Source organism: Elaeis guineensis, chromosome 1 (assembly GCF_000442705.2).
Source record: "Elaeis guineensis isolate ETL-2024a chromosome 1, EG11, whole genome shotgun sequence".
NCBI classification, from domain to species: domain Eukaryota; kingdom Viridiplantae; phylum Streptophyta; class Magnoliopsida; order Arecales; family Arecaceae; genus Elaeis; species Elaeis guineensis.
In genome coordinates, this window is record NC_025993.2 from 2,086,001 (window position 1) to 2,137,058 (window position 51,058).

Genomic DNA, 51,058 nt, shown 5'->3' on the forward strand with positions numbered 1-51,058 from the left:
TCTGAACTCTGATTGAGGTGCTCTGCTCTCTGGCTGATACACTGGTGTGGGCATCCTAGTAAACTCTGAAGGGCCAGCCTCTGTATCAGGAATGAACTGGATATCTGGTGATGCTGCCCTGAAGTCATGGACAGGAGATGATGGACCTTCTTCTTCTGCTCTGTCTTCAGTTCTGTCTTCAGCTCTATCTTCAGCTCTTTCCCCAGCTCTCTCCTCAGCTCCCTTGATCCAACCACCATCAGTCTTTGTAAATCCCATTCGGTGCAGGGTGTGTTGGTTGAAAGTGTCCACATGAGAGAGCTTAGTAGATGCCTCCCCCTCACAGCTAACTCCAAACCTCCTAAATACTCGAGTAAGGGCCATACCAAAAGGCAAGTGTGCCTTGGATCTGTTCAAAGTCTCTCTCATGGCCTCTATCATAAGTGCAGGGAGGTTCAGGGGGGTCTGAGTGATGACATGAAACATGATACATACATCTCTGCTGGAAAGTAAATCATGCCTACCACTCCTAGGAAAGAAGAGCTTCGTTACCATCTGATGTAGGATCCTCATCTCAATAGACAAAATCTTTGCTTCCAATTTATTTAAACTCCCTGAATAAGTTCTCCCTAGTATAACACTGATCCCCTCTTCTTTTACTGGGAGTTCCATATAAGAGTAACCCTCACTAGGCAAATGAAGTATTTCTCCCAATATACTAGAATCCAAGCAAATATCAATACCCTTGACTGTTGAAGTCACTGACCCATTTCCATAATGTAGATTCTGATAGAATTCTCTAACTAGGTCAACATAGGTGACTTCCTTAAGGGAGCAATAGAAACCCCATCCTTGGTTTTTAATCTTGGTTGCAAATGGAAAATCCTCTTTTTCAAAGAACCGAAAATCTATATTCTTCCCAGTTTCAACTTTTCTATCAGATAGAGGATTCTTACTGGGGCTTAGGGAGGATTGAGGGGGACCTTGAGCAGATACTGAAGCTGGAGTGGGAGCAGTGGAAGACTGAGCAGCTTGCCTTTTCTTTCGGACATTTTCTTCAAGCTCACGGACTGACTTTCTTCTTTGGGGAAGCTTCATCTTCGGAGCCATATTTACTACAGTAGCAGGCAAGGAGACTTGGAGGAACAAGTGAATGAGTGGAGGAGGGATCACAAGAGAGTGAAGAGGGATTTTGGTGGAGAAAAGAGGTGGATTTGGGAAGAACGGTGGAGTGCTAGGGCACGCTCCAATCGTGTCAAACAATGGGAGAAAGCACAAAAATCCCTTTCCAAGGTGGCGATTTTTGGTGGAGAGGAGGAGGGAGAAGTGCCTCGAGCTAGATCCTTGGATTTGGAGCAAATGGAAATGGGGAAGTCGGCTTTTGGAAGGAGGAAGATGAAAGGATGGGTCGGCTCACGAACAGGATCCCATATAAAAATAATGAGCCCGTGGGAAGTTTGAGGAAATAACAAGTTTGCCATTGAGTCGACTCATGGGGGTCGACTCATGAAGTTCAGAAATTCAGAAAAAATGTGAATAAATTCTAGAAAAATTTGAAATTTTGGGAGAAGGAGTTTTGCTCAAAGATAAGTTTTTAGAATGATAAATTTGAGCTTTTGGGATCAGAATAGATGTTGGAAATTGAGCTCTAAGAATTTTTGACATCAATTCTTGGAAATTGAGAAAAATTTAGGCATATGGATCAAGAATTCCTAAATTTCTCCTAATTTCACAGAATCTATCCTCACTAAGGGCCTTTATAAAGATATCAGCTAATTGATTTTCAGTGCAAACATATTCAAGAATTATATTTTTATTTTGAACATGTTCTCTTATAAAATGATGTCTTATTTCAATATGTTTGGATCTTGAGTGTTGAATTGGATTTTTAGATAGATTTATGGCACTTGTGTTATCACATCTTATTGGTGTTTCATTAAGTTTGATTCCAAAGTCTTCGAGTTGTTGCTTAATCCACAAGATTTGAGCACAACAACTTCCGGCTGCAATGTATTCGGCCTCAGCCGTAGACAGTGCCACCGAATTTTGTTTCTTGCTAAACCATGAGATTAGGTTAACTCCAAGAAATTGGCAAGTTCCACTAGTGCTTTTTCTATCTAATTTACATCCAGCAAAATCAGCATCTGAATATCCTAATAAATCAATTTGTGAGTCCTTAGAGTACCATAACCCTAGAGTTTGAGTACCATTTAAGTATCTAAGGATTTTTTTAACAGCATTCAAATGAGATTCTTTAGGATTAGATTGATATCTAGCACAAAAACAAACACTAAACATGATATCAGGCCTACTTGCAGTTAAATATAATAATGAGCCAATCATACCTCTATAGTATTTTAAGTCTACACATTTACCTTCATCATCCTTGTCAAGCTTACATGAGGGACTCATTGGTGTGCCAATTGGTTTGGAGTTCTCCATTCCAAATCTTTTGAGTAGTTCCTTGGTGTACTTGCTTTGGGTGATGGAGATTCCCTCTTTTGATTGTTTGATTTGGAGTCCGAGGAAGAAGGTGAGTTCTCCCATCATGCTCATCTCGAACTCCCCCTGCATAAGCTTAGCAAAGTCTTGACAAAGGGATTCATTAGTAGACCCAAAAATTATGTCATCAACATAAATTTGTATAACTAGCATATCATTTTGATTTCTTTTAATAAAGAGGGTTGTATCTACATTACCTCTTGAAAAACCATTATTTAGTAGAAATTTGCTTAGCCTATCATACCATGCTCTAGGTGCTTGTTTTAATCCATATAAAGCTTTATTTAATCTAAAGACATGATTAGGAAAAGCATGATTTTCAAATCCAGAGGGTTGTTCTACATATACTTCTTCAGCAATATATCCATTTAAAAATACACTTTTAACATCCATTTGAAATAATTTGAATTTCATAAAGCAAGCATATGCAAGTAGAAGTCTAATAGCTTCTAATCTAGCAACAGGTGCAAAGGTTTCATCAAAATCAATTCCTTCTTCTTGATTATATCCCTTAGCAACCAGTCTTGCTTTATTTCTAATTACATTACCATGCTCATCTAATTTGTTTCTAAAGACCCATTTTGTGCCAATTATTGAATAATTTTTAGGTCTTGATACTAAGGTCCAAACATTATTTCTTCCAAATTGATTAAGTTCCTCTTGCATTGCATTAATCCAATTATGATCATTTTCAGCCTCTTCAAAAGTTTTAGGTTCAAGATGAGATACAAAAGCACAATGATTAAATACATCTCTAAGTGAAGAACGAGTTTTTACTCCATGCATAGGATCACCAATAATTAACTCCTTAGGGTGGTTGTGAACATACCTCCATTCCTTGGGTAGGTCATTTGTACCTTGAGGTTGTTCTTGAATTTCTTCACCTCTCTCATCTTGTTTGTCTTCTTGATCCTTGTCCTCTGGAGTTGCTGAATCTTTCAAAGTGATCTCCTTTAAACCTTCTATTAGAGGATCTGCATCATCAACACCCTCATTCTTCCTTGAAGGAAGATCGTTAGATTCATCAAAAACAACATGTATGGACTCCTCAACTACTAAAGTTCTTTTGTTAAAAACTCTAAATGCTTTACTAGTGGAGGAGTAACCTAGAAAGATTGCTTCATCTGATTTTGCATCAAATTTGCCAAGTCTTTCTTTGCCATTATTTAGTACAAAACATCGGCAACTAAAAGCATGAAAATATGCAATATTTGGTTTTCTTCCTTTCCAAAGTTCATAAGGAGTTTTCTTTAAAAATTATCTAATCAAAGCACGATTTAAAATGTAACATGCTGTGTTAATTGCTTTCGCCCAAAAATATCTTGGAAGGTTGCTTTCACAAAGCATGGTACGGGCCATTTCTTCTAAGGTTCTGTTTTTCCTTTCAACTACCCCATTTTGTTGGGATGTCCTAGGAGCAGAGAAGTTATGGCCAATTCTATTTTCATCACAAAAATTTTCAAAGTCTTGATTTTCAAATTCAGTTCCATGATCACTTCTAATATTTTGAATTGAAAACCCTTTTTCATTAGTGACTTTTCGGTGAAATTTAGTGAAAATATGAAAAGTTTCATCTTTGTGTGCCAAAAAGAAAACCCAAGTAAAACGAGAGTAATCATCTATAATTACAAAACCATATCGTTTTCCTCCTAAACTAGTGGTTATAGTTGGTCCAAATAAGTCCATATGCAAAAGCTCTAAAGGTCTAGAAGTTGAAACAATATTTTTGGATTTAAATGAAACTCTAGTTTGTTTACCTAATTGACATGCATCACAAATTCTATCATTTTCAAAATTCAGTTTTGGCAAACCAAGAACTAATTCTTTCTTAATTAATTTTGAAAGAGAATGCATGCTTATGTGTGCAAGTCTACGATGCCAAAGCCAACTAGTCTCATTAACTTTAGCATTCAAGGAAACTAGGCATTGCATGTCTAATTTAGCTAAATCATTTAAATCTACCATATAAACATTGCCATGCCTATGTCCTATAAATTTAATGCCATCGTTAATAGGACTAGTCACAATGCAAACAGATGATTCAAAAATAACTTTATACCCTTTATCACAAAATTGACTAATGCTAAGTAAGTTATGCTTTAAACTTTTAACTAACAAAACATTTTCAATGTATTTGGAGGGAGTGATACCAATGTTACCTATCCCGATGATCTTTCCTTTGCCATTATCTCCAAAGGTGACCATCCCTCCATCTTTAGCATCAAGCGTGATGAATTGTGATTCATCACCAATCATGTGTCTCGAGCATCCACTGTCAAGATACCATTTCCTGTTTCCTCCTTGGGATGCTAGACACACCTGCAAGCAAAAGTCAAGTTTTTGTCTTAGGTACCCAAGCTTTCTTGGGTCCTTTTAGGTTAGTCAAAATGGTTCCTTTTGGAACCCATATTTTCTTTATAGTTGTGTTTGCAGATTTGTTAAATAGGCAATTGTATGATTTATGTCCTATTCTACCACATTTGAAACAAGTAATATTTGTAGACTTGTTACTTGAATAATTTATATAGATATTTTTCAGAAATTTTTGTTTCTTCAAGGGGTTATAGCCAAGTCCAGCCTTATCATATACGGCTTTCTGATTATCAAGAATCATATTTAGTTTGTTTGAACTTAAGGTGAACTTATCTACTATAGGTTTCAGCTTGTTAATTTCATTCTTTAAGCTTTGATTTTCTTGAAGCAAGGTGGATTTTTCAATTGAAAGGTTTTCAGCTTGTTTCACTAAGGACTGATTTTTCAATTTCAGTTCTATGTTTTTCATCCCTAGTTTCTTTAATTCATCAATTAAATCATAGAATGCTTCATGCAATTCTTCAAAAGTAAATTCACTAGAGGTTTCAGGAATTACCTCATTTTCGTGTGCCATAAGGCACAGGTTGGCTTGTTCTGTTGAGGTTTCTCATCGGAGCTTGAGTCATCACTCGCACTCCATGTGGCCATCATTGCCTTCTTCTTGAACTTTTTGGGACCTTTCTTCAGTTGTGGACATTCGGATTTGAAATGTCCCGGCTTCTTGCACTCATAGCATATAAGGGGTTGATCTTTCTCTTTCTCTTTGCTTTGTTCCCCTTTTGTGAATGACTTCTTTCTCATCCCCTGTTTCCTTTTTCTTAGAAACTTCTTAAATCTCCGGGTGATGAGTGCCATCTCTTCATCCTGTTCTTCATCTTCAGTGTCATCCGTTTCATCATCAGGCGAAGCTGTGGATTTGAGGGCAATGGTTCTTTTCTTTTTGACTTCATCCTCTTGATGTTGCTTCATGCTAAGTTCATGAGTCATCAAGGATCCAAGAAGCTCTTCTAGAGGTAGAGTGTTCAAGTCTTTTGCTTCTTGGATGGCAGTCACCTTGGCTTCCCAAGTTCTTGGCAATGACCTGAGAATCTTCCTTACAAGCTCACTGTTAGTATAAGATTTGTCAAGACTCTTCAAACCATTAATTATATCAGTAAAATGAGTAAACATAGCAGTTATGGACTCATCATGCTCCATTTTAAACAATTCATATTTATGCACAAGCATGTTTATTTTAGACTCTTTTACTTGATTTGTTCCCTCATGGGTTACTTCTAACATATCCCATATTTCTTTAGCATATGCACAAGTAGAAATGCGATTAAATTCATTTGCATCAAGTGCACAATAAAGAACATTCATAGCTTTAGCATTTAATTGTGCCAATTTCTTATCAACATCATCCCATTCTTTCTCGGGTTTGGTTGACTCCTCACCATCTATAATCTTGGTGGGTGTGTGAGGACCGTTCACTATGATACTCCACATATCATAGTCGAGTGCTTGTATGAATATCTTCATCCGAGCTTTCCAATAGGTGTAATTAGATCCATTGAAAAGTGGAGGTCGGTTGGTAGATTGCCCCTCGGCTAGAGAAGTACCGACATGGGTTGCCATAGATCTTTGGCTCTTTGATTGTTTAGATCAAAGAAGGGCTAGAGCACCGGGCTCTGATACCACTTGTTGCCCAGCTATGCAACCCAAAAGGGGGGGTGAATTGGGTTTTAAAAATTTTAAGCTTAACTAATTACTTATGAAAAGTATTTGTCAAAAGCTTGATGAATGAGGAGAAAGACTTTAGTTCAAGATTAATTACCTAAAGCAAGAATGCAAGGATATAATGAAGAATTAAAGAGAAACAATAAAGCACACCACAAACACAAGGATTTATAGTGGTTCGGTGCCAACCTTGCACCTACATCCACTCCCCAAGCTCCTACTTGGGAATTCCAATCCACTATACTTGTATTCAATCCGAATACAAACATCGAAAACTCCGATACTAGCTATCCCAAGCTAGACCACTTGTTTCTCGGGTACAAGCCAACCCAATACACTCCGATTTCAGGTTCGGATCAACCTTCCCTTGTTTTGGAAACCCTCCAAAACAAAAACAATTACTCACAAAGAGTAAGACAGTTTAGAGCACAAATAAGTACAAGAATAGCTCCTTAAATGAGCGAATATAACATTAAGTACACTTTACTCAAATGAAGAAGCCCCTTTTGGATTTTCTCAAAGTGGATGAAGAGTTGAATGAACGCTTGAGGAGTAGGTGAGCTTTGATTGAAGGCTTCTTGAAGGCTTTAAATGAGCTCTTGATTAAGGTTGAAAAGTTGGCTTGAGAAACCCTCTCTTTGAATGCTCTTGAATGCCCTCTTGAATGCTCTTGCTTTTCTCTTTCAAAATCTCTTGTATGTCTCTTGTGTATATTGTGTATATCTTCTTTGTTTTCCACCTTTTGAAACCTTTTATAGCTTTAAGAAACAAAGGAAAATATTCTAGGCAGAAAAAGAGCCGTTAGAGCACTTAAAGTGAGCATTAAAAGCAACTAAAACGGGTTAAAAACTAGCCGTTGCGGATAATTCCCGTCGCAGGGGTCGACTCACGAGTCGACTCATGCTTCAGGGGTCGACTCATGAGTCGACCTCTGTTGCAACAGCCAGAAATGTGAGTTTCTAGATTTTTTGGCCCAAACCAGCAGAGGTCGACTCATGAGTCGACTCATGCCTTGTGGGTCGACTCATGAGTCGACTCATAGGTCGTGCCAAGCCAAAAAAGTAGCGTGCCAACAGAAATTTTAGCATGCCAAGCAGCTCATTGTGCCATGAGTTGACTCATGAGTCGACTCATGCACTTCAAACATTCATAACTTCAAAAATATAAGTCCAAAAATAATGGAATTTTCACCAATAGATCACAAATCATTTGTTCTACCAAATGATACAATCAAATCAGGATTTTGGTAAAATTACGTTTTTGCCCCTGAAGAGCATAAAGATTTTTTCAAATAAAAAAATATTTGTATCCCTTGAATCTATTTTGTAATCATCAAAATCAATCTAGGAGCAACAGCAGGACATCAAACATCTTTTCCATCTCTCGAATCCATGTCTCTGCAGCCATAGGATCAGATCCACCCTCAAATAGAGGTGGGTTGAGCCTTCTGAATCTCTCGTAGTATGACTCCATAGATAATGTCGGTCGAGGAGTAGTCTGTGCCTGCTGCTGAATAAGCTGAGCCACCACTTGACATACACCAGCAATGTCCGCCTGTGTGGCCGGTGCGTCAGGAGCCCGCTCAGCTGGTTGATTGTCAGCTCCTCATGACGTCAGTCTTGCTCCTCTTGCTCCTCTTGTCCTAGCGGCCATATTAGCCAAAGTCTCGCCCTCCCTATCGCTCATCGCTTCCTATTCAAATACCAATCATTATTACGTTATTTTATAACAGAGTTACAGTACAGTTAATAATTTAAGTCAGAGTCTAACTATGCGTAACCTAGCTACTCACTGTTAGGTTTTAAGTTCTATCCTTGGTTAAACCTATTGCTCTGATACCATAAAATGTCACGCCCCAAACCCGGGACATAACACGGCCATGCTACCGAGGGATGGACCCACGAGAACACGAAGTCAAAATTCATCTTCTTAAATATAATAACAGGTGTATCTCAAATAAATATAATAATAAAGTTCAATTCAATTATTTAATTAAATCAAAACTGGTTCAGAGCATCTAAAACCAGAGATAAAATAATCCAAGTCTTAAAATTCATAATGACTACAATCCATAAACATAAACTGAATTCCTAGAGCAAAATTTCTAAACTTGCTTTGCTAATCTCCAAGCCTGGATTCTCTTTCCTTCGATCCTAGCCTTATTTCTCTGTACATGAAAGAGAAAACAAAAAGAATATGAGCTACACTAGCTCAGTAAGTAGACTTCCGCTTCCTTACCGGATCAAGCATAAGTTTTCTATGATAATGCATCATTTAGCAAATAACAATTATTGCAAAAATAAATATTTCATAAAGTATATAATAAAACAAGTTATAAGCTCATCATACATGCATAAATCATGTATATTTCATAATTATGAATCGTAAATCATTTTCATCATGTATTCATGTCATGTTTCAAAACATTGCTCACAGATATTCGTGCTAAGGTCACTATTATACCCGTGACAGGGCCATGTTTCTTAATCGACATAGTTCTTAATTCATGTGCCAACTTTATACCCGCTGGCAGGCCATGTTTCATGTGGATGCTAGCTCCGGATGTCGACCTTCCCGTAGGGATTCGTTCATAGCCATCTGAGAGCCTTTGAAATCATTATATCTTTTTCTTAAAGCATACATATATATAGATGGAAAAACAATGAAATTCATACTTCATAATCATGCTATTTTCATAAGATATATTCATGAAATCAATGATCGTAATAAAACATGCTTTTTCATATCACATATGCCGATCCTTATTTTATGAAAATTTATGATTTCATCAATATCAATTCTTTGCATAAAAATATGATCATTTAAAATAAATAAGGAGCATAAGATCTACTTACCTCGTTCGTCCTGGACCTTTTAATCTTCTTTAAAAGAATCAGACAGACCTATTTAAATATTAAATCATTAATAAATTTTATATTTTTAATAAAATTACATAATATAAAGAAATGACCGATTTGATGATCAGTCCAATAAATCTTTCCCTTCGGCTCTAACCCGATTTAAGGTCATAGGTCCCTAGAAGTGAAAAAGATAGCCTAATAAGGGATTCATAGGATTTCTTGGAGAGAGAATTTTTTTTTTAGAGAGAGAAAGTAGAGAGAGAACGAATCCAATTCTAGAGAGAGAAAGACTTTAGAGAGGGATGAGAGAAACTTTCTCTCTTTTTTTTTATATATTCTTATTATTTTATATATTTTTCTTTTCTTTTCTTTTTTTTTTTTTTTCTTTTCTTTTTATTATTATTATTATTATTATTATTATTATTATTATTATTATTATTATTATTATTATTATTATTTGACTTATATATTTTTCTTTTTCTTTTCTTCTTCTTCTTCTTTTTTTCTTTTTCTTTTTCCTTTTCTTTTTCTTTTTCTTTTTCTTTTTCTTTTCTTTTTCTTTTTCTTTTTCTTTTCCTTCCCGTGGCCTTCTTTGGTCGGAACAGGGGACCTAAAGGTCCCCGTTCCCCACATCGGCCGTTCACGGCCACCCCTTGCCCGACGGTGGCCGACGGCAAGGGAGGCCTTCCCCCGAGTTCGGAGGGCCTGCACCGGCGGTCGGGGATGACCGTCGGTGCCGGAAAATCGGAGAAAAGAGGAGAGGAAAATAGGAATTTTCTTTTCCAGCAAAATCCGGCAACCCCGTCGCCGGCAATCGTGCCCACAGGCACGGGAAAGAAGGGAGAGAAGAGAGGGAGAGGAGGGAGACCTTACCACGACCTCCGGTGACCCCACCGGCGTGAAATCGCGGTGAGCACAGGTCGAGGGGCCGCGGCTTCAAACGAGAAAATCGGAAAAAAATCTCCAGCAATCGTCGGTGATTGAAGGATCTACCCATAGAGGAGAGGGAGGATTCTTATAGAGTTCGTTCTAGGATCTTTTAATGGCCCTAGGACTCCGATTTTTGATCGGAAACGGGGGAAGAGGAAGACTCCGATCGGGAGTCTTCCTGCTCTGTTTTTTTTTTTTTTTTTTTTACAGGGTTTAGTGGGCCGGGCTTTCACAGTTCATTTCCTGTACCAAGACACTTCCAAACTATCCTGACATCGGAGAGAGAAAATTTTTGCTAATTACTGATCCAGCAAAAGTCACTAACAAATCATGTGAATGTCATAATCCTGATCAATATATAGAGGGGGAGTTCAGAGACGTGCGACTGACATTTCCTATCAGCATCCCATTTCGTAGTAACATAATATTCTGTTGTATCTGATTCAGGAATGTGGAGGGAGAGAAGGATGAGGTTGATGCACATACTATTATTACTCTAGCCAGCATGGCCATAGATTATACTGCTCTAACATGCCAAACAATGATCAGTTCTGCTTGACATGGCAGCAATATAAAAATATTGTTGTAATTGATTCTTGGATATTTGGTCTTACATATTCATTATATGGGTTTCAGAAAACACATAAAAATCAAAGCAAATTCTAAGTTCAGAAAATTATACCATGTTGAAAGAGGTTTAAAATTGACGTGAAATCAACATATCCTGAGATAGAAAAGTGTGGAAAACCACCTTCATGGAACCTATAAATGGTGAAGCTCAATATAAATGGATCTGAGCAACCAGACTCTGCAATTACAAGTAACAATAACCACAGCCATTAGGCAAAGTGAATAGAAGCCGGTGCTCTAGCCAAGCAGCCATTGTTCATTCTAGGTCCTTTGATGGGGAATATGACATGTACTTGCATAAGCTATGGCACCAAAAGGCTGTTATGAGATACATGATAAGGTACCAGGACTTGGTCCAATTTTTCAGTTTACAATACATATAGAATGCTATTCCAATGCGTGCAGATTTTCCTTTCAGAAAACTCATATCAAGCCGGCGTTTATCAGTTCTCTCTTTTTGCATGAATGCTAAAGATTACCTGAAATGCTTATCAGAAACCTAACTACTTCAAGTTTAGCATACCAAAATGAAGATTACTGAATTTAATAATTATCATATTCCACATTCACAAAATGGAGAAAGCTACAGCCTATTGTAATTATACAGTACAAATACAGAAATGTCGATGCATACAACATGAATCAGCACAGGTTTGTCAATACCATGACTCTGTTAATAAGACCTATGATACAAGGCAAGCATTCAAGCCCAAAACTTCCTAAACATGGGCCTAAACTATCTAATTACAAGCATGAATACCCTAAAAGATCTGATTTCCATATGCAGAAGAGCTGCTGAAATAAAATCTAGCAGTTCTTACCATAACATTTCGCTGCTGTAACCACAGTGTAAGGATCTGCATCAATAAGCATGTTTACTACCTCTCTCATGGTAGGCCGCAAGGATGGCAACTTGGTGGTGCATAGGATGGCAATTTTCAAGACTTTTAGCATGTCATCCTCAGAATTTGACAGTCTAGCATCAAAAACTTCTCCAAGATTTTGGCCATCAAGATGGGTTGAAACCCAAAAAACAATATCTTTTCCTCCGAAAAATTGAGAGTCTGTTGGACTAAGGCCAGTAAGTAATTCTAGCAGGACAACACCAAAGCTATATATATCACTCTTCTCGGTCGCCTTGAAAGAATATGCAAGTTCTGAAGAAAAAAAAAAAAGGAATGATAAAGTATAGAGTAGAAGTGAGATAAATATGTTTAAATCAGTGCCAAAGATGCATGACAAGAAAATGCTATAAAATATGAGGCAAAAATGATCATATGCACTTACACTGGTACAAACTCAAAGTAAACTACTGTAAATCAGAAGCAATTATCTGCCATAAGATCTTTATGAAAACTTTCAATATGGAAAGAAAGAAAAGCAGGCAATAATGTAGCTATGTTACCAGCAACACATAAACCATAATCGCTATTGGAAAACAAACAATACCGAAACATCGAAAACAAGGATCAACATTTTAATAGAACTGATGGAGATCGATAAGCGGATATCAATAAGTTAAGAATCTAAATGAGACAAAAGACAAGATATCAGTTGCAACTTCATCAGAAGAAAAACCAAATTATGTTCAAATAGATACTGTTAAAACCAAGCAATCAAAGGAGAGAATGGTGGAACTAAACATGTTTTTCTAACATACCAGGAGCCATGTAACCATGTGTACCAGCAAAACAATTCATTTCTGACTCTTCAACAATCTTTGCAATCCCAAAATCAGCAATTTTTGCTTCATATTCCTCATCCAGCAATATATTGGTGGATTTTATGTCTCTGTGAATAATTGCTGGTAAGCAGTCATGGTGAAGATACATAATACCCTGTGCTGCACCCACTGCAATCTTATATCGCTTGTTCCAGTCCAACTCTGGTTGTCTGCCCTTGATCTCCCGACGAAGAGCTTGATAAAGATTACCATTTGGCATGTATTCAAAAACAAGAAAATTCGACCCTCTTCCTCTCAAGCAGGCATATAGCTTCAGTATATTTCTATGCCTAATCTTCCCCATGATATCTATCTCTGCCATCAAAGCTTTTGCACTGTCACCCTTCCATAGTTGTTTCACAGCGATGGCTCCCCTGTTCTTATTCAAGTCCACTCTATAGACTTTACCGGTGCCTCCACATCCAATTAAATTCTCCTCATCCAAATTGCATATTTCTTCTGGATCAAGTTCTGTGGGATGGAAAGACTCCAGATTCCACTTTGAATCCTTTTCCATGCCTTCCTTCGGATCTCTCCTTTTATTATATTCTTCAAGTTTGAAGCTTTTGTAACTCACAAATGCCAGACCAGCCAAAAGGATGCTCAAGGCCAACAATATTACAAGTACCAGAAGAATTTGCTTTCCAAATAATTCTTTATGGCTATGACTCACATTGCAAACGGTTAAGTCAGGATACCTCTGACTTTCAGGAATCTTATCAATACAGAGTGCCGTGTTACCAGAAAAGGCTTCATCTCCTGCCATAATCAGAAGTCCAGGTGGAATCCTTCCTGCTAATTGATTTTTAGATAAATCAATTAAACTAAGCTTCAGTGATTCTAGGCCCTCTGGAATTGAGCCTGTCATCATGTTATTTGATAGATTAAGTGAATTGAGGGAGCTAAGCATGGACAACATCTCAGGAATGTCACCACTCAATGAATTTTGTGCAAGATTTAGATCTACCAGTCTGCTGCACATACCAAGTTCTAATGGTATATGTCCTGTAAGCTCATTTTTTTCCAAATGCAAGGATGACAACTGCTTCAGGTTTCCAATTTGAGAAGGTATCTGACCAGAAAAGAAATTATTAAAAGCAAATAATTTCTGTAGCTGGGGAAGCTTTCCCAACTCCATTGGAAGCTCACCAGAGAATCTGTTATTCTGCACATACAACTGTGTTAAACTAATTGATATCCCTATATCAGAAGATATCCCTCCAGTAAAACTATTATCTGATACATCAATGATAACTGCAAATGGCAGTCCCCACAGTGCATCTGGAATTTTCCCAGTGAAGTGGTTCTGATTGATCCTGAACCTCTGCAATGACTTGCAGTTAGCATATGAATCAGGAAATTCACCTGAAAAGTTATTATCCAGAGCAAGCAAGAACTGCAGATTGTTGCTTTGGCATAGGAACCTTGGGAATTCACCAGAGAAACTGTTTTCAGATATGTCTATAATATTGAGTGGTGAGAAATGACCAAGATTTGCTGGGAATTCTCCAGAGAAATTATTCTGATAAATGGAGAATGACACAAGAAACTGCAAATCACCAAACTCTTTGGGGAGATCACCCCAGAAGTTGTTACTGTATATATGAAAAATTGTCAAGTTCTTCAGTGTACCAATCTCAGCAGGAAGCTTCCCAGTCAGATGATTGCGAGAGATATCAAACTCACGAAGTTGGGACAGCTTGGCAAGATCAGGTGGGATCTCTCCAGTTAAATTGTTCTGGTAGAGCTCAATTTTGTAGAGGTTGCCTAAGTTTGAAATTGCTTTTGGGAACTTTCCTGAAATTTGGTTGCGGGAGAAGTCCAATGTTCCAAGTGATGTCAATTGAAAGATGGAAGCTGGTATCTCCCCTCTTAGATTACATTGTGCCAAGAAAAGCCATGTCAAGTTCTTCAAATTTCCAATACCTTGTGGAATATCCCCCTCTTCAAAATTATTCTCCGCAAGGCCCAGTTGAATTAAATCTGGTAGTTTCCCAACCCATGCAGGAAAATTACCAGTAAATCTATTTGTTGACAAGTCAAGAACTCGTAGATTTTGCAGACTTGAGAGGTCTGGCAATTGGCCTGTTAAACTGTTTGTTGAAAGATTAAGCACTTGAAGATTTGTGCAATTGACCAATGCAGCAGGAACAATGCCCGAGATGGCATTTGCTCCTAGCACTAGAGAACTTAAGCTGTGCAAAACAGAAACTGATGGTGATATCTTGCCAGATAATGATAAATTTGCAAGAGAAATTCTGATCACTTGGCCAGAGTCGTCACAATTGACCCCAACAAACTGGCAGGGAGACTGGGATTCATTCCAACTCTCAAGATAACCCAAAGGATCATTTAACTGCCTTCTAAATTCAAGGAGTGCTTTAGTCTCCACTGACAGGGAGGTCGAGATTGGTATAAGAGAAACTGGAAGAAGTGCAGTTAAGAAATGGAGGGAAAGGAAGAGATCCAACATTGATGAGAATATTGTTTGAGAAAACATAAGAAATTTCATCTCATTCCCAGCATGTTGTTAGACCTGTAAGAAAAGACAATGGAAAACCATTAGCTGTTAAGAAGAAACAAATTCATGGGCTTTCCTTTGCAATGCAAGAAATATATTGTGTAATATATTTTGCACATATAATCCATCTGAGGCCGCTTATTAACTCATTATGTGTTAAGCAACAAATCTAACCATATTGCAGAAACTCTAGTTCACATCATCTGCCACTTGAATGGCCAACTATTTCAAAAGAGAGCATTTGATAAGGCATTTTTTACCAAGCTTAGTTAGCTTTCAGGTTTGATGGTTGTGCTTATGGGCAGCTCTATTAGCACAACCCATTGGCCCTATATTTGGATAATCCTCTGCGACTCTTGTCGAAGGGAATGCTTAATGATGTAAAAAGGTGATCAAAGAACTGATTCTAAGATGTTGCTAGGAAGATTGCCACTGCCATGACAAAAAACTAATAACCAGTATCTGCAAATATGATGCGATTCAATTCACTATCAAAAATTAGATGAAGAGTTTCTTAGGGAGAAAACTTTCATGTTCTGTTTCAAGACATTAACCAAATGAAGAGATTTTGCAAGAGTGATCATAAACATGAACTGGAACAACAATGGAATGCTGATGAAGATGCATTGAGAATGGGAGGAAGAAGAAGAAGATATGTAAAACAATGAAACGACCACTTCATGAAGTAATGGATATAAAGCAACAGGGTTCTAGCTTCCCCAGTATCATCCCTTTTATTAATCACTAAAACAAGAAACCTATAATGGCTAACTCTTTGACTTTTAGATCTTCCCATTCTATGTAGAAACTCAGTGTTTACTGGGTTAAGTGATTCCCATGCATTTCCAAGATTTGCTTACAATGTGCTTTCCTCAACTTGGAACAAGTGGTTTTCCATCAGAATATGCAGATTAAGTCATTCAATAAAAAGCTTCTAGCAAGATGCTGAGGAGAGTGGATAGTAAGTCTGCTTGTGACTACAATATCTAGTGATTTCAACTGTCAGGTCAATGTTATAGCAGCCTTTATTATCATGCATGGTTTATCACTAATTGAATCAGATGGGATTATCATATTCACAGAGCTCAATATGAGAGTTATAAGTGTTCAACTTCATGTATAATAAAAATAAAACACTTAAAAGTGATAACAGTTCATTACCAAACAATTGGATTAGCTTTCTCCAATTTGTAGTTGCAGAACACAATCACTTTTGTTGGTTTGTGTGGAAAATTGCTAATTTCAGAATTCTAATATTCAGATCAGTCTGTGATTGGATTCAAGGTTGTTCATTTTTATTTGAATTAAAAGCTTAAATCATCTTAGTGTTATATTCTGAAGCAAGATCTATATAAAGAAGACTTATTTTTGGTTGTTATGAAAGAAAAATGAGCTTTAAGCCTTGAATCATGATTTCCACAAGCTAGTGTAGTTTCAGCTCTATGATTCCCAAATGCCCTTAACTTTATTCTTACAGACTAATTTCTATTATTTTGCTATGTGTAACAAGAAACTGCATATGGAAAATGCACTGGTCCAGTCAGGGGAATGCGTCCACATATGTGGCTGCATACACAGCTGCATACATTGCATTTTCAAAAATTGGAGTATATTTATTCATTTTTTAGCTTTTCATTTCCATTTTGGAATCATTTCTTCATTTATTTAAGTATCTTTGCATAATTAGTATCGATTATAGCTTGCTTTTGAGCCAACAAAGGGACATCACATTACATAGTACAAGTTGTGGCCTACATGGACTGTTTATTCAAATAACTTTTTCGAATCGATATGCAAAGTTTTGTTCATAAATATATCTAAATAAAAAATAAACTTGTCTTCACATGTCACATAAATATATAAGTAGATGAAGAAGACTACTTCAATACATTTTAATTTCCATCAAAAATATCAAAGAAAAGAACTGACATATAGCGAGCATAATTCAGAATTGAGTGTATTTCATCAAAAAGATTCAGAATTTAGTGTGGGATGGGAAAAATAAAACCTTCCAATGGGGAGAGATTTATCATCGATCATTACTTTTGGTACGATTACTGGATTGGTTTAAAAATTAAGCAGGCAAAAACTATAGCAATATTATCATGTAGTATGTATGTAAGATAACATCAAAAACATTTTGGTCAAAAAAATACTAACAATATAATTTCACAATGGGGAGTCCTGACAATGAGAAAACGTATCCATAAGATATTCCATTTCCATACATGAGGATAGAGAGCTTGAAGGGACATTTTAATTAAAGCAGCGTAGAGGAGGCAAAGAAAGAGGTAAGTAGGTGGATAATAGTAGCAGTAGATGTTCTAAGATTTTCGTAATGCCATGAATAACCTCTACCCAAACAGCTCATTAACCGGAGGAAAGATCTTTATAAGGAGAAAGCAATCCATACAAATCGAAAGAGGAAAATAGATTAAGGTCACAACCCACTTAACAACAATCCACCGTCAAACATAAAACAATAATTCAGCAGGAAATCAATAAATCTCTTCTTCATATTTCACCACCGACAAGGGAATATAATTGAATCATTCCAACACACAACATGATGCCCTCTTGTTCGATATTAACAACAACAACCAAAGAAAAAAAAAAGAGTAATGGCAGTGATGATAAAGAAGAATTTTCATTTATTAGATATCCATCGAGAAAGAAAAAGTTGTCAATTCTGACAAATAATCTTTGAATTGCAAACGACGAATGCTGTCTCTCTACTTCATTTTATCTCTTTTCTACAAGCAAAAAAGATTTCAGCTCCAAGAATTCTAAAAGATTTCCAAACAGTGATCGGAAAAAAAGCAAAAAAATAGTACCAAACATATTTTTCGGTTTCGCCAATATATCTTCTTTAATTTCCAGAAACAACGACTAAGAAACAAAAACTTTACCAAACAGGCCATAGTTTTTCTGAGTCATACTCTTACCTACCACTTCCAGCTTTCAAGAAATCAGAACCAAATTAATCTCCCCTTTTCTTCCCGTTTTCTAACTACAATCTTAACAAATTGAAATAAGAGTCTCTTACCCATCCCAGAGCTGGTTTCTTCGAACTGGACATCAATTTTAATAGCAGTCGAGTACTAATAGACGCCACCATACAATCCTTCCACCATGGCTTGCAGCTCCAAAGAGGCATAAGATACAAGATGAGGAAAGAATGCCAAAGAAAAGCATCTACGGAGGTCTCTGGTATGTTGGAATTCTTCCAGCCATGGAAATCGATCGACGAGATAGAGAGAAATATATGCCAGAGAGTGGAGATAACTCTCTCTCTCCCCCTCGGGACTGGGGAAGGAAGGATGAGGCTCGGTAATCAAAGCTGATGGTGGGGAAAAATTTGAGCGCCTCACGGTTTTTAAAGGCCCTCGTCACTGTGTTGTTGCTCCAAGGGACGGTAGTGGACCGGACCTTGATATTTCAGGGAAAGACAAATATTAAAAAAAATAATGGGAAGTTAGAGGGAAATTCTAAAATTAGTATGTGGGCAAGATTTTACTATTTGTGTAATTGAGCAGTTCATGGGATTCATGTGGCAGGGTAATGCTACTATGAGGTGGTGCATTCATGCACACCAAAAATATTTTATAAATATATGCTAGAGGAGTAGTGCAATTCATGAGAATGGAGTGATACATTAAGATTGTTTGATAGCTAAGTTGCGAATAATGTATTTTGAAGCTTCAAGAAATATTTTTTTTACGTTAATGAAAATGTTAAAATATTTTATATTTAACATTGTGATGTTATTCTTGAGAATGACGGTCGATATTCATCATTTTTGCAAAGAGTAAAAAAATAAAAAAAATATAATTATATGATTATATATATTTGATTTTTTTTTTCTTATAGAAATGAGATTTTGTTGTATGCTATACGTTGTATTATATGCATGAATCTGTCAATTTGATAATATAATTATGTGATTATATATTTGATTTTTTTTTTTTTTCTAATAGAAAGTGATTTTATATACAAAATTATGTTGCATTGAATCTGCTCTGTAGCTCACCAAAAATCAACTAATGACCTATAAGTATGAAATAATATGTTTCGAGAGAAAGACAAGTACGGCTAAATGAGGTAGAGGGTCAATACTTATAATGCACAAATATGTTCGATGTATATACTACTTAATAATTTTTCAATAAACTCTAATTATAATTACATATTTTTCTTTGAAATAGAAAAATTTAATTGGACAGGTTACTCTTCAAGTCAAATTTAGAACCTCTTGCCAATGTAAGTATAGAGAAAAGAATGCCAAGGAACTTATTGAAATCCAAAATCCTGTCATCTTTTGAAGCAAGGACTAGGTTAATCTGCATTGTATTCATGAAGAAACTATGAGTCCCAAGACTTTTACTTTATAATAACAAAAATGGTCTCCTTGACCCACTTGCATTTCTCTGACAAGCATGGCAAGAGTTCAGCTGAGCAGCAGTCCAATTTCCATATTTTATAACACTGAGGGCATACATGGCTATGAAACAAACTGAACGTTTTGCAGTCACCATCCAACAGGATTCCACTGTTCTGGTTCACGGATGACCAATGAGAAAAATTACGGACAACCAGTCTCACGAGAACCAGACCAAGGTCTGCATCAAAGAGATTTAAAAACTAAATATTATTATAGAAGGCGTAAAAAAAAGAGATATGTCCATTTAGTTCATTATTCTAATGCATGTTAGTTAACCCCGTGAACTCCTATAGTAGACGATGGAGCCTCCTCAAGGTTCATCAATTTGCAACGTTTTAAAGAGTGGTCTTCCCTATGACATAATGTTAGGCTACCAGAACAAATATATAAATAGACAGGAGAATGTTTGTTTCTTCTTCTCCTTTTTTTTTTTTTTTTTTTCCTTTTGGAGGTAAACAAGAGAATGCTTGTTGCTTACATCATCACCTAAACTATGGGCAGAACAACAATCCTTTCATTTTGCAGCCTAACTCTGAGGCCAAATTATGTACCAAACAAAGCCAACATTAATAATTGAGCATATCGATTTGAGAAGCACACTAGAAGTACTCCCACTCTGCCACTCAGAAACTAAACACCTAATATTGTGGCTGTAGCAGTGCTTCCTTGATGTAAGGTGTGACACCTAATATTGTGGCTGTAACAGTGCTACCTTGACGTAAGGTTTGAAAAAATTAAGGATGCATTTGATTATATTTTTTTATTTTTATTTTTTATTTTTAAAAAATATTTTTTTTATATTTTTATTATTGAGTAAAAATAAAAAAATAAAAAGCATGTTTGATAACTACATTGCTATAAAATAAAAATAATATTTGAGGACGGCAAGTGAGGAGCTCGATGAGGGAGAAGGGTATAGGAAGGGAGGGAGGAGGTGAAGAGGTGAAGAGCTCGACAAGAGAAAAGATTTGGGCTCTTTATTTTTAGTTTAGCATTTTAGATGTGCGGAAGTAAAAAAAAAAAAGTAGGAAAGCAAATTTTGGAAAGCAAAAAATTTTTGTTTTGCATATAAAGTAATTATTTTAATTTTTTAATTTTTACTTTTTATTTTTCATGATGTTACCAAATATTTTTTTTTATTTTTATTTTTTAAAAATTAAAAAATAAAAAAAATATATTTTTTAAATAGCTAATCAAATGCACCTTAAACTAGCGTCATTCGTAGGGTTGAAACCGGATCAGATATAGATTGGATACCAATATATCCATATCCATATTTATTTTGTCTAACAAATACAAACACAGATATGGATATTATTCAGATGTAAAAATTTATATCTATGTTTATTTTAAACGGATACGGATAAAATTTAGATATTAGAAGTATGAATATAGTTACGGATATTACTTAGATAATTAAATTTTATGACTATAGAATCAAAGATATTACTAAATAGATGATAAATCAATTAATAACATATTTATATAGCTGTATATTTTTTTAAGAATTAATAAATACTATATAAAATTATTACATATGAATTCGAATATTCGATACAGCTCGGATAGTTATCTATCCGTATTCAATTTTCTTTAATAGATATGGATATGGAGATAGATATTAGTGAGATCTCAAATTTTATCTATATTCAGATTGATTTTTGAATATGAAAATAGATATGGATGGATAATATTTATACCATTTTCATTCTTGATCATTTGCTATCATAAACAGTATCCAATATTTCTAACAAGATCCGATGCATTAGTGCTGGTATCATTGATGCTGGTGTGACCGCACTCAAAATCCACCCATTCTACCGACATGAGAAATGGAGGTGCCACTAATCTTACAAACCGCATCAATTTAGAATGTGAAAAATGCCGTGCCGCGACATGCTCTTCACATCATTCCCCAACTCACCCGGAGTCGACGTGGTAATTGATCAATGGTCCAACCCCTATGAATTGCACCAATTCCTTCATGCCACATCTATTGGAACTGGAGGAACACAAATGCAGTGGTTGCATGCACCAATCTAAGAATATTTGTGGTCCAGTGGTTGTTGGTGGTAGTAACTCTCAATTGTTTGGTGCGTAGTCAATTGATGTATCATTAATTTTATCAATTTCACATGTTTGAAAGCACTTGTTTTGTGTTTTTATCAAAGAAAATTTACAAGCTTATGTTAAAATGTTTGAGTTTTCCTATTTAATTAATTTGCAAGATTAGAGGCTTCTCTTCAGTGGAATGCCTTACTAATTATTGGACTCCTTGTTTATAACACGGTGAAATGAGACTTTCCAAGGCTTTTGCCAAGCACCGGACCCAACTCCCGTTGGCAATTATTATTATATGAGTTTGAAAGCATTATTTCTTCTAAATTACCAGCTCTTTTTTTAGCAATTTAATTTTTTACCGGTTTCAATACTACAGTCTGCAGACTTTGTTGATGGTGTCACATCATTAATGCCAATCATATGTGCAACAGATTTGAGTCATTTTTTTTAAAAAAAATAATTATTTTTTTTTACAATGTTAATGATTGAATCATATTTTGCATCAATACGACATGATATATATTATGAATGAAAAAAAAATAAAAATATTTTAAAAATTACATAAAATGAAATCAAACTATTGATGTTTAAAAGATATCACTCTTTTTTTCAGGCAAAAGATACAATCCGAACTCATCTATGACACCTCGATCCATCTTATGTGCGGGACACGTTCATTTTGTTTTTGAATGAAAGGACAGTAGATAAGCAACCATACAATGATTTGTCATGCAGCTGAAACTTTTCTTTTGCTTTTTTGGCTCGGGGGGGGGTTGTGGGCGGTGGTGCGGTGGTCCGATATGATATGAGTGCCTCAAAAAGTACCATATGAAGTGTGTAAACATGATTTTTCTCTAAATGCTTGGGCCATCCTACTCTCAAAAATACCTATCCTCTATTGAATTGGACTAATAATATATTACTATGCGGACATATTGGCTACCTTAAGGGGAAAAAAAAAAAAAAGTTGAGAAGCCACTTCTCCTCCGCAAAAATCCAGCATTGCCTTCGTCACCTCCATAGAGCTAGGATCCACGGCATGCCCTCGGCCTGCATGGATATTCTTCTCTTCATGAATATGACTCACATTCATACGATGGAGGAGCATTGGTTTCCCCATATCTTAAGGAATGGGATAGGAAAAGTTATAAAGTATATTACTTTGTGCCTCCCTCTCGAGCACATCATTATAGCACTGAGAATCCAACAACCTCAAGGCCATTTTATCGAGATCACCATCAGTTTCACCATCTCGATGGTGAGTAGATCCCGATGGCCACAAGTTTTTTCCCTAGTAAAAGAGAGAATGGATCTGTCTCGATGATGAAGTAGGGATGGCAATGCTTAATCATTTAACTCATTTAATTTATTTCATCATGTTCTAATTTGACTTAGATTATATATTTAACAAAATAATCATGATCTGGACTTTTGACCTATTTAATAAACATATTGAATTTGAGTTGATAGATTTTTGATCTGTATCCAACCCAACCAATATCTTATTCGATCCAATCTAATTACAACCCTTATAGTGAAGGGGAGATCATTGGTGGATGCCAAGGAATGACAGCTAAGGGCTTGGTGCCAAGTTCTGGCTTGATGGAGGGCATGCAGCAAGGGCAAGGTAGTGTTTCAATGGAGGAGAAGCAACTTCTTTGCTTTTTTTTCCCATGCTAAGGTGGCCAATATATCCATATGGTGGTATATTATTGGCCTGATGTACTATTAAGCTCATACACCGGGTATAGGATATAATTTCCACTTAGATTGGATGAAGTATCTACTTCATGGCCCATTTCTGGTAGCTTTTTGTGGGAGGCTAACAGTGTTCATGCAAAAACGAAAGAGAGCCAACTACATGCCATGAAAATCACACATTTTTTGGACTAGCTCTCAAATTGTCAAACCAAATAACATCAACATAGTTTTTGGGCGGCAAGCTAGCTAGCCAAGATAACCTTTCGTCATCATCCTTGCTAAATTATTGAGTACCAGTATTTTAATTGTCCTTGCGAAATTATTGAACTGGTCCTAGTATTCTAATTCCTTGTCTAATGTCGCTCGATCTACTCATAGCATAACTAGGCATCTAAGATATGGCCCGCAAAGACCCAATGAATAAGAACTGATCGAATCCAATCAGGCCGTCCTAGTAGCCATGGCCATCCGACCACTGTTTCAGACCCCCCTGTGGGGCAAGATGACATAAAAGTTGCGAACAACTTAGAACATTAATTCGATCAATCTCCATCTTGATGTCTCATTGGATTCATGGCTCAATTGAGACAGAGAGATGGTCAAAGTTCAACTACAGGGTCTAAATCAGTGGACCCATGCACAAATGGACAGTGGTGAGGGTCACCACAAGGAGGAAAAATTTTATAGTTGACACATAGGCACGTAGGGTCGGCTGGTCCGTGACAATTAGGTCCTTGTCTTAGTGAACTTTACGGTGACGGAAGCCCTTTCTAATAAGTAATGATAGGTTTTGCATGATGAGCCAAAAAAACAAGGAAAGGTGACGGCCATGCAATCCATGTGGGACCTATTTAGTATCCTTTGGAGAAGAATGGAAACAAAGGACACATAGGCACCTACTTGAGGATAAGAAAGGCAGATGAGCCAAAAGGACACCAATGGCTAGATAAGGGATGGGCCAGGGATATTCCAGTAAGATCTTTCTTAGGGTTCGGATTCTACCTTTCGTGCCGAAGAATGATTCATCTTTTTTTTTTTTTCTTTCACGATGGGTACAAGTGGATCGCACAATAACCACCGTGAGATTTATGCAAGCAGATGAAAGAGAGAGTTCGAAGTGCTTTGAGAGCTGTTGAGATAAAATCCAATGGTTCATGTTGCAAAAAAAAAATTAGTTATTTTTTTATGCGAAACATATGATCGAACTTTTTTTTTGATGGATTACCTTAATCCAAAAGAATGTTAATAAAAGTATCATTACACCGATCTCTTTTTGCTATAAACTAGAAGAAGAGTCAACCATCAAAGAGATTGCAGACATCTAGAATGGCATGCAAGGAAATGTAAAAGTCTCAATGTCGGTGTGTCCTTGCATACTTTAATTCTCCAACCATATAAAAATGTTTAAGAACCAGAAGTCATTTGCTAAAGATAAGCGATGTGAAATAATTTGTCCAACTACAGAATGATATAATCACGCAAAGGCAATAAAGGAGCTGTCAACACACATTTTACTATTGATCATATAATCACGAAAAGGCAATAAAGGAGCCATCAACACACATTTTACTATTGATCGATTAGGGTTGCTGACGTATTGCAACCTGATAGTTTACAATTTATGCGGTCCACTGATAGCTCAGAAATTAATAAAGAAAAAAAAAATGTAACACAACTATTATGTTCCTCCATCATTCAGCATCTCACCGATGGTATAATGCAAGGCATTGACTGTTATGGAGAGAAGAAACAGCTAGTGTTACAAGCTGTTATAGATAAGTTATGTGACTAGCTTTTTGTATTAGGTTTGTGTGTTACACTAGGATTTCTCATACATTGTTGATGAGAGATTTCATTGACATTCCAGTCTTCTGAACAGATAGGCTGCATGTATATCTTATGTGCATATCAGATGTCCAGAAGGAGCAATGGAGTAGGCCTCCCTCAGCATTTTAATGGCCTCAATTATATATGTCCATGATGAGCTAGATGAGATGAAAAAGTATGAGGATACATGTGGGCAAATGTTTATTCTACACCAACTATGCATGGGATAGATCTTGTATATTTATATAGGATCAAAGAATTCAAATAATATCTTTGATTAGTCTTTTGAAGTGAGATACGGTCCAAAATTATTGCAAATAATATCAGAACAGACACAATGCATAACTATATATACATGTGAACTAGAGGATATTGCAGCACGAGCTCAGTAAGACTAATCACAGGTTGATCATGATGTTAATGATTAGATTTTGAATGGATTTAGATCCTTATCTTGGTAAGGACCTAAACACCTGGGTTGTTATAAAAGGTTCCATAGAAAGTTGGCCCTCCTCCATGCTACATTGTGTTGCCTCATGAAAATTTTTGAATGCATCAACGGGGTAGCTAGCAATTTAGCATGGTCGGCAGCAAGTCAACAATCACATGTGACCTGAACTCCTTTGCTATGGAATTTAATAAAACTCCTAGCTCTACAGAATATGGTAATGTTACTTCTATGTTGGACGTAATCTCAATGGTCGGTAAGTCAAGTGGTGGGCCCGTACAAGAGACACTACATTGAAAAAAGAACCAAGATGAGTGCATATATTTATCTGCCTCATTCATTTGATTTTATTAAAAATTTGTAACTCTTCAACACAAGCAAAACCATGGAGTAATTATGCCATGTATGATTGTAAATATGTTAATTAACAAAATGTATGTACCAAAATCTCCTTAGGTTTTTATCATCTACATAATCTTAATCATATCAAGAGATTATATATATATATATATATATAATGGAACGGAATAAATATCAACTCTTTCTCATGTAGAATCCACTGAAAAGGTTAGGTACTTAGATACATAGTATAGTGCTTTCTAATGTGATAAAATAAGGTGACATAGTGTCTATTTATCTTTAATAAAAAAATATCTCCATGGGTTTGCTTTGGTATCATGTTCATACTATCGTATTGAATGATCCCAGTTGATTGCTTTCTGTCCATATAATGCATACAGTTCTAATTTCTGGTTGGGCCGGTTTGATGGCTCTATATGAATTAGCGATTTTTGATACCTCTAATCCTGTTCTTGATCTAATGTAGAGATAAGTTATGTTCGTTATATCTTTCATGACTCATTTAGGAATAACCAACTCGTGGGTAAGGTCCATCGGATTTGAGCTCAGTTCCGGTCAAATTAAAATCAGACAATGAGGGTCGTATATTAATGATCCAAGTCGTTGGATGTGATCTACAACTTCAAAACTACTTACACACAAAAAATCATATAATTTAAAAATCTCTAATCTATACATCAAGTGATCAAAAAATATATTTAATTCAATTTTATTTAAGCTGTTTAACTTTTGACTACTTGATACATAAGTTAGGAGTCTATAAATCATATGATCTTCTGTATGCAAATGGTTTTGAGGTAGTAGATTATATTCAACGGCTTGGATCATTAATGTAGCACCTTTATTATAGAGTTTTGATCTGATCAGATCGAGTCTTAATCCGATCAACTTAAGTCTAACCCCTCTCTCTCTCTCTCTCTCTCTCTCTCTCTCTCTCTCTATATATATATATATATATATATATATATATATATATATATATATATATATATATATATGTTTGTGCGAGTGCATGCACGTGAATATATAAAACATAATCACATCTAAGATTCATTGTTCCTCGTTAGAAATGAAGTCCAAATATTAATGATGGCAGTCCTGAAAAGATTAAACAGGCCAAGAAAACATACTTGATGGAGCATTGGTCTTTGCTTGCAATTGGTTGAGCAAGCTCTGCTAGTTCACATGCCATCAATGGAAAAAATTTTTGTAACCTTCTGTCACATGCTTGTGTACAATATTTTAGTAGCTTAAGGAACTAACAAAATAAAAACTTAAAATGAAACAATGATATCCATTCTCAAAGATCCGGTTTCACTGACCTGCTAGTTTGGTTTATCCCTTGGTAAGATACCCCATAGTGTTAAAGGAGGCAGAATATAGATGTGAGAAAACATATTTTAGCAGTAGCTGAGTGCCAACTTGTGCCAGTTATATGGAGGATGGCCATGGAAGAACAAAAACAGCCCAGTTAAGGGAATGGAGAATATAATCAAAATGCTCACTAATTTCTGCAGTTAAGCATGGCATAGCACCAAGGATACAGCACAAGCACACATATTGGAGCACATTAACAAGATACTAACCCATCATCAACCATCACTTCAGGGAAGTGCAACAAAAGGTCAATTTAAGCCTGGCATAGCACTAAGAAAACTCGAAGCACAATCTCATAACCAAATATACATTAACAACAAACCAACACACCATCACAATAATTTTCAAGGCGTCTTCAATCCAAAAAAATTAACCAAAAAAAGATCTGTTCATCGATGGAATCATGCGCATCTGGTGCATCGAATTATGAACAAAAACCCAACATTGCACCAGCTGACTGGTTGGTGATATTTAACCTGCTCAGTACTTAGCCTTAGTTGTTACAGCCAAAGCTTTTGTATGTACTTATTATAAATACATGCATTAAGACTTTGCCTCCCCTTCATCCAAAAAAGAAGAAAAATGACAAGTCAGGCATGGGTATTTGCTGCTTAGATCATGGGAAGTTGAATTGGTTGCAAAGGATAATAATAGGTGATGCAAGGCACTTTGAAATTATTCATACTAGATCTTAGGGTCACAAAATGGACAGAGAGTTTCTGTAGCAGTCGTACACATCTGGTGCAAAGCCGAAGACTGGCACTCCAGAATTTTAGTTTTGTGGAGCCCATAGTGAACATGATGATAATGGTTGAGCATTTAAAAGAAGAGGTGGGCAGGGATTGTGTGTTTGATATTAGAATGGATGTCCCACTCCAGACACAGACAAAGAAGACTGCAGTGCAACATTAACATCCCAGTCAAACAAGTACAGGAGTACATTTCCTTGAGCTGTATGTCTACTGACTGGGACATTGAATCAGCATATAATTGATCATCCAAGTAGGGTGTTGCAGCCTTCTTGCCAGCAATTATAGAGGCCAGACAACCCTCCCCACCACCCAAGGGAGAAGAAAATCAGATCACATTAAAGTATTTGAACTGTGGCTTCCATCACATCTCAGAAAGAACTTCTCATTCCATGAAAGGTCTGAGGTAATATATGTGTAAACTGAGTGAGAAAACTACATTGGAAACATTAAGAGCAGAAGAAAGGCATATAATGTAAAATGAAAGCATTATCTTCAAATCACAATCAGTAAACTCACCCTTGACGCACATAAACATGGAATAAACTCAGGGAATGAAGTACAACAGCTAACAGTATAATACAAATGGCAAAGCAGGGGCCTAACTCTTGGGCCGCAAAACAAGGACAGGGAAAGCTATCACTGGTGTGGTGTGGTATACACCGGGTTTAGTGGGTGTGGATCTTGTTTGGGGAGAAAGGGAGTTATCCCATAAAAAGATTGTATTAATCCTTTGGTTTCAGACGGGGGATAACAAAATGATATTTGGATGGTTTCTGGGGATACCGTGATCTTTCTAGACGCTGGACAAGTTTGTCCTCCCAATGCTCATTATTCCAGGTTTATTCCATTGGTGAATGCGTTGGGAGAACTTTTTGAGGTGATGAATTATTTTAACATTATTAAGCATTGTTGAATTATAATAACATATCTTATCATATTATCATAATATCTACATAGCTATAAACTGTATTAAAAGCATTACATGGATTGCATAATGGGCCAATAGTCTATAATTTACTGCATAAGAAATATTTTTTTTTTTACATTATCAAATTCAATTAAAATATATATCATATTATATTACTAAGTGTGAATTGATGTTTATATAGGATAATGTGATATTAAAAGATGATATACGGTATCTTGGGCCATGTATGACATAATAGTGATACAATTTATTTCAGTAGGTTATGAACTATACAATATATTATATAATATTCATTATTAATCATTTAATTTTATTTTCTAAAACTATAATTACTTATTCTAGAATCTCATTATTTTTTATATAATGGATCAAATAACATTATGTTTACCAAGTAATATGTAAAGAATAACTATTTTTATAACTTTTCATTAGTTAACATTTACTATGTCATAATTATATTATATAACTAAAAATTAATTGGATAAATTACAGGACACCTCATCAAGTTTAAATAATCTCAAATGGATTCCTCAAGTTTGCAAACTATTCCAAATCGGTCCTATATATTGTTCATCTTAATTAACAAAGTGGTGTCATGTAACTCTCACATAGCAACATAAAATTATATTATGACCAAAATGCCTTTTATATCATAAAAAGATCATCCATCACATAAAGGTGCCAAGGCTCACCTTTCTTCATGTGAACCCACCGTTGGATCATCCATCCCATAGATATCAAAGTACTCCAAGCTCCTTTGTTCATGCATTTAGACCATGATCATCCATTCACCTACATAGATATCAAATCAAATAATGCATGATCTATATCATTCATCCACTTACATAAATCTCAAAATAATCGTATAGATGATCTGGATTATTCGTCCGTCTGCATAAATCTCCAAGCAATCAATGGATGACCAAGATTATTCATCTACTTGCATAGATCTCAAAGCCTAGATTGCTCATCTATCTACATAAATGTCAAAGCCGAGTGAATAACCTAAATTCATGTAAATAAGGAGATAAGGGAGGGCTTTTCCTCCACCTTTGACCACCATTGACACCGACTACTCCCATGATTCAAGCTCGAGAGATCGAGGTTTGGTGGGTGAGAATGGATCAGAGTTGCCAGAGAAGTCAAAACTGCACTGCACCAAAGATCATTAGGGCGAAATTCGAAGATAGTGATCAAGAGATTAGAGGAAATTGGAAGGAAATTAGGATTTGGAAGGGTAAGGAATCCTAGATTTTGGGGAGAAGAGAGCAAGTCACCAATGTTGATAGGGAGAGGTGAATTGGTACTGCCGCAAGAGGCTCACTAGTGCTACCATGTGTGCTCTCCATTGGTTGCTGGAAACAAGGAGGTAGAGGAAGAAGAGAAGGGCAATTCAAAGGGGAAGATGCTTGCATAGATCTTAAAGTAACTGTATCCACTATTAAGAGAAATATAGCATATTATGGAAGCCATCCCATATGATATTTTATAGTGCCCGCCCGATATGACTTTTGTTCGGTCACCAGGGCAAGAGTTATGGTGTGGTAACTCATCCGTGTGTCACCAGGCTGGAGAAAAGTCTCGCAGGTTTTTCTCCACTAATCTACTGTAGCCGCATACAAGGGTGTTCCGCATAAATGCAAACGGAGGGGAGACGTTCCAATATTCAAACATAGGGTGGCATTAGTTTTGTATTTATTTATTTACTTTGTAAAACGTGTTGTCATGCAACTAGAGGTCTTTAACAGAGTTCTCAAACTTCTCCAACCACCGGATGGATTGTTGCTGCGAACCAAAGCATTGCCATTCTGATCATAAATTTGATTCCGGTTGAGAGAATCTATGTGACAGGCACCCATATCTTAAGTCATCCATGAACCGAAATCATATTTTGAAATTAAAGATATGAAGATCACATGGTTAAATGAACTTCTAGAGAGTGACATGGTTGGGCAAACAAATGAAAACCTAGTTTTTATCCTAGAACCTGTGGGCATACAGCATTTAACCATCCATCCTTGTGCTCTCAATGCCAACAAATTTTTCTTCCACAATTAACACGTCTCATACCTTATGCAGTGATAATCCCCACCAAACAAATAGTTATTTTAAAAATTTCATATGATACATTAATTATAAATAAAAATAAACATAGCTTTGCTGAATAGAAAAGAATAAGAAAATACAGAGAATCAATCAGCAATAAAATTTCAATACATTGTAAGAAAGTTTAAACATTCTTTAATATACTTCCCCAGTATTTTTCACTAGCTGATCAATCCAACAATCCGAGCGACTACCACCACAAAACAAAAAAATTTGTCACAATATTATTGCCATAAATTGGAAATCACAAGGTAAAAGCAGTAAATCTGCATCTACGCAGCTCCAATTTCCCTATTCAAGTAGTCTATAAACATTCTCTTTGTACATTCTGCATCTGATGGTGGAGGAGGTCCACTGAGACTGGCCTGTCCTGCTAACTTTATAAAGGTGCGCCGCAGGCTCCGGAGCTCAGGCAGGCCAACTGTTCTTTGAATGTTGATGTAATTTGCCAGTCAAGGTCTCATCATTTCAAAATGATGTTTAAGTATTGCTCATAAAAAATTTAAAAATAAAAAAGAAGCTGATTGTCAAAACTTTTTGGGATTGGTACTTCGGCTAGCATTTCTCCTGCCCTATTTCTCAAAACAGGAATATTTAGGTTGCAAAGATTCAAGGGATCATCTATTGACATAACAATTGGAAACCTCAGTCCAGAGATCTAACCATTTATCTACTACTTAATTTGATGAGCTCCTTGATGTGTATCATATACAATCTGGCATGAAATGGCTGCTGTTGGAATATCTTTTATAAGCCAATATATTGAGGACGGTCAATTTAATGCAGCCAAACCAGTGAGATTTGGGTTGGAAAAACCCAATCTTAGGCCCAATAAACAGGTCCACCAGTTAAAGTAATGCTGTGATTTATTGACAAAGTAAGTATGGTCTAAACCAAACATAGTTAGAATTTCATTAGGTTTTGCAGAGAAGGATATGGTTGGCAAATGTTGGCTGAGAGATATCTTGTTCACTGTGCCCGCAAGCCCACAAGATTGTGCTTCAACAATTGCATTGATCACCTCCTGAAAAACAATAAACGTTAGTTGAAACCTTTTACATAGTTCAGAAAACCAAGATTATCTGGAAATACCTGTGTTGCTCTATCCATCTCATACAGAGAATTGGCCTCTGTTGCACGCACCTGAAAGAGTTCCAGAGGATCAGAAAGATTCTGCCATATGCAAATGCAAAAACAAGCAACAGTGTCCTTCACCGAATGTTTTCACACCACTGACTTCACATACAGAAAATGCAACAGTTGACCGCATAATCAATGCAAAAAAGGATAATATTTGGGTGAGCGACTGTGTGCGTGTCTCTGTGTTTGTCTGGGAGAGAGAGGGAGGGAGGTAGAAAGAGAGAGAGAGAGAGAGAGATTCTGAATCCAAGCCTAACAAGTTAAAGCAACTGGCATTGACATGTAACGTCTTGATGCCAACAATTGACTGTATTCGTGATGACATATCTGTTTAGCCCTCAAGTCCAGCCCATTTTGAATGTGTCATTTTTAGCTTTTTGAGGGTAGAAAAATGCAAAATAAAAACAAGAATATTCCAGCCTCTGAATAATACCGAACAAAGGTATATCCTCCATTTGGAAAACCAAACTTGGGCTACTAGAGGAATGCACATTCGGACATGAGCATCAGAATAACAAGAGAATGGATGCTAGACATGGAAAATTGATAACAAGAACACTTTGCTCATTGAAGCATAATTGCCAAAAAAAATTGTTTTTAAACAGGATCAGCCCACCGAAGTCTCACAATTATTTTTGTGTAAACACTGATAGCAATTTATTTATATCTAATGTTTATATTAAGTACTCACAATCTGAGTAGCAATGGTAGGCTGAAGAACCCTAACATCTCTTGTTTTTGAATCCACCTTTTTGGTCAAATAGGATACCGCCTCAGAAATGACCGGAGATGACTGCTTTATTCCATCTTCAAAATAAAATCAGGGGGAAAAAATGATCAGAGATTCTAGATATTTGTCAGGAATAATAAATATCAGGTGGTTTCACACACCAAAGCAGGCTGGAGGCAAATCAGCTGCTGCTCACTACTTCATTCAGTCCCTGTGCAGATTAGTCGATATGTTTGCATCCTATGCAAGCAATATGAACAACAAAGGCTCATGCATTTCAATGTTGCAAATTTCTTTGACAGAATATGAATGTCTGTGACTAAGAAAACCTAAGAAAGAAAGAAAAGGACCTTACTAGGCAGTAATTTCTCCATGTTTAATAATGTCTATGAAGTGGCATAAGGAGGAAAAATGGCAAGAGGACACCTATCATTTACTAGTGGTCAAAGTTTTGTTTTGTTTTGTATATTCCTTAAAATGAAAAGAAAGCAAAGCCATCTGCACTTATGACCCAAATGAGTAATTAGATACTTCATGCAGCTATTATGTATCTGCCCCAGAAGTTTGATAGTATCCATTTCAGCTCTAAAATTGCTATAATTGCTAACTGGAAGCCCCTGAAAATGACCGATGAGTTCAAGCATCAACCTAGTATGTGAATTCTCAGCATGCTATAAAACCATTTAGGTAATAAATCAATGTTTCATTCTAATAGTTTATACCAAAACTGGCCAACCTGGGGAGAGTAGCGGAGGAAGTCCTAACTTATTCAAGAATACATATATAACCCACATTAATTAATGCATAAAATCTGGATTATTTAAAGACTCCACAAGCATTAGTTACCTCTGGATGGAAACAATTCAAAAAGAGGGGAATCCCAACGGTTCCGTCTATCAGGTTTCTCAAATCTCCGAACCAAGTCATCAAATCTGTTCAAGTAGAATATCAGTTAGTAATGGCCAAAATCACATGCCTTATCAACAGAAGGCAAAAATCCTTTCACAGTCATAAGCTGGAAACACATGACACCAAAAGACTATAGAGCATTTTGAACCAGGTAGACTCTACTTAATGAAATACAGATTTTCTTTTGGTTGCACTTGTTATCCTTTGTATGATAGGACTGCAGTGCAAACAACCTTTTCAGATTGAAAAAGTTTACTCATTTCGGACCAATCCATGTTTAAAGAGCAAATATGTAAACAATGAATTAAACAAATCATGTCAAACAAAATGAAATTAAATTAAATGAAATTATTAGTAAGATATCTGCTGTTTTGCAGAGTTAAGCATAATGTAGCCAACGTAACATGAAATACTTAGGTTGTGAATTAACAAGCACACAGATAGAAAAATAAAAATGACTTTACTTACATCTTTGTATCATATGAGGATTCTCCCATTTCGCTACGCTTATTGTTCCATTCCCTACAATGGTTTTCTTCCGTATCACAAAAAATCTGAATTACAAAAACGAAAATGAAAGGGACATCATCTTCCATACGAACATGTCAAGTTAAGCTAGTATAAATAGACAATCATCATTACAATCCTTCCTGCAATGCACTTTGCATTTGCCATTTAATGTTCTTATTCCACATAGGTCATTCCACATAAATTAGCTCTCAAACTCTGAGACTTATTCCCATCCACTCCAGTGCTCGTTCATTGAAAAGGTTCGTCTTTTCGCCTTCTAATTTTATTATTAAGATCAATGATTTTTCCCAGTTGTCTTCTTATGTTGACATTAATTACCTCAAGATTTAATTAGTTTTAATTAAGATTATAAATTGAGAACTTTCTGTGGTGTTTTATGGCACCAATAGATATCAGCATTACCTTCATGAGAAATGTAGTTTAAGAGGATTGTTTCCAAAAGAATTAGAGATATGTTGACAAGGAAAAGATGTCAATATACTTAAACAACAAGCAGTACCTTAATATGATCGAATTGAATAAGAAAACTGGACCATATTATGGTAATATTAATTGCAAACACTTCATTAAGCAACAAAAGGCCTAAATATGGAACATGGGGAGAGTTTCACATAGCATCGATGCTAATCTTGATTGCAGTATATTGGTGCGCTATGCTGAGATACATGATGAATCATAATGGCATGATAAATTAAATTAAAGTGGCTAAAATGGAGAGCATGAAATAACATTTGTAACTGTCATTGAGAAATGATTACCACACAATATCTTAATCTAGAAGCTCGAGCAAGGCACCACAACTCATATCTATAACCCTGCATTTTTAACAGAAAAAATAGCATATGAATAGGTTAACTCAAAAAATCTACAAAAAAGAAGCACCAATTATCAAAATGGGATAAGCAAAAATAAGATGAAATGGGCATCCAAAAAATGAATCAACAAATAAAAAAGAAAGCATATCTTACAATGGATAGAAACTTTGATCTTTTACATGAATTAATATGCAGGTACAAGCATTACAAAGACTGCATAAGTTCTGAATATGTAAAGATGAGTCCACACTGAGAGACATTCAGGGTTCCAAACACTTCCCACAGGTGAACAATATTCAAGAATGCCTCCAAAAAACAGATCATTCCATATGGTCACTGACACCACAGAAGTAGAAAAAGCCATACGGTAATAAAGCTCCCTTACCAGGAAACTAAGCTCAAGAAGGCTGAGCTTCTCACTTAAACTCCATATATGGTACCTTACATCTTCCCTTCCTCTTCCTACATTCTTAAACAGAAATTACAGTACTTTTCTTACTAGAAACTCTTAGATCTTTCTTGTACATGCCCATAACATCTCAATAAATCTTCATTACTCTATCCTTAATTTTTGCAACTCTCATGAATTTTTTCATATACTTATTTTGCACTCTAACTTTTCTAGTTTTACCACACATGACACAGCCATCTCAACATCCTCACTTCAACTACATTCCACTTGTTTTCTTAGATAATCACTACTGCCCAATACTTTGAGCCATATAATATTACAAAACTTGTCATTTTATATGTTTTCTTTTAGATTTCCTAGATGTGTGTCCAGCACAAAATACCCCAAAATCATCTCTCCACCTCATCCAGCCTGCTCTAGTTCAACACATATCTTCATCTATCTCTCTATCAATTTATGCAGTAAATCAAGAATATAGAAACCCTCACTTCTGTGGCATCTCCTGTTCATCAATCTTGAGTAGGTCCTATTCATTTCAACTTTTTTCTGATATTATATTCCATATATTTTGTCTTTCTTCCATTAATTTTTAAGCTCCAATATAAGTCTTTTTCAAATAATCCAATTGAGCAATTAATCTTGGCCTTTTCCCATCAATCAGCACTGTATTATTTTTTATTATGTAAAAGTTTTAGAAAACCAACACATGCCATGGTATGGGGTGTGACAGACCAACCCATTACACTACCAGCAAGGTATGGGGGCTCGCTATGCCCCAGTTAACACATGGCACACCTGCTGTGAAAGTCAATTCCAATGGTGTACCATGTAATGATACAAGGGCATGTCATATTGACCTAACTCATACTAGTAAAGTACCAATACGAGGTCTGATACTGAGACATCAAACATTGATTACACATATTATTGAACATGTTCTAAGATATTAATAACTCAATTATACATTGATATACATGATAATGATTATAATTCTTGAATAAACTAAGGGCCTTATGCGGCATTAACTATCAAAATTCATAAAAATCCAAAGTATCATATACCTACTCCGGGTCCACGCTGAGTACTGCATTACTTCACTTACATAATCAGATAACAAGTTCTTAAAATGAACATCGCACTAGCAGCTTTATAGAATTGTGACAACAATCGTAGGTTTTGGATGAAAAGGGGACTCTAAAAAAATGAGGGTAGGCATGATCTAGGTAGAAAATACCCCTTTTGGGGCCTCTGTATCTGTTTCATGTTCACAATTTTATGATGTCTCCTATGAAAGTTTGTACCATCTAACCATTAACTTTCATACTTTGCGGCACATGTGTCATTAGATGTTCATTAAACAACTGAGTAAGCATTTGGGGATTGCATTGGTTGAAGATTACCTACAAAATATTCAGCATTCCATGTTGATGTACAAATATATGACCAAAAACATAAACATATATTTGATTGGTCTGAGTTAATAGGAATAAACCAGATTAGCTAAATGTTTCACATAAGAACATGTTCATACCTCACACTAGCTGAAAACAATTGAAGCGCAAACATAAGATAAAATATGTTTTACCATCTTTCTCACCTTAATATTGTTCAAAGAGTCCACAATGATAACATTGTCTCTTGATAAGGATCTATCAACTTCTGATCTAAGAACACCCCTCAAATTTTTCTCCACAGTCATATCTATAAAAATGCAAGAAAAACATTATTTAAAAAGTTTCCCCAAAAAACAAAAGAAAACACAAAAAGATTATTTAAGGCATGTAGTTTATTCTAAATATGTAAAATGTGCATGAGATGGTTCATGTTTAACATATATACACACATGGAAGTTGGCACCATAAAAGTGGATCTTTTTTTCCTTGTCAAGGGGCAACCACCTTGTGTGTGGCAACTTTAGTTAGTTGCCATAGTATGCCATTATCACATAGTTTTGTGTTTTCTTATAGATTTTTGGCCAGCAAAATACCCAGAATGAATTTGATCTGGAATAAGATCTGTAAGCCATGGAATAAGTTTTGAATGAAACTCTAAAACTTAAACTGAAACCCTTTGGTTTATTTGGAACCAACTAAAAAGGAGGTTCACTTCAGAGTATCAACTGAAATTATATGTCCATATTCCATGCACATAGGCAGCTTTTTTGAGATTAGTAAATTACTTATTTAAATCTGGAAAGCATTTTATTCACATCTTTTTTATTTGTAAAATATGTAAAAAGGAATGGACTTCTTTTATTTCTTTAATCTTTCATTTTGTAACATTGCATTGGACCAAAATGCCCCTCACTTGTAACTAATGAAACCCCTCTATGATAAAAAGCACAAAGAGTATTCTGAGCACAAAATTGTAACTTTGAAGAGATGCTTGCTTGAGCACCTCTCACCCGGACAAAGAACTCACGTAGGTGTCACCTCAGTAATGTCACCTCGCCTGGCACATGTCAAGGTGCTCTTTTGGTGCCCAGGCAAAGTGCCTAGAGTGCAGTTCACAACAAAACTTATGGCTGAGAACAAGTAATGTAATCTCAACCATTTTAGCACAAACTCCTTTAACACTCCATCAGCAAGGCCTATATGTCCCATATTTTGATCCAACCATCCATGGATCCCATTAAAATATAATCCTTCTCTAGTGAAAACACTACCTCATTTTCACTCTCCAAATTAAATGACTACTGAAGGGTATGTGTGTGTGTGTGTGTGTATATATATATATATATATATATATATATATATATATATATATATATATATATATATATATATATATATATATATATAAACAAAAATATAAAATAGAAAGTACATTTATCAAATGTACTGCAAATAGTCTTGATTGATGGGAGTTCTCCATCAAATTCCTTAAGAAAACCACAATGAATCACATGCAACAACCCCTAGATATTCTGATTTCTAACATATTTCTCTTAACATGTGTTATGTATCCTAAGTTCCTAGATATTTTGACCTCTCTTTTTTTGCAAAACAATTTTTTATTTTTTGGGCCAAAATTCAAAAACTAAAACTGTAATTTAGAAAAATATGGAAAATCAAAGAGTAATGAAAGATTTTTATTTTTTGTTATACATGCAATACACATCATTAGAGAATAATCTCTCCTTAGACACAAAATAAGGCAGGAAGAATGTGACATTAGACAATTACTATTGTAATTGTTCATATACTGTGTATCATCATTCTTTTCTTCAAAATTGATTCCTCTCCAACTGAGATTCCTACAAATTGGAAATACTTTGAAATGACAACTTTAAGAACATACTTGGAGATAGAAGAAAGCTATAATAGTAAGTGAAATATTGCTTCATCAACTCAAACTATTTTGGTTGATTCTATCTTTCCATAAATCACATTTCCGGTATATGTGCATAGGAGGGGGAGATATTGCAATAAAATCATGGAATTGAAGGATCAACAACCTCTCCAATCTAGTATTGATCATCTTTCCTTGTATTAGCTAAAAATTTCATGTTATGTTTCCCACCCATGTTTTGGATTTCATTTAAAAAATAAAATAAAATAAAATCTATCTGAGCATCCATATAACCAATAAAGCTCAAGCACTTCTTGAAGGGTCAAAAAGCTCTTTTGGGTGATTTTGAGGTGTTTGATAAAAATTCGAAACAGCTTTCTCACCCTCAAAAGCTGAAAAAAATCTACTAGAAAAAAGCTCCAATTCTATAAACAACAAACCAACTTAGCGTGTTTGACATTATTCTCAAATGACATGAAATCAATAGTCAAGGCAATGCCTTCATACTTATATAGGTGGACAAATAATGGCTTAAAACAACTACTCTCAATGCTATAATAGTTATCATATATATTTGGAGGCTCTCTCTCTCTCTCTCCTCTCTCTCTCTCTCTGTGCAGGCGCGCATGTAATTATTGAGCCCCGTTATATAACGGGAGCAGCAGATATTTGATCTTTGCGATATTCATCTATGTTACATGGACTCACCGGTTTAGCTTAGAGTATCCGACAATGAAACATGGATATTGCTATGATACTCGGACACAGCTCTTATACGAGAAAATTCTTATATATTAAAAGAATGCAACATTTAGACACACACCAGCACCAAATACATGAACTTGAGTCCATGTAACATAACTTTTCATCATATTAGCATCATTGCTTTTTCAAAATCAACTCTCTGTATCACTTCTAAAAACAATATTTGATTCAGCGAATAGTGATATAACACCATATGTTATTTCTGCTATTATGCCTAATGATAGATGTTATAACACCCATTATTTTCCTTCGAAAAGAGAATAAAAAACATTAAAAAGCTGGCACTGGTAAACAGTGGATACTATTTCTTTAATAAAATCACAGTGACCGCATAAACCTTAGGAAAACTAATACACGCTTCATAAATTACTTTACTTGGCATATATCAAATCATACATTATGATTTTTCTTTCTTTTCTTCGCCAAGATAACTATCGTTTAAAAACACAATTCAAGAACTAGGCTTAGATGTTATTTTCCAGTAAATCATACTTTTTGTTTTTCCAGAACAAAGGGAATTAAGTATCAGTCGAATAATTAGGATTAGGAGAAAGGGAGGGAGGGAGGATACCGGCATAGCTTTGGTTGCGGCCGAGGTGAAGGGAGGACTCGTCGATGATCCTGACCGTCGGTTTGGGCTCGACGGCCTGGAGGGCTTCGGCGAGGCAGATCGCTGCCGTCGATTTGCCGCTGCAGGGCTGCCCGCAGATCACCACGAGCGCCATCCGAGATTGGTTACGAAACCCTACACCTTCTTTCGATCCGAGAAAAGGTCGTAAGAGAGAGCTTTCCGCTTGAGAAGCTGGTCCCAATTTGGGATTATCAGCGTAAGGGCAACGATGGCGAGCGGCGGCGGCGGGATACGGCGTTGTAGGTAGGGCTCGAATTGGACCAGGCCGGATTTCTATAAAGCCCGGGCCCAAAAATGAAATTTGGGCTTCATCAACTGGAGGTAGCTGATTGAGGCCTGCAGGGAACCTCTGGGTCCACAGGGACACAGCCTGATTGATACAAGCAAAGTTGGCAAGATAATCCGCTGCCTGATTGGCTTTATAGTAGGTATGGACACATACGAATTTGTGAAGAGCTGTGCATTGTTGTAATCTTCTCAAGAGCAGGATGGTGAGAGATACTGTTCCCATTGATCCAGGGACCATTGTTGTTCTAATCTTCGGGCTTCAGCCAGTCGAGGCCCGAAGTATGTTCCAAAGCTTTCGGGGCGAGCCCATATTGAACATAAACAAGAGCTTAGCCCGAAGCTTGATTGGATCAATCGGAATGTTGGCTCAAGTTTCTCTTTTCGCTTCAGTGCAAAATGAAAAGAAGAGAGGGAAAGGAGTGAGAGGAGGAGGAGTGAAAGGAGAGAGAGATGAAAGTGGAAGAGAGGAGAGAGAAATTAAGAGGGAGTGGTAAGAGATCAAGGATGCGTTCAGTTCATAATTAGAATTGAAATGGATTGGAACATCAATCAGACATATCCCTCAATGCGTTTAGTTTGTAACTAGAACAAAATGAATTTTGAATGCAAAGGAAGAATAAGGATTAGATTTGGTAAATTGGGACATTCTCATTTTCATCTGAAATCAGAATAGTAATAAGACTTCCTTCACCTAAATGATTTATATGGAAGTTACTCATTTCCATTCTTATTTTGTAGTCCAACTCTCCCCAATCAAATATTTCCTAAAAGAGAAAAATTGGGATGAAGAGAGAAAATCACGAGAGAGGCAGTGTGTGTGTGGGGGAGAGAGGGAGAGAGGATGGAGAGAGATTGGGAGGAAGAGAAGAGAAAGGGAGAGATTGGGAGGGAGAGAGGAGAGAAATAGGGAGAGAGAAAGAGATCGAAAGGCATTGAGGAGAAAGATCAATTGGGAGAGTGAATAGAGAGAGGAGAGAGGGGAGAACATCAAATGGAATAGAGCAAAGAAGGGAGAGAGATCAGGAGGGAGAGGTGAGAGAAGAGAGAGTGGAGATGGAAGAAAGAATGGACCGAGTTCATTTTTGGGCTAGAATTTGATTCATAGTCGGGCTCTGGCTCAAATCTAGATTAGGTCATTTATGGTATCGAGCTTAGCTAAAAATTTATTTGGATCTTATATTTAGGCATGAGCCAAACTTTAACAATCTTGAGTCTAGTCCTAATCCAGATGAAGTCGATCTGGCCCAACAGGCCTTGGGTCAACGCTAACCCATTTCCAACCTTGGTTATATGCAGAGGGATGATGCATATAAAGAGGGATCAGATCAAAATTAGTGTTGAGACTAATTCATTGGTCCACTTAATTTAGATTAAGACTAAAAACTGAAAAAATTGTATTTACTCAGTTTGTGAGAAAAAATTCGACATCATTTTGACTTAATAATAATATTTGAAACCCAACAAAATTATCTTTACATGTGTAAAAAAAATGAGACACATGTATAGTAACTTTCAAGAAAATCGTTCATCGATAATGTTCTTTTTACCCATATAAAGTTTGAAACCTGGGTTTCATATTCACACTATTGAATTTTTTTCTAAAGTTTTGAGTTAGCAAGATGGTTTTCAAGATAAACTCTTTTTTTTTTTTTGGTATACATATAAGGAAATCAAATCTCAAAACAAAAAAAACTACAAACAAAAAAACAGCCATGCGCCTTTATAACAAGAATAGAGGCAAGGGATGAAAAAAGAATGCAGACTTTTTAAAGTAGATCTGAATTCCAAGATAGAGTTGAAAATCAAGTGTTCATATTAAATATTAAAGATAATAAATGTTGTATATCTTAGCCCATCAAGTTATCTTATCGTAGTTGATTAATCTTATTCCTAATCTTAACAATATATGAGAATATATAAATTACCCAACTCTTTGATTTCTATAACAATTATTAGATTTAGGTTTTTTCCCCATATTAGATGTTTGAATAATACACAACTTTTATCAAAAAAAAAATCATGATGCCACATAAAACAACTATATTTGCAGATTTACAGTGACATAGCAAACCTCGAGTTTGTCTTGATTAAGAATGTAATATACCATTAAATTTTAAATTTAATTTTTTCCCTATTAAGATCGGAATAATCCTAAATTTTTATCAAAAAAAATCACAATGCTATATAAAAACAACTATATTTCAAATTTACAATGACATAGCAAGAACTATATTGGTGAAAGTAGATTTAGATCATTTTTTTCATTGATGATTATAAACTAAGATAACAAATCTCTATTTATAACAGTAAGCTTCGCTGTTACATAATTTAATTAATATTTTTCTTCTAATTCGAATAGGATGCTTTCTCCAATTGGATATGATTAATGGAAATAAATATAGAAAAGTAAAAAATTTTTAGAAGATAGATCTTGACTCTTATATTGATTTTTCTTTCTATCATTCTGTATAATTCTTTGAGATTAAGAAATACATCCAATCAAAATATTTTCTCAAAAGAAGATTTTTGGTTTGACCGATACATTTTGTATTCCAAATAATATAATTTAGATACGATTGGCAGCTGCACCATACACTCTAAGGGGTGGCATCATAACATAGATCTCAAAAAGTTAATAGATCTTTTAAAACAAAAAAAAGAATTATCTCAACTGGGTAACATATAATTTGGTTATAGCCTATTTCAACATACAATTCAATTTTTCGATATGGTGGAGCATCCAAACCTTACCAAGCCCTATCCATGGTGGCAAAATGATATACATCAACTTTGGTAATCCTCTTGGATTATACCTCCTTTGCTAACATCAGCACTGTAAATGGTTGTAACAAGAAGACATTCCAAGTACTAACCCATGAGCTTCGACCTTTTCATCTCAAACCTAATCCTGAAACAATCAAAATAATTCTCGGATCCAAATAGATGCTAAGGGGGCAGAAAAACAAAAAACTTTATGAAGGACCGATAGTTGCAGGCCTTTTAATGGTGTCAAGAGCACAGAAAAGACCTGCAGTCTTCCTTCACCAAGCTATTACCCAGAAAGCTAGGATAAATGATACCACAGCATCATGAAAGGAAATCACACGATCAAATAAAGCTTCCACAAGTGACACCGCAAGTAGCTAAAGATTGAGGACGCTCGATCCTAGGTAGCTTTGTCTATCTACTACTTCCCTCAATGAGAACTTGGAGGAAAAGGTTCTTCTGGTGCACCTACTAAACTACCATACTGCCCTTGGAATTTCCACAAACTACAAATAGCATCTCCTGGTTGACCTTACCAGTATAAACAAGTGTAAGGAGTATTAGGCAGTACTGAATGATTTGTAGTATGTGGGCTAGACTCCAAAGCATGGCTTGATGAACCTAGAATTATGTGCAACTGAGAAGCATATCTAAAGCAAGGATACACTTGTGCTTCTGTATATCTCATGGTGTGTTTTCTGAAATATGTGCCATTGATGACAAATTAAGCCAGCCTGCTAAGGCACCTGGTGGAGCCACACAAGCTGTCCCAAGTCCTAACAATAAGCCAAACAGATGAATGTAATTGACCCATGCCAGCATGCATGTTGTGTTGAACCACCACCATCAATAATCTCACAGGAAAAAATGGTGCAACACCAGGGAAGACTGAGTTGCAGTTTATTAAATGATTAAACATCACAAAGGTTTTGTGGCAATGATCCAGTGGTTGCTCATAGTTGTTTTCAAGGGAATTCTGATTAGATAACTGAATAGTAAAACAACTCTGCGGCTGCTTTCATAGCTCAGTTGGTTAGAGCACCCGTTTAGTAAGCGGGAGGTCTTGAGTTCGAATCTCAATGAAAGCATCATCTTCTCTTTTTTAATGATCCAATTCCACATCATGATTTCAACTTTTTGCCCGGCAACCTTTTCTTTCGTGTGACCCCGCACTTGCACGGGATGGCAGGAACACTGCAGCGCAACTCCGCAAGTACCTCTCCTTTTTAATTATTTCATGAACATTCCTGATTTTTATTTCTTTTTTTTTTTTCAATTTTTAGCTAAGCTTTCTATAATGTACCTCTTGTGATGAACATTCCTGAAGAGTTTGAGAAGTAGGATAACAATAATTACTAGTGTTAAGGATTAGATAGCTGTCCAAATATAGAAAATAGCTGATTTATAGTGTGCAATCTTTCCTCTTCTTTTATTTTGTTTTTGCTTTCTTTTTCAATGAAATAATCTGATTTAGGGGCTATATTTCTGAACACTTTATTATGATCTGATGGTGAGAAGAAGATTTCTTGTGTGTTTTAACATTTCCATAGTTTGCATGTAATTTTTTTTTTAATTCTAAATTTGTTGTTTTGAAGTGGATTTTATATTCGCTAGTTACTTAAGGAATCACTCTACCTTGTCTATGAGATGTATTTTTTTCCACTGGTTTCTGGCAATCATCACAATTTGGTGAGTTGTTTCAACTTATTCCAGATAAGGCTGGGGGGTCTACTGTGTTTTGGATGCTTATTCGTAGGCTTTTATTCTTCATGAGGCATATCATCCCAACCTATGCTACTTTTTTCTTCTCTTTTGCAATTTGATTGAGGTATTTACTTTTGCTTTGCCAGCCCTCTCTTTATATTCAGGGATTTTGGTTTGTTGTGAATGATTGCTTGTTGTTTGTGTTCTGATGCAGTAAAAAGGATAAATAGGGTTTCAGATATGTTCTTGGATTTATTTCTTTGGCTCCTACTTTATGTCTTTGTTGTTTTCATGTGGGGACCCTTCGCTTTTGGAACTGAAATGACCATTAATAACTCGTATATGAATATTATATGCAGGTATACGTTGATTTTTTTTAATATTGTTTCCATCAATAAAAATGTTATCCTTTATCAAAGAAGCCAGGACTTGTTTAGCTGGTTGGCGCTCCTCTTCTCTTTGGAGAGTTTCTGAGTCCAAGTAGGAACTATGGCATTCTCAATGTATTTCTCAAAAAGATGGAGGAAGCATATTTAAGCAAAAAAAAAAAAAAAAGGATTGCTCCATTTGATGATAAACAAACTAAATTAGCAACAATTGTCCAAATAAAGATATCTGTTCAGCAGAGAGAAGAAGGCTTCAGATTGTAGAATTATGTTTCTTTTGATTTACCTTAATCACCTCCATCTCAAGTCTTTGGGTTCATATTTTTGCATAAGTTTCTCTTAAAATATATTATCCTGTCGTCGGTCTTGTGAGCTGTACTATCCACAGCTTATAGAAATATAACACTTTTTAATCACTTAATAGATAAGTATAAAAATATTTATTTTAGTTCACTCAACTCTTGTCTTTGAGTTTTGGCTTTAAGTTCATTCTTTTTTTTCTTTTTCAGTATGAAACTAAACCATCAAAATTATTTAAGATAGGCACCTCCCTTATGAAGAACGTTTCAGGCAGAAATGCATTTCAACTTTGTGTCAAGGAGAAGAACATTTTTAGTTTTTTCATGGACGATCCATTCTGCACAATTAGGTCTTGGTAGGCTTTCAATACCTTCCAGACATAGTTAGATTCATGTTCATAGTGGACCCTGAATTCATTATATACTTAAAAAGTCCTGTTTCCTTGTCTTCAATTTTCTCTTGTATCACACCACTTGTAATTATGACACCTCTTGTTCTTGTTTATAAATTTAACCTTCAAAGCTACAGGTGTTTACGCATCGTTAATCGTTTCCACTTCCCTTGCCTTTTCTGCTACTCCATGTGAAGTTTCAATGGATAATTTGGCTAACTGGTTTCTATTTCTGACAAAAAAAAGTTGATGGGCCCCCTATAATGGGTATCATCATGATCAAGGTGGAAAACTTGAGAAACTGGCATCTCTGATTGACTCCAATCCTCTTTATGTTCTTTGGCTTCTCTTGCCATGCCGAGACTGCTTCGAGTCTTTTTAGGTGATGCTTTCTTTCCTGTACTGAATCATGGTACCTCTACCAGTGTACATCTGTAAGATCTCTAGCCTATCCTCTTTTCCTTTCCTTCATGTGGAATCCTTCAGATTGTTACTGTATGATATCAAATCACTCTTTTGTGGAACTAAAATGATTTAGAAATATTTTGTACCATGGTTGCAGCTTTTCATTTGTATCTATATTGATAGCTTTCATGGCAGCTTTTCTTACATGAGTGGTGGTGGGTAGCATGCAGGATACTGCACCTGGTCTCTCTTTTCCTTTCTTTTATTCCCACCACCATGACATTGCCTGCATGATCTTTTGGAATGTGATATCGGCTTTTTAAAATAAGCCACCAACCGTTGTAGTGAACCTTGAGTTGATGGTGATCTCTAAGAAACAAAGTACAGGTTTTATAATGAGCAAGGGGGGAGGTTGTAAAGCAAAGAAGAAGATCGAAGCACACTAAAGGTATCCAAGCACTATTTCAACTTATACCTCGATACAGTCGGTTTTCCTGGGTCATTCTGTTACAATTTATATTGAATGGTATCAGGGATCAACTTGTTTTTCCCTTGGTTGCAAAGTTGCAGTTAAGTGGAACTGAAGCTCTTAACAGGTTAGCTTTTCTTTCTATTCCCTCGTATCAGTTCCTATTCATTTGTGTGCATCAACGATAACATGCCCACCTGTTGCTACTCTAGATTAGATTGTGCGTGAGCCTTCAAGCAATTACCACCATCCCTTTCTATGAAGCCTTGCTGCTTTTTAACAAATTATGAAAACTTAGCCAGGGTAAAAAGAGAACTTTTCTGAATGTAAATTATTTTTGTAAACAAACAATATTGTTTTTGCTTGCCAGTTGGCCTTTGTGGAATTTCTCATTATGGTTTCTGATGCCATCAGACCATGAAGGTCTGGGTTTATACATCTGTGATGCTCTAGCTATTTTAGATCAGACATTTATGAAGTTCTTCAGACCCATCTTGGTGCAATTTTTTAACACATTCTGAAAGATGTTTGGTCTCAAAAACTCATAGTCTTACCTACTTGCAGTTTCTCTTCACATTGATCAATCATCTTGTGTTGATTAACCAACAGAAATGTACATTCAAATTAAGATTGAATTTAAGAATATTATAAGAGTTTAACAGAAAAGGTCACTTTAGATATGCCAATGTGCTAACCGTTTCTTTTATTGTATCATTTCAAATGGTAAAGTAGTCTACTATTCAATCGTCATTTTCTATTTTTCAAAATGAAATGAAGATGGTGATTGGTTTTCCATTAATTGTTATCTGAAATAAATGATAATTTTGAGACATGTTTTGGTTCTAAGGTCATATTGTCTATATCTCTCTCTATTTGTTTGCTGGCCCCTTGCTTTTTTCCCTCTTTCTTCTATTTAAATACTTCATAGGAGTCAAGGAGCTGCATATACTGGTTTCATTATATATATATATATATATATATATATATATATATATGCACTAAACCCCGGGGGACAGTGCGTCTGGAGATCGATCAAGCACCTGGAAAAGTGCTGGCTGCTTGCGATGACCGAAGGACCTGCAACAAACATCCACTCGCCGAAGCGTGTCCAGCGAGAGACCCTCCGATGATTAAGCTAACTGGAGTCTAAGGAGCAGTCGAAGGAGGAAAGAGGAGAACACGAGTAGGATTTTTTGCTCTCTCTAGAATTGAGCTTATCTGAGGGTCTCCTTGTTATCTCTTTATATAGAGATAGAGCCGGAGGCCATTACACCAGAATCTGATAGGCCGTTAGGGCCTATTAGGTTACGATTTGTCAGGTCGTCAGGATAAAAAATTCGCCCACTAATCTATAAATCATGGTTGTTAGTCGTGGGTTGTGCCCATGTTCTGAAAGTTGTTGAGAGGTTTCAAGAATTGCCCGCATGGCTGAATAGGCTGGCAGCTCGAGGTTGGGGCCGAGACGAGGCTCTACCTCGGATGAATTGGTGCCTGTGTGGATCGTTGGGTTTCATTTCCTTTTGTTAGCTGAATCCCGACTTTGAGGCCGGTAAATGTTAATCCGAGGCTTGGATGGAAGCCGATGACATAACGTCACTTTGCTTCAGCTTCTAAATCTCTCTCTGATGTTCGAGGTAGTCTCGTTGGGTCATCAATATGTGCTCGGTTGTAATCCGAGAAGGGAGTCATATAATATGGATGTAGCCCAAAATGTTTGGAAAAATAATCCCCATCTGATATATGCCAAATAAATGCTAGTTCTAGCAATGGACTAGATAATATAGCAAATGCTACTTGTAACCTTAGAGCCATGAAAAAAAGGCAGGGTTATGGTCCACCATTCTTAATAATTTCTTGATTTAGCCAATCAAGATCCATATACAACTTATGGCTATTAGTCTTTTAGTATGTTGGTGATCAACAAGGAGGAGCGAATCAAATATCAAAACAATCATTGCCTGAGGTAATTTTCATTCATTTGTGAAATTTTGATTCAATAGCTGATATTTAGTTGATCGCTTCTTTTGTTTGTTGACATACTGCTAACTAATTCAATTGTTAGTTTTTGTTTCATGTATTCCTGGAGAGGTTAAAGCTTTCTCAAGTCAATATGATTTTAATTGCAGAATTTTCCTATTTGTGATACTTTAATTCATGAGCTGTTTGGGGTTTAAAAATTTGATTTCTGCACAGGAGTTTATGTTATCATTATAATGCTTTGTTGTTTACATACCTAACCATGCCATTTTTTTTCCAAATTCATTACTGAACAGTAATATTCGCTGCGAAATAGAGGCCAAAGCTGAAGACCATGAATGGCTTTGGGGAGAGAACAAAGTCATGGAGTGGAGACCCAACTCCATCAGAACCAACTAATCGAGATGCGTCTTGGAAGGACAATATTGGCACATCCATGAATGCCATCTCTTTTGGCTTTGCTGCAACGGCAGTCTTGGTTTCTATGTTCCTCATCATGGCAATATTTGAACATTTGATCAAACCAAGAGCCTCCTTCCTTCGGTCTCAAAATGATGCCCAAGGACCCTTGGAGCCAAGACAGACACAGACTCAGAACCATTCACTTGGAAAGACTCAGAATCCACCAGTAGTAAGTTTCCTTGCAACAGTTATACTTGATAATATAGATTTACAGTGCTTATTGGTTGTTGTGTGATTTAATTGCCATCTATTGTCCATCTCTAGTGAATTCTTAAGATGGAAGATGGATTCAGCCGCCTTTCTTTCTTATTCTCTTTATTTAATCTTTGATAAGTTTTGAGCAGTCACTGAATTTTAAGAGACAACATGTAGCTAAGTATCCTGGTGATTGCAGGCAGGAACCTCGTGCCAGTCCAACTTCTCTGTGTTGATGCCTGGACAGCAATATCCTACCTATCTTGCTCAACCTGCTCCTCTTCCTTGCCCAAGAGAGGGGATTTACTGGCCCCCCCATGATAACAATCATGCCTTCATCTCTCCATAGTCCTGTAATTGTAGTGACTCTATGAAAGTCTTGCACAAGAGTGTAGAGGTAGAAAATGTTCATGTTCAATGGCAGCTATTCTATGTATTAGAAAGGACGGAACCAAGAATGTGCGAAATAACAATCACCCACCGTATTTACCTGTAAATTTCTGTAGGAAATTTCTGATACATTTGTTCATATATAGGTTTGGTTTCTGAGAGTGTTTTAACCCAAGGAATGACAATTGCAAGTTCCTTCTTCCAGTCCTGAAAGTTTGTATGCTATTTGTTCCCAGATTGATGAATCCATCATCAATATACAAGATATCCATAGGCCTCTGATGTGTTATGAGTACCATCGGATCTCAACCCAAGCATATATGTAATATATTTAGGTGCTTCTCAGAAGTCAGCTGTAGCCATATTTTAGGGATGTAATTCAACCCAGCAGCTTAGCTGTGGAGCTGGTTGCAGATTACACGCAATGCGTCTGATTAATATGCAACACTCTCATTGTCCTAGCACGAATATAATAGATGCCAAGATCATTCGGATCTAATTCTAGTCTTCATTTGTTTGTCTGCGTTTTTGATCTGGAATAATGTGAGCTCTTTGGTGCCTTGAAAATGAAAATGGTAATGCTGGTTTCTGAGATTTATGACCAAAGTGAGCACAAATGCTCTCCCAACCCTGCTCCAACTCAAGAGAACAAATGGCCTAAAACGGCTTTGAAACCATATCTCTGATGGACCAACAAGACCATGGAAGTGTTTCTGCAATTCCAAAATGAAATACTTTTTAACTCATTTCCTTGCAGTCCAACCAAAAGCATGGAGTATCTCATGCTTTAACCATCAGCATAGCTACCTACGATTTTGGCTTGAAGTTCCAATGCCTTCTAAACCAGTCTGAACCTCAACGATACCTTTGCTCCTAAAAAGGATTGTATTTCCCACATAAACACCCACATGTTGTATTGAAG

The 51,058-nt window shown here is 36.1% G+C and overlaps 3 protein-coding genes and 1 non-coding gene across 4 annotated transcripts; 2 read left to right on the forward strand and 2 right to left on the reverse strand.

Moving 5' to 3' along the window:
* Window positions 1-11,472: 11,472 nt before the first annotated feature.
* LOC105037902 (uncharacterized) lies at window positions 11,473-18,506 on the reverse strand. The gene is made up of 3 exons (XM_010913531.4): window positions 18,225-18,506; window positions 12,595-15,193; window positions 11,473-12,091 (listed from the first exon to the last, which is right to left on the reverse strand). The coding sequence occupies exons 2-3, from the start codon at window positions 15,167-15,169 to the stop codon at window positions 11,742-11,744; spliced, it is 2,925 nt and encodes a 974-aa protein (XP_010911833.1). The 5' UTR covers window positions 15,170-15,193; window positions 18,225-18,506; the 3' UTR covers window positions 11,473-11,741.
* Window positions 18,507-31,256: 12,750 nt separating this feature from the next.
* Window positions 31,257-40,622, reverse strand: LOC105037903 (protein KTI12 homolog). Its single transcript, XM_073253033.1, has 9 exons — window positions 40,344-40,622; window positions 37,314-37,417; window positions 35,248-35,304; window positions 34,427-34,512; window positions 33,896-33,981; window positions 33,011-33,126; window positions 32,272-32,322; window positions 32,115-32,203; window positions 31,257-31,617 (listed from the first exon to the last, which is right to left on the reverse strand). The coding sequence occupies exons 1-9, from the start codon at window positions 40,495-40,497 to the stop codon at window positions 31,452-31,454; spliced, it is 909 nt and encodes a 302-aa protein (XP_073109134.1). The 5' UTR covers window positions 40,498-40,622; the 3' UTR covers window positions 31,257-31,451.
* Window positions 40,623-44,471: 3,849 nt separating this feature from the next.
* TRNAT-AGU (transfer RNA threonine (anticodon AGU)) lies at window positions 44,472-44,545 on the forward strand. Its single transcript has one exon. It is a non-coding gene; the product is annotated as a tRNA-Thr (tRNA).
* A 1,496-nt stretch (window positions 44,546-46,041) lies between these two features.
* Window positions 46,042-50,340, forward strand: LOC105037904 (uncharacterized). The gene is made up of 4 exons (XM_029262425.2): window positions 46,042-47,091; window positions 47,177-47,239; window positions 49,386-49,720; window positions 49,946-50,340. The coding sequence occupies exons 3-4, from the start codon at window positions 49,424-49,426 to the stop codon at window positions 50,093-50,095; spliced, it is 447 nt and encodes a 148-aa protein (XP_029118258.1). The 5' UTR covers window positions 46,042-47,091; window positions 47,177-47,239; window positions 49,386-49,423; the 3' UTR covers window positions 50,096-50,340.
* Window positions 50,341-51,058: the final 718 nt, after the last annotated feature.

Excerpts from the sequence above, each read along its gene's own strand:
- LOC105037903 (XM_073253033.1), bottom strand. The coding sequence starts at position 40,497 with ATGGCGCTCGTGGTGATCTGCGGGCAGCCCTGCAGCGGCAAATCGACG. Across the intron at positions 33,982-34,426 it reads TCCTCATATGATACAAAGAT|ATTTGATGACTTGGTTCGGA; the intron begins GTAAGTAAAGTC and ends CTACTTGAACAG. Across the intron at positions 33,127-33,895 it reads TGAATTGTTTCCATCCAGAG|ATGGAATAAAGCAGTCATCT; the intron begins GTAACTAATGCT and ends TTTATTTTGAAG.
- LOC105037904 (XM_029262425.2), top strand. The coding sequence starts at position 49,424 with ATGAATGGCTTTGGGGAGAGAACAAAGTCATGGAGTGGAGACCCAACT. Across the intron at positions 49,721-49,945 it reads AGACTCAGAATCCACCAGTA|GCAGGAACCTCGTGCCAGTC; the intron begins GTAAGTTTCCTT and ends TGGTGATTGCAG.
- LOC105037902 (XM_010913531.4), bottom strand. The coding sequence starts at position 15,169 with ATGAAATTTCTTATGTTTTCTCAAACAATATTCTCATCAATGTTGGAT. Across the intron at positions 12,092-12,594 it reads ACATGGTTACATGGCTCCTG|AACTTGCATATTCTTTCAAG; the intron begins GTATGTTAGAAA and ends TTTTTTCTTCAG.